At 39.4% G+C, this 54,172-nt stretch overlaps 4 protein-coding genes across 4 annotated transcripts in view; all 4 read left to right on the forward strand.

Moving 5' to 3' along the window:
- The window catches only part of LOC128383510 (basement membrane-specific heparan sulfate proteoglycan core protein-like), a 333,871-nt gene extending 332,394 nt beyond the window's left edge, over positions 1-1,477 (forward strand). Inside the window, exons 18-21 of the mRNA XM_053343122.1 lie at positions 642-755; positions 897-912; positions 1,007-1,104; positions 1,350-1,477. Of these exons, the coding sequence (XP_053199097.1) occupies positions 642-755; positions 897-912; positions 1,007-1,104; positions 1,350-1,411 (290 nt within the window). The 3' untranslated portion in view covers positions 1,412-1,477. The remainder of the gene's footprint in view (positions 1-641; positions 756-896; positions 913-1,006; positions 1,105-1,349) is intronic.
- A 24,374-nt stretch (positions 1,478-25,851) lies between these two features.
- LOC128383511 (platelet endothelial cell adhesion molecule-like) lies at positions 25,852-36,598 on the forward strand. Its single transcript, XM_053343123.1, has 14 exons — positions 25,852-25,885; positions 26,190-26,453; positions 26,727-26,999; positions 28,872-29,141; positions 29,415-29,687; positions 30,717-30,980; positions 31,987-32,265; positions 32,397-32,591; positions 32,892-33,194; positions 33,867-34,133; positions 34,715-34,951; positions 35,247-35,354; positions 35,960-36,010; positions 36,537-36,598. Exons 1-14 carry the CDS (start codon positions 25,852-25,854, stop codon positions 36,596-36,598), a joined length of 2,880 nt encoding a protein of 959 aa, XP_053199098.1.
- A 3,013-nt stretch (positions 36,599-39,611) lies between these two features.
- LOC128383920 (E3 ubiquitin-protein ligase TRIM47-like) lies at positions 39,612-43,446 on the forward strand. The gene is made up of 7 exons (XM_053343502.1): positions 39,612-39,860; positions 40,429-40,803; positions 41,066-41,161; positions 41,575-41,805; positions 42,389-42,536; positions 42,621-42,680; positions 42,767-43,446. Exons 1-7 carry the CDS (start codon positions 39,612-39,614, stop codon positions 43,294-43,296), a joined length of 1,689 nt encoding a protein of 562 aa, XP_053199477.1. The 3' UTR covers positions 43,297-43,446.
- Positions 43,447-49,295: 5,849 nt separating this feature from the next.
- Positions 49,296-52,575, forward strand: LOC128383512 (leukotriene B4 receptor 1-like). The gene is made up of 4 exons (XM_053343124.1): positions 49,296-49,853; positions 51,530-51,730; positions 51,873-51,913; positions 52,272-52,575. The coding sequence occupies exons 1-4, from the start codon at positions 49,296-49,298 to the stop codon at positions 52,573-52,575; spliced, it is 1,104 nt and encodes a 367-aa protein (XP_053199099.1).
- Positions 52,576-54,172: the final 1,597 nt, after the last annotated feature.

Raw genomic sequence — 54,172 nt, forward strand, 5'->3', positions numbered from 1 at the left:
GTTTTATGTCACCTTGTTCTAAAGGCCACCAGCTGGTCTCTGACTGAAACTTCTTATTCTTTGACTGTTTTACAGATGCAGATATTATCCTGGTGAGCCCTGTGCATCCTGTGACTGAGGGACAGTCTGTTACTCTTGGCTGCAAACTGAGGACAGGAGAATTACTTTCCAACGTGTTTTTCTATCAAAATGACAAACTTATCCAAAGTGATACCAGAAGAGAGCTGAATATCTCTGCAGTGTCAAAGTCAGACGAAGGTTTCTACAAGTGTAAATACTCAGGAAAAAAATCATCACACAGTTGGGTGTCAGTTCAGGGTGAGTAGGATTAAAACCATTCATTCATTTAGTTTTTTTAAATTCACGTTTTATTGTTAAGAGAGCTGTAGAAATGTAGTCAAATACTTTACAGGTTTAGTTTAATCTGATTTCACATGCTGGATTGTGTAAGATTACTTAATTTTAAAATGCTGTACATGATGATATTTAATAATTAAACAAAATATCTTAATAAAAATACAAATGTAAATGAATGATCAGTCAAATATTGCTTAAAGACTATGTAAATTTAGTTTAAGGAAAGTGTTATAGAGGTTAATTAATTAAATGTATTAATATTTATAATTTATTATCTCTTGCAGCAGTGTCCAGGCCTGAAAACTCTTCATCTCTTGTACCATTAATTGTTGGGCTGGTTTGTGGAGTTGTATTTATTATTCTCCTGATCCTGTTGTATCTCTACAAACGATCCAAAGGTGAGACATTTTCATTCTGATGTTAAATGTTTTATGATTTAATTATTCAAATACAAAGTTATATTCTGATGTCATGATGTGGAATAACAGAAAAATAATTTATAAAACAAAACCATGTAACAACAAATCTCCTTTTCACAGATTCTCACTCTGTCAGGTTGGTACAAAACTCTCCTCTCTTTCATTATGAACGTAACAGCAGTAACTTCAATGTATCTTATTAAATTCATTGTATTTGCTAAATGTTTTAGACCAATCCAGTCTGAGAGCACCAATCAGGACTCTGCCACACATCACATGGTCAACCTGAATGAAACTCAAGATCACATCTACAATTCTCTTCTCCACGGTCAGTCTTCAAAGTAATCCTGATTAATTGAGTTATTTTATATTTACTTTAACTGTAACCCTAACATTTCTATTACAGTCTACAAATACAGTAAAGGTTAAAAAAATCTTTAAGATTCTCTGTCTTTGCACTTATCTACACCATATTTCAAAAACAGAGCATTTTTGTTTTTGTAAAAGGTCATATTTGATTGCTATTGTACCATTAAAATTATTAATCTATTGATTTTAACTTGTTGCTCACAGGTGATGTTAGTATCTATGAATCAATCAGAGGCTCTGAAGACCCTGAAAACGGTAAAGTATAAACCTTAACATGGAGCAGTCTGAAATGGAACAGTTACATAATTTAAGGGAAAATCATTTACAAAATAAAACCAACAAATGTTCTTTTCACAGTTTCACGCTTCATCATTTTAGTACAAAACTGTCTTTATTCAGAATGTGTAAACGGATTTTTAAATGTGGATATTTGTGAATGTGTACATGAATCTGCAAATTTTAGCAGGCTGTTATCATTAGCTGTTTAGAGTCATGACAGTCCTGATCTAAATGGGATAGATGTCTCTGACTATCTCGTAATGAGCAGTCACATGAGATGGACAGACTGTAAATGACTCTGCATACTGATCTGTGCTCTTGGTTTGTTTTAGGTGATTATGTCAACTCTGGAGCACAAAGTCAGAATTCACATCTGAGACGGACAAATCGACAATGGCGATGAAAAGCGGGACTTCTAGAGACAAGTGAGACACCGAAGAATCGTTACCATACTAGTTCAGTGTTAATCTAGGACAGAAGGTAATCGCAGAAATGCTTCAGGGGTAGTAAGGGAGTTTAACTGCAGTACAGTGTGCGCTCTTAGTAAATGACGTAGTAGTGAAAGGAGAATAGTAAAAGCTCTTGTAAATATGTACTGTTTTGTTTACTGTTTGTTTTCCATATAATACACATGTAGATAGAAGAAACTGGAACTGTTGACTGAAAATAGAACAAAGAAACATACGTGTATAAACACAATAATCATTAGATAGTATTGCATCTATTTTGTGCTATTATATAAATGTTTTCCTTTTCAACAGCATAAATAGATCATGTTGTTATTACATGAAGTAGAAACCAGTGTTATGAAAGTTAGCGATAGTTGTTGGATACAGTAAATTGAAGGAGAATAATATTGGACCTCATGTTGTTGCCACAACAATAAGAAAGGACTCTGCAGGGAATTGAACCCAGTAAACCATGAGTACCATTACCAGAGACTTTAGATTTTTGAGGCAACATGGAAGAGAAAGCAAAACCTGCGTTAACAACAGAGTATTATTTGAGGCTTTTGTTATTATGACATACTTTTACTATGTTGTTTATCAAATGTAGCGACATGTTCATAGTGCAGCTTCATATTTATCCTATGTGTGATTGAAATGTTGAGAATACATGTTACAGTTATAAATGCTTTTGTAATGTAAGAAAAAGAAAGCACTGTTAATTGTTAGATTCATTAAGCACAATAAATGATTTCAGAAAAGTTTATACTGTTGTGTTAGTTCATTAATGTCTGTTATTTTTCTTTTTGGAATTCTCTCACAATATCATTTGCCAAACAAAGCTGAACATGTGATTGAAACCTACATTTATACCTTCGTGCTGTGAAGAAGCACTGCATTTCAGCCTGGCAGCAGAGGAGGAGGAGTGCTGCTGCTCCTTGTCCCTCCTCATCACATACTGCTTCAGCATCGAGAGGCTGGAGTCGGTTGTCTTCACAGCCAGAGTCCAGACCCTGTTCCTGTAGCTGAGAGACAAGAGTTCATCAGAATATCATATCAACTACATCTACCAGACATGAAAACGGGTCATGGGTGAAAAAGGTGAGAAGGATACGACCCCTCTAGGGAGGTTAGGGCTTGAAATCATCAATCTGATGCATTTTGAGAGGAAATTCAAGCAGAACTACAACCCGACCCCGTATAAGCGGCAGAAGACGGACAGACGGAGGACAGTACAGTTTGATGAAAGTGCAAAGATTAAAAGAAACATGTTCAATGTAAATTTCTGCTTGAAAACCACATCTTTATCCCATTTATATGGAAATGGTTAAACACACACACACACACACACACACACACACACACACACACCAATACAACAGACAACTAGTTTACTAGTGCACAAGTGTGGATGTAGTAGTTGTTGGAAACTCCTGTACTTGCACAGGATTCACACTGACTGTTCAACACCAGACTCTCAGCACATGCAGTGAATGTGTGTGTGTGTGTGTGTGTGTGTGTGTATTATCAAAACAGTCTACACTCAGATATGCAGAAACACTTCAAAGAATAGCAAACAACCTGTTTTTAGAATCTCCACAATATCAAACATCCCAACAACAAATGTTTTCAGAGTCATAAAAAAAACACAATGCACATTAACAACACACACACACACACACACACACACACACACACACACACACACACACACACATTGGAGTAGTTCCCTTATGCAATGACCTTTCTCCTAGCAAACTCCTCCACAACATCTCTAAAGTCCAGGTCTCTGACAGGTTCAGACTCTATTTCCAGTAATGATAAAAAGGACTTCAGGCTCATTTTTGATTCTCCCCAAATGAGAAAATGAGCTCTCCCCCTCACAGTTTGTCACCGGCAACGTGAGGAACATCCTCAAAGCCACATAAACATTAGGGAAGACTAACTGCACTGGCCAAACTTCAATCTGGTTTTCAGCATGTTTGAGGGTGACTTGTCTGTTTCAGCCAACATGAAGGATCGGAACTGCAGACACGTAAAACACGCTGTTCCGCCTACGGGACGGACCGGAAGTTGGGAGGTAGCCACAAGTTCTTCTGAATGTTTTAAACACCAACCCTTAAACATATATATTCATGCCATACATTGTTGGAAAGCTTAGATTGTCCTGATTCATTCAAGACCACTCACGACTTATATGGTTGCTCACAGCCGTAATAGTATTAGCGGTTAGCTCGGCTAGCCACTTAGCTAAAGTAAAAACAGCTATAATGCTACATACCTTCAAAGTCTTCCCTTTATCCACAACGATCATCTTATGACTCAGGACTTTCTGTACAGCTCGCCAAGTATCCATTCTTGTGAAATATGAAATCCGTTTCCATAAAACCGGAATACTTTCCTCAATATGTCCATGTATTTAGTCCAACACGTAACGTAATAACACAAATAACAAACCATATGCGGTCCGTTTACGTCATTTCCTGACTCCTGCGTGCATCTGTGGGACACGTGACTGTTTCATACGACACCACACACACCAGCCAATCAGTGCTTAGGATGAGGCAGCACATGTCTCCAAAGCCAATGAGGACATGTGACCGACGACAAAGTGGGTGACAATAGGTGCGTGTATTAATCGTCTATCTATGGTATTAATGAGGTCTACTCCAGGCGGGGAGTTCCAGTCCTCTGAAAAGAAGCCAATGCGGAAGTAATTTAGAGCTGCATTCTATCAAAAGTCCACCAGGGGGCGACCTTTTTGTGTTTAAAAAGACGTCCGGCTCTATACAAGTCAATGGAGAATTCACCAACTTCTCACTTGATTTCTAACCTCAGTAAACGTTTTCAAAATGTGTTTATGGTCTCAATCGCTAGTTTAAAGCCTTCTTCAATGCAGTATGATGTTAATTTGTGAAATTTTGGCCTCCCTGATTTTATATTTGACGATAAAGCAGGCTACGTGGCTACGTTGTAATTGACAGGTTGATTGACCAATGTCCTTGAGATCCAGCCCTCGCAACCAATCGCAGCGTCCCCGCTCCGCCGTTGGTCCCGCCCATACGTTCGTACATGACTCCGCCTCATGCCCATATAAGTAGAATCCGTGTTCATTTTTTCCCAGCATGCACCTGAAATTTTCAAGATGGCGCTGCCTAGATTGGATACTATTGGCTTCCGAGCAGCAGTCCACAAACCAATGGGTGATGTCACGGATGTTACGTCCATTTCTTTTATACAGTCTATGGTTTACTCACATAAAAAAAAAACACCAAGTGACGGAGGCCACTTGACCCCCCCCCAAAAAAAAAAAAAAAAAAAAATTCTCATCGGATCTGCATGATTCACGTAGGACATCTATTTTGGTTTCAAAACGGCGAATTTCGCCGAAAGATGAGTGATTTTCATGTCTTTCTAATGAAAAAGAAACATCACATACTGCCTCATCTGCTGATGTCAACAGCAATAGTGAACACAACAGCAGTGAGCTCAGTGCCAAAGCTTTGGGTCTGTCCTGTAGGTCCTGTGGGATGTTGCTGTGTTGAACCCTGCATATATCCTGCATATTGCTGCTCCTCAAATCTAGTTTTTTAATGTAACATGGTGGACCTTAACTTGGAGTGACTCATATGATGGTGTCCATTAATAGCATTTTAGGAGCATGTTTTAATACAATGCTCCCCAGTACACCACCACCAAGCACAAACTCAGTTATAAACATGGTGTACAATTTTCACATTTCCAATAAGTTTAACAAATACTGAAAATGTATATCTATGCTTCCTAAATGTGGTACTTGTGGCAGATCTGTTGTACTGTATTAGCCTATATTAGATTACGCAGCTACTACTCTTTTGTAACAAAGCATTAAGAAGTGCCCTCTGTGTGTGTGTGTGTGTGTGTGTGTGTGTGTGTGTGTGTGTGTGTGTGTGTGTGTGTGTGTGTGTGTGCGTTTATTTGTTTGTTTTGAATAACATTAATAAATTCATGTTAGGGATGTAAAAAACAAAACAAAAACGGCGGTACAAAAACTGTACCCATTTCTTGTTGTGGGTGTTGGGTTGTGTGTGTTGAGCTGCTGCTTCTTTATCCGTTGCGGCTCCGCTCGGTCACACACAGAGAGAGAGAGAGAGAGAGAGAGAGAGGTGACAGTGGAGCAACTTGAACCTGTGAGTTATGGTCTAACAAGTCTCCGTCCACTTATTCAACGTGCTTAAATATATGAGTAATATTTAAGAAAAACGCTCTATTTTAGTCAATGTGTCAACTTCTATTTTTGCCGGACGTGGGAGCACGCCGCATCAAATCAGCACAGAGCAGATCGTGCGGGACAGGAAATCGTGTACAAAATACAAAATAAAACACCGGGTTAATTTTCAAAATAAAATGGACCGTGTTTACGGCGGATCATATTTCCTTCACTGCTGGTCTGAAGTACAGGTCCGAGGTTTAGATATACAGTTTGTTGTGACTTTGCTACTACTGTGTGGGCTAACAAAATAATAATAATGATAATGATAATAATAATAATAATAATAATAATAATAATAATAATAATAATAATGATAATAATAATAATAATAATAATAATAATAATTAAAACTGCAAGCAGTGATGAACGGGCCCTCGCGCCCCCACCCATGTCGGGCTGTGGCTCAGTCGGAGGATGTAGCATCACCAAGGTCTTATGTCTCAGCTGAGTTAATTTCAGGTGTAAATACTTAAGATTATGGGAGTAATTACTCCAAGAATGACGCAAGTGACTTCCTGTTGCCAGTAGGTGGCGCTATGACTGTCACTAAATATGAGACTATACATGTGTTCAGACCAGGACGCTGAACAAGCATATTAAATTTGGAAAAGCTCAGAGCATGTGGAGTCAAGTTATGAGGGTTTGAAATTTCATGGCGAGACATCGAAATGCGCCACATCACCACGGCAACCAGGAATGATGGACGAAAAAGCTTTTGATAACTTGTCATCTCCAATGTCTCAAGATGTTTCTGAGCGAATTTGAAGTGGATGGGATGAAATCTCTAGGACTAGTTCATTCAACTATGAGACCTGGAAATGACCAAAAACTTCACCAAAATTGAGCATTTTTCCCAAGAAGGCCGACTTCCTGTTGGACTTAGGGTATAGGTCCAAATGGCATTTTTGTGCGTCTTGAGATGATACATAAACCTACCGAATTTCATTCTTCTATGTCAATCGGGAAGGCTGAGGTTCAATTTTGAAATATTCAAGGGGGCGCTATTGAGCCGTTTAGTCACGCCCATCCCATTGAAATATATATGATGTTAAATGACCCCACTCCAGACGTGTGTGTTGAGTTTCGTTACCGTGAAGGCATCCTTTGCCTCTGAAAACTGTAATCGTATTTTCATGGCGTTGAATGCGTTGTCATGGCAACAGTATTTGATGATGGGTCATGAGTTGCAGAATGTAGCATCACCAAGGTCTTATGTCTCAGCTGAGTCAATTTCAGGTGGAAATACTTAAGATTATGGGAATAATTAATGAACAAATGACGCAAGTGACTTCCTGTTGCCAGTAGGTGGCGCTATGGCTGTCACTAAATATGAGACTGTACATGTGTTCAGTCCAGGACCCTGAACAAGCATCTGAAATTTGGAAAAGCTGAGACCATGTGGAGTCAAGTTATGAGGGTTTGAAATTTCATGGCGAAGCATCGAAATTCGCCGCGTCACCACGGCAACCAGGAATGACGGGGGAAAAAGCTTTTGATAAATTTTCATCTCCAATGTCTCAAGATTACTCTGTGTGAATTTGAAGTGGATGGGATGAAATCTCTAGGACTAGTTCGCTCAAATATGATGCCAGATTCAGCATTAAAATCAATATTTTGATTCAAAATGGCCGACTTCCTGTTGGTGTTAGGGTATGTGTCCAAGAGACTTTTTGGTGCGTCTTGACATGTTGAACATGTGTACCAAGTTTCGTTTCTCTATGTCAATCTGTCACGAGGGGCTCGCTTTTATTGATTTTGTAGGGGGCGCTAGAGAGCCATTTTGGCACGCCCATTTCTGCAAACCATAAAATATCAAAATTTTCGCCGGGTCTGGCTTGCGTGCAAACTTTGGTGACTTTTAAGGCACGTTCAGGGGGGCAAAAAGGCCGTCATCGGGAGAGAAAAAAAATAATAATAATTAAAACTGCAAGCAGTGATGAACGGGCCCTCGCGCCCCCATGCACCGCCTTGTACGCGCATGCCGGTGCATGCTGCAGTCACATGCAGACACAACGGGTACGTAGACGTCTTGGCACCCGGGCTTGTAATGAATGTTGTGTGATGGGGCTAAGTTACATTGCATGTGTCCACTAGGTGGCGCTAGAGATCACCCACCAATTATATGTCATGTTGCAGTGTGTGATGTGGAGAACACATCCTATAAATTTCATGTAAATAGGATAATGTTTGTCATGTGAGGCTGACTGCCTGTGTCCAGTAGGTGGCGCTGTGTATTTGAAGCAGTATTGATGCATAGATGTGTTCAGGGCGGGACCCTCTACATGTGTGATCAATTTGGTGTAGACGGGACAATGTCTGTAGGAGTTATAAGGACTTCCTGCTTTATGGCGAAGCATCGAAATTGTTTGCACAGCCACGCCCAACAGGAAGAAGTCATAAAAAAGCTTTTGATAACTTGTCATCTCCAATGTCTCAAGATGACTCTGTGTGAATTTGAAGTGGATGGGATGAAATCTCTAGGACTAGTGCGTTCAAATATGAGGCCTGGAAATGACCAAAACACTCACCAAAATTGAGAATTTTTCCCAAGATGGCCGACTTCCTGTTGGTCTTAGGGTATGGGTCCAAATGGCGTTTTTGTGCGTCTGGAGATGATACATAAACCTACCGAATTTCATTCTTCTATGTCAATGGGGAAGTCTGAGGTTCAATTTTGAAATATTCAAGGGGGCGCTATTGAGCCATTTAGTCACGGCCATCCCATTGAAGTATATAGGATGTTAAATGACCACACTCCAGACGTGTGTGTTGAGTTTCGTTACCGTGGAGGCATCCTTTGCCCCTGAAAAGTGTAATCGTATTTCATGGCGTTGAATGCGTTGTCATGGCAACAGTATTTGATGATGGGTCACGAGTTGCAGAATGTAGCATCACCAAGGTCTTATGTCTCAGCTGAGTCGATTTCAGGTGGAAATACTTAAGATTATGGGAGTAATTAGTGAAAGAATGAAGCAAGTGACTTCCTGTTGCCAGTAGGGGGCGCTATGACTGTCACAAAATATGAGACTGTACATTTGTTCAGAGTGGGACACTGAACAAGCATCTGAAATTCGGAGAAGCTCAGACCATGTGGAGTCAAGTTATGAGGGTTTGAATTTTCATGGCGAAGGATCGAAATTCGTCGCGTCACCACGGCAACCAGGAATGACGAGGGAAAAAGCTTTTGATAACTTGTCATCTCCAATGTCTCAAGATGATCCTGTGTGAATTTGAAGTGGATGGGATGAAGATTATGGGAGTAATTAGTGAAAGAATGAAGCAAGTGACTTCCTGTTGCCAGTAGGTGGCGCTATGACTGTTACTAAATATGAGACTGTACATGTGTTCAGACTAGGACCCTGAACAAGCATGTGAAATTTGGTAAAGCTCAGACCATGTGAAGTCAAGTTATGAGGGTTTGAATTTTCATGGCGAAGGATCGAAATTCGCCGCGTCACCACGGCAACCAGGAATGACGGGGGAAAAAGCTTTTGATAACTTGTCATCTCCAATGTCTCAAGATGACTCTGTGTGAATTTGAAGTGGATGGGAAGAAAACTGTAGGAGTAGTGCGTTCAAATATGATGCCACAATTTGCATTAAAATCAATATTTTGATTCAAAATGGCCGACTTCCTGTTGGTGTTAGGGTATGTGTCCAAGAGACTTTTTGGTGCGTCTTGACATGTTGAACATGTGTACCAAGTTTCGTTTCTCTATGTCAATCTGTCACGAGGGGCTCGCTTTTATTGATTTTGTAGGGGGCGCTAGAGAGCCATTTTGGCACGCCCATTTGTGCAAACCATAAAATATCGAAATTTTCGCCGGGTCTGGCTTGCGTGCAGACTTTGGTGAGTTTCGGGGCACGTTCAGGGGGGCAAAAAGGCCGTCGTCGGGAGAGAAAAAAAAAAATAATAATAATAATTAAAACTGCAAGCAGTGATGAACGGGCCCTCGCGCCCCATGCACCGCCTTGTACGCGCATGTCGGTGCATGCTGCAGTCACACGGCAGACACAGCGGGCACGTAGAAGTCTTGGCACCGGGGCTTGTAATGAACACTGTGTGATGGGGCTAAGTCACATTGCATGTGTCCACTAGGTGGCGCTAGAGATCAGCCACCAATTATATGTCATGTTGCAGTGTATGATGTGGAGAACACATCCTGTAAATTTCATGTAAATCGGATAATGTTTGTCATATGAGGCTGACTTCCTGTGTCCAGTAGGTGGCGCTGTGTATTTGACACAGTATTGATGCATAGATGTGTTCAGGGCGGGACCCTCTACATGCATGATGAATTTGGAGTGGACAGGACAATGTCTGTAGGAGTTATAAGGACTTCCTGCCTAATGGCGAAGCATCGAAATTGTCTGCACAGCCACGCCCAACAGGAAGAAGTTATAAAAAAGCTTTTGATAACTGGTGTTATGTCTTAGCTGAGTCAATTTCAGGTGTAAATACTTAAGATTATGAGAGTAATTAGTGAAAGAATGAAGCAAGTGACTTCCTGTTGCCAGTAGGGGGCGCTATGACTGTCACAAAATATGAGACTGTACATATGTTCAGACCAGGACACTGAACAAGCATATTAAATTTGGAAAAGCTCAGAGCATGTGGAGTCAAGTTATGAGGGTTTGAAATTTCATGGCGAAGCATCGAAATTCGCCGCATCACCATGGCAACCAGGAATGACGGGGGGAAAAACCTTTTGAAAACTTTTCATCTCCAATGTCTCAAGATGACTCTGTGTGAATTTGAAGTGGATGGGAAGAAAACTCTAGGAGTAGTGCATTCAAATATGATGCCACAATTTGCATTAAAATCAATATTTTGATTCAAAATGGCCGACTTCCTGTTGGTGTTAGGGTATGTGTCCAAGAGACTTTTTGGTGCGTCTTGACATGATGAACATGTGTACCAAGTTTCGTTTCTCTATGTCAATCTGTCACGAGGGGCTCGCTTTTATTGATTTTGTAGGGGGCGCTAGAGAGCCATTTTGTCACGCCCATTTGTGCAAACCATAAAATATCGAAATTTTCGCCGGGTCGGGCTTGCGTGCAAACTTTGGTGAGTTTCGGGGCACGTTCAGGGGGGCAAAAAGGCCGTTGTCGTGCAAGAAAAAGAAAAATAATAATAATAATAATAATCTTGACAGATACAATAGGGCTTCGCGCTGGTCAGCGCTCGGGCCCTAATAATCATGGCAAAAACAATAGGGCTTCGCGCTGGTCAGCGCTCGGGCCCTAATTAAAACTGCAAGCAGTGATGAACGGGCCCTCGCGCCCCATGCACCGCCTTGTACGCGCATGTCGGTGCATGCTGCAGTTACACGGCAGACACAGCTGGCATGTAGAAGTCTTGGCACCGGGGCTTGTAATGAACACTGTGTGATGGGGCTAAGTCACATTGCATGTGTCCACTAGGTGGCGCTAGAGATCACCCACCAATTATATGTCATGTTGCAGTGTATGATGTGGAGAACACATCCTGTAAATTTCATGTAAATCGGATAATGTTTGTCATATGAGGCTGACTTCCGGTGTCCAGTAGGTGGCGCTGTGTATTTGACACAGTATTGATGCATAGATGTGTTCAGGGCGGGACCCTCTACATGCATGATGAATTTGGAGTGGACAGGACAATGTCTGTAGGAGTTATAAGGACTTCCTGCCTAATGGCGAAGCATCGAAATTGTCTGCACAGCCACGCCCAACAGGAAGAAGTCATAAAAAAGATTTTGATAACTGGTGTTATGTCTTAGCTGAGTCAATTTCAGGTGTAAATACTTAAGATTATGGGAGTAATTAGTGAAAGAATGAAGCAAGTGACTTCCTGTTGCCAGTAGGGGGCGCTATGACTGTCACTAAATATGAGACTGTACATGTGTTCAGACGGGGACACTGTACAAGCATATTAAATTTGGAAAAGCTCAGACCATGTGGAGTCAATTTATGAGGGTTTGAATTTTCATGGCGAAGGATCGAAATTCACCACGTCACCACGGCAACCAGGAATGACGAGGGAAAAAGCTTTTGATAACTTTTCATCTCCAATTTCTCAAGATGATCCTGTGTGAATTTGAAGTGGATGGGATGAAGATTATGGGAGTAATTAGTGAAAGAATGAAGCAAGTGACTTCCTGTTGCCAGTAGGTGGCGCTATGACTGTCACTAAATATGAGACTGTACATGTGTTCAGACCAGGACCCTGAACAAGCATCTGAAATTTGGAAAAGCTGAGACCATGTGGAGTCAAGTTATGAGGGTTTGAAATTTCATGGCGAAGCATCGAAATTCGCCGCGTCACCATGGCAACCAGGAATGACGGGGGAAAAACCTTTTGATAACTTGTCATCTCCAATGTCTCAAGATGGCTCTGTGTGAATTTGAAGTGGATGGGAAGAAAACTCTAGGAGTAGTGCGTTCAAATATGATGCCACATTTTGCATTAAAATCAATAATTTGATTCAAAATGGCCGACTTCCTGTTGGTGTTAGGGTATGTGTCCAAGAGACTTTTTGGTGCGTCTTGGCATGATGAACATGTGTACCGAGTTTCGTTTCTCTATGTCAATCTGTCTCGAGGGGCTCGATTTTATAGATTTTGTAGGGGGCGCTAGAGAGCCATTTTTCCACGCCCATTTCTGCAAACCATAAAATATCAAAATTTTCGCCAAGTCTGGCTTGCGTGCAAACTTTGGTGACTTTTAAAGCACGTTCAGGGGGGCAAAAAGGCCGTCGTTGAGAGAGAAGAAAAAAAAGAATAATAATCATGGCAAAAACAATAGGGCTTCGCGCTGGTCAGCGCTCGGGCCCTAATAATCATGGCAAAAACAATAGGGCTTCGCGCTGGTCAGCGCTCGGGCCCTAATAATATGATAATAATAACAATTAAAACTGCAAGCAGTGATGAACGGGCCCTCGCGCCCCCACGCACCGCCTTGTACGCGCATGTCGGTGCATGCTGCAGTCACATGGCAGACACAGCGGGCACGTAGACGTCTTGGCACTGGGGCTTGTAATGAACACTGTGTGATGGGGCTAAGTCACATTGCATGTGTCCACTAGGTGGCGCTAGAGATCACCCACCAATTACATGTCATGTTGCAGTGTGTGATGTGGAGAACACATCCTGTAAATTTCATATAAATCGGATAATGTTTGTCATATGAGGCTGACTTCCTGTGGCCAGTAGGTGGCGCTGTATATATGAAGCAGTATTGATGCATAGATGTGTTCAGGGCGGGACCCTCTACATGTGTGATCAATTTGGTGTAGGTGGGACAATGTCTGTAGGAGTTATAAGGACTTCCTGCTTCATGGCGAAGCATCGAAATTGTTTGCACAGCCACGCCCAACAGGAAGAAGTCATAAAAAAGCTTTTGATAACTTGTCATCTCCAATGTCTCAAGCTGACTCTCTGTGAATTTGAAGTGGATGGGATGAAATCTCTAGGACTAGTGCGTTCAAATATGAGGCCTGGAAATGACCACAAAACTCACCAAAATTGAGCATTTTTCCCAAGATGGCCGACTTCCTGTTGGATTTAGGGTATGGGTCCAAATGGTGTTTTTGTGCGTCTGGAGATGATACATAAACCTACCGAATTTCATTCTTCTATGTCAATCGGGAAGTCTGAGGTTCAATTATGAAATATTCAAGGGGGCGCTATTGAGCCATTTAGTCACGGCCATCCCATTGAAGTATATAGGATGTGAAATGACCCCACTCCAGACGTGTGTGTTGAGTTTCCTTACCGTGGAGGCATCCTTTGCCTCTGAAAACTGTAATCGTATTTCATGGCGTTGAATGCGTTGTCATGGCAACAGTATTTGATGATGGGTCACGAGTTGCAGAATGTAGCATCACCAAGGTCTTATGTCTCAGCTGAGTCAATTTCAGGTGTAAATACTTAAGATTATGGGAGTAATTAGTGAAAGAATGAAGCAAGTGACTTCCTGTTGCCAGTAGGGGGCGCTATGACTGTCACTAAATATGAGACTGTACATGTGTTCAGACTGGGACACTGTACAAGCATATTAAATTTGGAAAAGCTCAGACCATGTGGAGTCAAGTTATGAGGGTTTGAATTTTCATGGCGAAGGATCGAAATTCGCCACGTCACCACGGAAACCAGGAAAGACGAGGGAAAAAGCTTTTGATAACTTTTCATCTCCAATGTCTCAAGATGATCCTGTGTGAATTTGAAGTGGATGGGATGAAGATTATGGGAGTAATTAGTGAAAGAATGAAGCAAGTGACTTCCTGTTGCCAGTAGGGGGCGCTATGACTGTCACTAAATACGAGACTGTACATGTGTTCAGAGCAGGACCCTGAACAAGCATATGAAATTTGGAAAAGCTCAGACAATGTGGAGTCAAGTTATGAGGGTTTGAAATTTCATGGCGAAGCATCGAAATTCGCCGCATCACCACGGCAACCAGGAATGACGGGGGGAAAAACCTTTTGATAACTTTTCATCTCCAATGTCTCAAGATGATTCTGTGTGAATTTGAAGTGGATGGGAAGAAAACTCTAGGAGTAGTGCATTCAAATATGATGCCACAATTTGCATTAAAATCAATATTTTGATTCAAAATGGCCGACTTCCTGTTGGTGTTAGGGTATGTGTCCAAGAGACTTTTTGGTGCGTCTTGACATGATGAACATGGGTACCAAGTTTCGTTTCTCTATGTCAATCTGTCACGAGGGGCTCGCTTTTATTGATTTTGTAGGGGGCGCTAGAGAGCCATTTTGTCACGCCCATTTGTGCAAACCATGAAATATCGAAATTTTCGCCGGGTCTGGCTTGCGTGCAAACTTTGGTGAGATTCGGGGCACGTTCAGGGGGGCAAAAAGGCCGTCGTCGTGCAAGAAAAAGAAAAATAATAATAATTAAAGCTGCAAGCAGCGATGATCGGGCCCAAGCCCCCCCCACGCACCGCCCCGTACGCGCATGTCAGTGCGTGCTGCAGTCACACGGCAGACACAGCGGGCATGTAGACTTCTTGGCACCCGGGCTCCTAATCAACATTGTGTGATGGGGCTAAGTCACATTGCATGTGTCCACTAGGTGGCGCTAGAGATCACCCACCAATTATATGTCATGTTGCAGTGTGTGATGTGGAGAACACATCCTGTAAATTTCATGTAAATCGGATAATGTTTGTCATATGAGGCTGACTTCCTGTGTCCAGTAGGTGGCGCTGTGTATATGAAGCAGTATTGATGCATAGATGTGTTCAGGGCGGGACCCTCTACATGCGTGATCAATTTGGTGTAGGTGGGACAATGTCTGTAGGAGTTATAAGGACTTCCTGCTTCATGGCGAAGCATCGAAATTGTTTGCACAGCCACGGCCAACAGGAAGAAGTCATAAAAAAGCTTTTGATAACTTTTCATCTCCAATGTCTCAAGCTGACTCTGTGTGAATTTGAAGTGGATGGGATGAAATCTCTAGGAGTAGTTTGTTCAATTATGAGGCCTGGAAATGACCAAAAAACTCACTAAAATATAGCATTTTTCCCAAGATGGCCGACTTCCTGTTGGACTTAGGGTATGGGTCCAAATGGCGTTTTTGTGCGTCTGGAGATGATACATAAACCTACCGAATTTCATTCTTCTATGTCAATCGGGAAGGCTGAGGTTCAATTTTGAAATATTCAAGGGGGCGCTGTTGAGCCGTTTAGCCACGCCCATCCCATTGAAGTATATAGGATGTTAAATGACCCCACTCCAGACGTGTGTGTTGAGTTTCATTACTGTGGACGCATCCTTTGCCCCTAAAAACTGTAATCGTATTATCATGGCGTTGAATGCGTTGTCATAGCAACGGTATTTGATGATGGGTCATGAGTTGCAGAATGTAGCATCACCAAGGTCTTATGTCTCAGCTGAGTTAATTTCAGTTATAAATACTTAAGATTATGGGAGTAATCAGTGAAAGACTGAAGCAAGTGACTTCCTGTTGCCAGTAGGTGGCGCTATGACTGTCACTAAATATGAGACTGTACATGTGTTCAGACCAGGACACTGAACAAGCATATTAAATTTGGAAAAGCTCAGAGCATGTGGAGTCAAGTTATGAGGGTTTGAAATTTTATGGCGAAGGATCGAATGGTGAAGGAAATTGTCGGCGCCGCCACGGCCAAACCGGATCCCTAATCAGAAAGTTTTTGATAACTTTTCATCTTCAATGTCTCAAGATGTTTCTGAGTGAATTTGAAGTCGGTCGGATTAAATCCCTAGGACGAGTTCGCTCAAATGCGATGCGTGGAAATCGCCGAAATCGCGGCAAAAACGCAGATTCGATACAAAATGGCTGACTTCCTGTAGGAGTGAGGGTATGGGTCCAAGAGACTTTTTGGTGCGTCTTGACACTATACATATGTGTACCGAATTTCGTTTGTCTCGGACAATCTCAGGGGTGGGGCTCGCTTTTTTTAATTTTGTAGGGGGCGCTACAGAGCCATTTTGCCACGCCCATTTATGCAAACCATAAAATATCAAATTTTTCGCCGGGCCGAACATGATTGCACATTTTGGTGACTTTTGGGGCACGTTTAGGGGGGCAAAAAGGCCGTCGTTTTGCCAGAACGAGAATAATAATAATTAAAACTGCAAGCAGTGATGAACGGGCCCTCGCGCCCCCACGCACCGCGCCGTACGCGCATGCCGGTGCGTGCTGCAGTCACACAGCAGACACAGCGGGCACGTAGACGTCTTGTCACCCGGGCTCGTAATGAACGTAGTGTGATGGGGCTAAGTCACATTGCATGTGTCCACTAGGTGGCGCTAGAGATCACCCACCAATTACATGTCATGTTGCAGTGTGTGATGTGGAGAAGACATCCTGTAAATTTCATATAAATCGGATAATGTTTGTCATATGAGGCTGACTTCCTGTGTCCAGTAGGTGGCGCTGTGTATTTGACACAGTATTGATGCATAGATGTGTTCAGGGCGGGACCCTGTACATGTGTGATGAATTTGGTGTAGACAGGACAATGTCTGTAGGAGTTATAAGGACTTCCTGCTTCATGGCGAAGCATCGAAATTGTACGCACAGCCACGGCAAACAGGAAGAAGTCATAAAAAAGATTTTGATAACTGGCGCTATGTCTTAGCTGAGTCAATTTCAGGTGTAAATACTTAAGATTATGAGAGTAATTAGTGAAAGAATGAAGCAAGTGACTTCCTGTTACCAGTAGGTGGCGCTATGACTGTCACTAAATATGAGACTGTACATGTGTTCAGACCAGGACACTGAACAAGCATATTAAATTTGGAAAAGCTCAGAGCATGTGGAGTCAAGTTATGAGGGTTTGAAATTTCATGGCGAAGCATCGAAATTCGCCGCGTCACCACGGCAAGCAGGAATGACGGGGGGAAAAGCTTTTGATAACTTTTCATCTCCAATGTCTCAAGATGACTCTGTGTGAATTTGAAGTGGATGGGATGAAATCTCTAGGACTAGTTCGTTCAAAAATGATGCCACAATCGGCATGAAAATCAATACTTTGATTCAAAATGGCCGACTTCCTGTTGGAGTGACGTCATGGGCACCCGATGTTTTTTGTGCGTCTTGACATGATGAACATGTGTACCAAGTTTCATTTCTCTATGTCAATCTGTGGCGAGGGGATGGATGTTTTTCATTTCTCAAGGGGGCGCTACAGAGCCATTTTGCCACGGCCATTTACAAAAACCATAAAATATCAAATTTTTCGCCAAGGCTGGCTTGCTTTGGTGAATTTGGAAAAGCTCAGACCATGTGGAGTGAAGTTATGAGGGTTTAAAATTTCATGGCGAAGCATCGAAATTCGCCGCATCACCATGGCAACCAGGAATGACGGGCGAAAAAGCTTTTGATAACTTTTCATCTCCAATGTCTCAAGATGACTCTGTGTCAATTTGAAGTGGATGGGATGAAATCCCTAGGACTAGTTCGTTCAAATATGATGCGTGGAAATGACAAAAAAATGCACCAAAATTGAGCATTTTTCCCAAGATGGCCGACTTCCTGTTGGACTTAGGGTATGGGTCCAAATGGCGTTTTTGTGCGTCTGGAGATGACACATAAACCTACCGAATTCCATTCTTCTATGTCAATCGGGAAGGCTGATGTTCAATTTTGAAATATTCAAGGGGGCGCTATTGAGCCGTTTAGTCACGCCCATCCCATTGAAGTATATAGGATGTTGAATGACCCCACTCCAGATGTGTGTGTTGAGTTTCGTTACCGTGAAGGCATCCTTTGCCTCTGAAAACTGTAATCGTATTTTCATGGCGTTGAATGCGTTGTCATGGCAACAGTATTTGATGATGGGTCATGAGTTGCAGAATGTAGCATCACCAAGGTCTTATGTCTCAGCTGAGTCAATTTCAGGTGGAAATAGTTAAGATTATGGGAGTAATTAATGAACAAATAACGCAAGTGACTTCCTGTTGCCACTAGGTGGCGCTATGACTGTCACTAAATATGAGACTGTACATGTGTTCAGACCGGGACACTGAACAAGCATATTAAATTTGGGAAAGCTCATACCATGTGGAGTCAAGTTATGAGGGTTTGAAATTTCATGGCGAAGCATCGAAATTCGCCGCGTCACCACGGCAACCAGGAATGACGGACGAAAAAGCTTTTGATAACTTTTCATCTCCAATGTCTCAAGATGACTCTGTGTGAATTTGAAGTGGATGGGATGAAAACTCTAGGACTAGTTCGCTCAAATATGATGCCAAAATCGGCATTAAAATCAATACTTTGATTCAAAATGGCCGACTTCCTGTTGGAGTGACGTCATGGTACCCACAGACTTTTTTGTGCGTCTTGACATGATGAACATGTGTACCAAGTTTCGTTTCTCTATGTCAATCTGGGGCGAGGGGATCGATGTTCTTGATTTTGCAGGTGGCGCTAGAGAGCCATTTTGGCACGCCCATTTATGCAAACCATAAAATATCAAATTTTTCGCCAGGTCTGGCTTGCGTGCAAACTTTGGTGACTTTTCATGCATGTTCAGGGGGGCAAAAAGCCCGTTGTTGTGGGAGAAAAAGGTAGAAGAATAATCCGGACAGATACAATAGGGCTTCGCGCTGGTCAGCGCTCGGGCCCTAATTAAAACTGCAAGCAGTGATGAACGGGCCCTCGCGCCCCCACGCATGTCGGGCTGCGGCTCGGTCGGAGAATGTAGAATCACCAAGGTCTTATGGTTCAGCTGTGTCAATTTCAGGTGTAAATACTTATGATTATGGGAGTAATTAGTAAAAGAATGAAGCAAGTCACTTCCTGTTGCCAGTAGGTGGCGCTATGACTGTCACTAAATATGAGACTGTACATGTGTTCAGACCAGGACGCTGAACAAGCATATTAAATTTGGTAAAGCTCAGACCATGTTGAGTCAAGTTATGAGGGTTTGAAATTTCATGGCGAAGCATCGAAATTCGCCGCGTCACCACGGCAAGCAGGAATGACGGGCGAAAAAGCTTTTGATAACTTTTCATCTCCAATGTCTGAAGATGACTCTGTGTGAATTTGAAGTGGATGGGATGAAATCTCTAGGACTAGTTCGTTCAAATATGTTGCCACGATCGGCATGAAAATCAATACTTTGATTCAAAATGGCCGACTTCCTGTTGGAGTGACGTCATGGGCACCTACGTTTTTTGTGCGTCTTGACATGATGAACATGTGTACCAAGTTTCGTTTCTCTATGTCAATCTGTGGCGAGGGGATGGATGTTTTTCATTTCTCAAGGGGGCGCTACAGAGCCATTTTGCCACGCCCATTTACAAATACCATAAAATATCAAATTTTTCGCCAAGGCTGGCTTGCTTTGGTGAATTTGGAAAAGCTCAGACCATGTGGAGTCAGGTTATGAGGGTTTGAAATTTCATGGCGAGGCATCGAAATTCGCCGCGTCACCACGGCAACCAGGAATGACGGGCGAAAAAGCTTTTGATAACTTTTCATCTCCAATGTCTCAAGATGATTCTGTGTGAATTTGAAGTGGATGGCATGGAATCTGTAGGACTAGTTCGTTAAAATATGTGGCCTTGAAATCATCAAAAAATTGACCAAAATTGAGCATTTTTCCAAGATGGCCGACTTCCTGTTGGACTTAGGGTATGGGTCCAAATGGAGTTTTTGTGCGCCTGGAGATGATACATAAACCTACCGAGTTTCATTCTTCTATGTCAATCGGGAAGGCGGAGGTTCAATTTTGAAATATTCAAGGGGGCGCTATTGAGCCGTTTAGCCACTCCCATCCCATTGAAGTATATAGGATGTTAATTGAACGCACTCCAGACATGTATGTTGAGTTTTGTTACCGTGGAGGCATCCTTTGCCCCTAAAAAATGTAATCGTATTATCATGGCGTTGAATGGGTTGTCATGGCAACGGTATTTGATGATGGGTCATGAGTTGCAGAATGTAGCATCACCAAGGTCTTATGTCTCAGCTGAGTTAATTTCAGGTGTAAATATTTAAGATTATGGGAGTAATTAATGAATGAATGAAGCAAGTCACTTCCTGTCGCCACTAGGTGGCGCTATGACTGTCACTAAATATGAGACTGTACATGTGTTCAGACCAGGACGCTGAATAAGCATCTGAAATTTGGAAAAGCTCAGACCATGTGGAGTCAAGTTATGAGGGTTTGAAATTTCATGGCGAAGCATCGAAATTCGCCGCATCACCACGGCAAGCAGGAATGACGGGCGAAAAAGCTTTTGATAACTTTTCATCTCCAATGTCTCAAGATGACTCTGTGTGAATTTGAAGTGGATGGGATGAAATCTCTAGGACTAGTTCGCTCAAATATGATGCCAAATTCGGCATTAAAATCAATAATTTGATTCAAAATGGCCGACTTCCTGTTGGAGTGACGTCATGGGCCCCACTGACTTTTTTGTGCGTCTTGACATGATGAACATGTATACCAAGTTTCGTTTCTGTATGTCAATCTGTCGCGACGGGATCAATGTTCTTAATTTTGCAGGTGGCGCTAGAGAGCCATTTTAGCACGCCCGTTTATGCAAACCATAAAATATCAAATTTTTCGCCAGGTCTGGCTTGCATGCAAACTTTGGTGACTTTTAAGGCACGTTCAGGGGGGCAAAAAGGCCGTTACTTTGTCAGAAGAAAAATAAAGGGGAATAATCATGGCAAAAACAATAGGGCTTCGCGCTGGTCAGCGCTCGGGCCCTAATAATCGGTACGATTACAATAGGGCCTTCGCACTGTAGTGCTTGGGCCCTAATAATCTTGACAGATACAATAGGGCTTCGCGCTGGTCAGCGCTCGGGCCCTAATAATATAGTAATTTCAGCATTCTGGGGATATAAACTGTATTATTACTCATGTTGACAATCATTTGTTGACACAAAATAAATGGCAATTTCATATCATTTTCACCTACAGGACACACAGCTAAGTAGTTCGCTTTCTATTAGCACTTTATTTTTTAATTTTACATTAATTTCCATATTGTGTAAAGGACAAAAAAAAAAAAAAAAAATCCGCAGGCACATTCTGCCCTTTTCTGACTTTGAGCCCCTGCCTCTCTATAATCATGTGCACGTCCCTGGCTCCATCAGAGGTGTCAAGACATTTTTATTTTGATCAAAAAATATGTCTCAATCAGATTATTGGGTTTAAAGGCTGAAAAATTGAATAACAGTTTTAAATATCACAACTCTGGAAACTTAAAGTGCTATATCTCTATTTAGGGAACATGGCCACAGCAGCCTGTCACTGCGGTCCAAAATTTCGCTTCAAGTATCGGTTTGTTCTCTTCCTCCCTGGTCATGACCAGGTCCCTTGCAATCCCTTGGTGTGCAGACAAAGGGGAGTAGAGACAGCTCACACTTGATCAAACACACAAAACAGAAGAAGCCAGTCAGCCAATCAGGATCTGTGAGTTTGGTCAGAGGCCTTTGAACTTACCTGCACACACACAGCCCAGAGTTACACAGGCTGGAGAGAGTGGTTGTAGTTTATTTTCATTTCATATTTAAAGGAACCAGTTATTAACAGTTAACGTGAAATAAAGGTTTTAATATATAAGTCATTCACATATGGGAAAATGTTAGGATAGCATGAATGTGTTGTCTTCATAAACCAGTCAGAGATCAAATACACACACATGAATCAGAACCCCTCGCAGATCTCTATCAGCCACTCCTCCACTGTCCTGCCAAATGAGTGGCTTGGAAGAGGTCCTCCTCGTCCTCCTGTTTACAGACGCTGTAGGTCCTCTGTTTGTGGGCGTGGCCTGCCACCGTCACTGAGTGGTCCTCTGTACCTTCTCCAGAATCTCCCAGTTGGATGATAGAGTCGGATCCGTGGATGTCCCTGGATCTGGGTCTTTGAGGTGGCAGCAGCAGCAGAGGTCCTGATTCTTAAAAGTGGTTTTAAAACATCTCTGCAACACTTTTAAACTTCTCTGAATAGCCTAACAACAACAAATTGCAGAAAATGAAAAGCCAAACATGATGAATAGAAAGGTCAAACAATGAAGCGTCTCATTAAATAATGAATACAGAGAATACTGCAGTCATTAAAAAATAAATAAATAAATAAAGGTCTAGGCTATATGTATCTTTCACTACTGGATGTTGCAATGTCATTATTTGATGTTGAACTTCATCAATTATTGGTTCGATATGGTGATTTGTTATTTGATGTGTGCTGTCAATTAAACCTGCCATCAAAGGCTCCACCCATGTCTGCAGAGCACAAGTCCTGCAGGAGAGACTCAACGAACCGATTAAAATGAGGAAATACTGTAGAGTCGTTAGCTCAAGCCAATGTAATGTATTTCACAACTGGTTGACAGCAGATAGCAGAGTGAGGTGATAGGGAGTGTTCAAGAAGTAAAAGTGTGAAATAAATAGTGTGAACTTTAATGTGACATTTACCCACTCTAACCCCTCTGACTTTCTCTTAAATGATGTTTCAAACTGAAAAATGACCACTTCCTCATGTCACTATCAGTCATAAGTGTATCCAAAGACCACAGACATTTCACTTAATTTCTAGTACCTCCCATAATATTTTCACTTCATTTAATTTCTACTGCCTAAAATATGATTGTACACCATGCACAGTATGAGACACCTCTTCTTTTCTGTTTATTAATTCCTTAGATCTAATCAGAATGTGTGATTTTATTGCAACACATTATGTATGTTGACAAAGTTGGGCAGGCAGCAACACATAATGGTGATGGTAAATTCGATGGTTTTATTACATAACATTTTCCTGGCACAAACCTTTGCACAACATATAAGCTAAGATATTTATGCAGTGGCCATAGGGTGTAAAGGTGTCAAAGTTTGCTGCGGTTAAAGCAACTGAAGTGGTCCGAACTTTGCAGAAAAGGGAAGAAAACATAGGCAGGCCAAGTTTGAGAAAAACTCTGATCTCATATTCATATAAAATGTAACTTCTCTCTTTCTGCTGCATTATAATTGAAGTAAAGTAGAAACATTGTCAGACTGGGAGTAGCTGAGTGACAGAGTGTCAGTGCTGGATGTGAGGATGAGGTCCACTTTGATCTGTGTGCTGGGATTATTCTGTAAGTACATTACTGACTTTGTTTGCATGGCACAGATTAAAGAACATGTTCCTGATTAGTCACAATTACAGAGTATCACTGGTTTCATCAGTTTCTCTGAGAGCGTGAACAGAGCTCACTTATAGTTTTTAACTACAGGGTTATTTTTTAGTCCAGATGTTGGATGGTGCTGTTTTTGAAGCAATTTTTTGCACAATGCATGTAAATTGTTCAGAGAAATTTGATGTATATTTTAAATGTCCATGTTTCATTTCTTCTTTTAATTTTTAAAAGGTTTTCCTTTTATCTGTCACCTACCTGCTTTCTGTATATACTACTGACTATATGTAGTTTTAAATGTCTTTATTGTGATTTGGACAATTTTTCCATTGGATTATGTCTGATGACCCCCCCCCCCTCGTATTAAATACGATAATAATAATAATAATAATAACAATAATAATAATACATTTAATTTATAAAGCAGTTTACATTTGCAAAGTATAACTCCAAAGTTATTCCATATATCAAATTATGACTTGATTATTGCCCAAAAGTGTAAAATAACATAATTCCTTAAAATATAGGGAGACCAGATGTTGCACTGACCTTTATACAAAATTGATATTTACCATGGATTTTGTTAACTGTATACCATAGCCTGTATAAAAATAATGGAAGTTACAATTGTGATGTCTCTCATTGGTTTGAGGACTCGCGTTTTGAAGCCATGAAAAAGACTCTCCTTATCCTCGAGTTTGGCATTGTAAATGTCATCTTGGACTTGGAGAAGTGATAAGAAAGGACTATATTTATATTTTAACTGTTAGCTGGTGGCTTGTTTAGCACGGTGCATTTACAGCATGGATGTGTTACAAGAGCTGGATAGGGTCCAAGCCGCTCAGCTTATCCATCGACCCCCCCCCCCCCCCCCCCCCGGTTTGGTTAGCTGGTTTGGTTAGCTGGTTTGGTTTTGGACGCTTTAGCTGGGCAGGATTACTGGTTAAACTGGTCAAGGCTGGACATGGGTGGGCACAATTGGTACTCAATTTCTGTACTTAAGTAGAAGTAGCTACAGATAATTGTAATATAATGAACAGAAGTACTGATTCAACTCCTTTTACTCAAGTAAAAGTAAAGTACATACTCTGAAATGTACTTCAGTACAAAAGTAAAGAATGATACACAATACATCTTTTGATAAAATTATTATTATTTGTCCAAATTTCAGACAGAATATTTAAAGATATATGATATATATAATATAAATATTTGGGTTGTCTGCTATTAAGGACTGAGCATAAATCTTTTTTAATGGCGTTAATCGCTCCTCACTGACTCACTGACTGTCACAGATTGTGGTTATAAACAACCTTCATAAACTGTGCACAGTGCACATCATGTGTTAATATGGTAGGACTCTTCCTGCTGCTGTCATATTCCTGTACTGTCTGCACACATTGTTGGAACTTTCATACCAGTAGTAGATTTTGATTTGAGCAGTCACTCGGGGTAGCATTGATGACATGATGTTTGTCTCTTAGGTATGAACTCTGAAGGAAATAATGGAGCTAGTTGTGCCGACCCTTGTGACCAATACACTGTACTGAATGATGAGTGGCGTTCAACTAATAATACAATGAATCAGGACCTACACTGTGACGGAGAAATTAACTGGCAAGGCTGGTATCGCCTGTTCTTGGGGCAAAACAGTGCTCATATTCCAGAGAGATGTGTGGGTGAGAAAAGATGTGGAACCGATGCTCCTCTGTGGATAACAGAACCTCATCCCACACAGTCAAACGAAATTGTAAATCGCACTGTGTGTAATGTATGGGGCAGCAACTGCTGCAATTTTCGCTCACACATCATCCAGGTCAAACTCTGCCGTGGAAACTACTATGTCTACAAACTTGTGAAGCCATCTGCATGCACTCTTGCATACTGTGCAGGTACTGTTTTATTTGAAACATATTTTTACTGATACAAAAAAATCAATTTGCTCACCCAGTCCTTTCATTTAAAAGTTTTGACTAATGAAGACTACACTGATTCATTATTTTTTAAGATGATTTTTTTCTCATTGTTACAGAGGTTGACAGAACAGAACCTGCAGTTATTTCAACCACACCTGATCCAAGACCACAAAACTCCCTCATTGGTCAGATGACATCTGGAGCCTCGGCCAAACCAACAGCAGGTAACAACATAGCAGAGACAAAGACACAACTACAGGAGATTATTAAACTGTTCCTCAAAATGACTAATGTTGAACAGTCAAGTCTCTCTGCTCGGTGAGATAAATGAATCCTGTAAGAGTTTAGGTTTAGGTGTTCTGGAGGACTGTTGTCCTCAGTAAAACCTGTTTATCTGACAAATAGATGTGATTACAAAGGTCTTTATTGCTACTTAATTTTAATCTTATTTTCCTTTCAACATTTATTTTTCTCTCTTAATGTTATATGTCTAGTTGTGTCCTAACTGTGTATTTATGGTTTGAACAGTTTCCAACAAGGCTGTTGTGACTCTGCAACCCAACTGGTCTCTGATATACAGTGGTGAGACAATCACTGTCAGATGTGAGATAGAGGGAGGTGGAAACACTGGATGGGAATATGAATGGAAAGTAAACAACTTGGACATATCTCACAAAGATAATGAATACAAGATTATCAGTGTTTCCCACAGTGGAGACTACAGGTGTAAGGGCAGAAAGGACGCATATTCCTCAACAGAGTGGAGTGATGCCATCAGATTGACAGTATCATGTAAGTCAAACTATCTGTCATCTATTTTCCAAATGGCCTGTTTTACATTTTATATCTAAATAAGATAACATAAAATATTTTCTCCCACCAACTATGATGCAGCCTCCTATGAGCAGCTCAATAACAAGAGGTTGTTCATTAGTGTGGAAACAGAATTACTGAAAATGAGCTGTCAGTGTTTCAAGTCTGTTGTGTAACAGTATGATGAAGGGAAAACAATCTAATTCAAATCTCATTATAATTGTTATAGTTGTTGTTTTGTTTTTCTCTCAGCAAATAAATCCAAACCCACATTGACAGCAGACAAAACCATCACACCAGTAGGAGGCAGTGTGAGACTGACCTGCTCTGTGGACGGTTCTGCTGACTGGAAATACGACTGGTTCAGACAAACCTCTGAGTCTTCTGCACCTCAACTCATAAGAAATGTTAACCCAAACAGAGCCATAAGTGTTTATGAAGGAGGCATCTACTACTGCAGAGGAGGAAGAGGAGACTCAGTCTTCTACACAGAGGACAGCAACAAAGTTACTATTCAGGAAACTGGTGAGTTAAGTCATTAGTTTTTGAATAAAACAACATTTATTCTTTAAATGTAATTCTTAAACAGTGTCTGAAGTGTAGAAGAAAACCATATGTGTTAACAAGAACCTGAATGAATGGATGATGTAGTCCAGTACCTCTTAGCTCTCTGAAGGAAGTTTGAACATGTATTAAATCCTTTATCATGGTAATAATGCAACATTTGATTAATACTTCAGTTTGTATACAGACACAATAAAGGAGCTGAGGGTTCTTCCCTAATGCTGCTCAGTTTGACTTATAAATATCTGGAAAACACATGATTGTTTAATTCAGTATTATTTGTGGACTTTTCCTTGACATTGAATATCATTTAACTCAATGTTTCAGCTGAAATAGTTTTCCTTTGTTTCAATCTAGATATTAAATCAGTGAGGAGGCTTTTAGATGATTTTATTGAGTATATTTTAAAATGATCAGAGTCAGTGATGGTAGGTCAGATTCTTTACTCCAATGGCTCCCCCGAGTGGTGACTCCTTTCTCAGCATGAGATCAGACACATCATTACATTTACTGACAGTACTGTGGTCCTCAGTTTATTACTTTACCACAGTTTTCCCCCTGTTACAAATCATCTTTTCATACAGTGAATGTTTACGAAACATGACTGTGAACAGACTGTCCTGGAGTGCAAATAAAAGCTTTTCACATCAAATCTCAACAAATCTGTTTCTATCGTATAAGCTTTAAATCTTAATGCTAAATAAAAGGTTCTCATTCTCAATCACTCTTTATTTGTATAGCGCCAAATCACAACAGAGTTATCTCAAGGCACTTTACACATAGAGCAGGTTCTACACCGAACTCTTCAGGTTTTAGCTTTAAAGAGACCCAACATTCCCACATGAGCAAGCACTTGGCGACAGTGGCAATAAAAAACTCCCTTTTAACAGGAAGAAACCTCAGGCAGAACCAGACTCAGAGTGGGAGAACATCTGCCTCGACCGGTTAGGGTAGAGAGGAGACAAAGGAAGGATAGAGGAGAGAAGCACAATGAAAATCAACAATGAAGCTAGAAGGTCCGGGACTGGAATCTGTCATCCGGACGTCTACAGGCCCAGATTACCTGTGAGACGAGAAAGTACAGACAACTCCGGGGAAGAAGCTTAGGTTATTGAATGCATTAATAGAACATGAATGTTAATGGATATAGATGGATGGATAGAGAGAGAGGGAGGGAGGAGAAGAGAGGAGCTCAGTGCATCATGGTAGACCCCCGGCAGTCCAAGCCTATAGCTTTATCAAAAAGGAAAGTTTTAAGACTACTCTTAAACGTAGAGAGGGTGTCTGCCCCCGGACCAAATTTGGAAGATGGTTCCACAGGAGAGGAGCTGATAGCTGAAGGCTCTGCCTCCTGTTCTACTTTTAGAGATACTAGGAGCCACAAGTAGACCTGCATGCTGGGAGCGCAGTGTTCTAGTAGGTACATAAGGTACTATAAGCTCTTTAACATATGATGGAGCCTGATCATTATTCATATGAAATTGAATTTGATATATTTTTTACATTTCCAGTAATCTGCCTGCTTGGTAACCTAGACAGTAAAGACACAACTACAGGAGATTATTAAACTGTTCCCCAAAATGACTAATGTTGAACAGTCAAGTCTCTCTGCTCTGTGAGATAAATGAATCCTGTAAGAGTTTAGGTTTAGGTGTTCTGGAGGACTGTTGTCCTCAGTAAACCCTGTTTATCTGACAAACAGATGTGATTACATACTGTAGGTCTGTTTATACTACTTGATTTTTATCTTTTATATTGTTGTTGATGTTGCCTTTTTTGTCTTAATTTTATATTTCTAGTTGTGTCCTAATTGTGTATTTTTGGTTTGAACAGTTTCCAACAAGGCTGTTGTGACTCTGCAACCCAACGGTCCTCTGATATACAGTGGTGAGACAATCACTGTCAGATGTGAGATAGAGGGAGGTGGAAACACTCGATGGGAATATGAATGGAAAGTAAACAACTTGGACATATCTCACAAAGATAATGAATACAAAATCATCACCACTTCTGTTTCCCACAGTGGAGACGACAGGTGTAAGGGCAGAAAGGACGCATATTCCTCAACAGAGTGGAGTGATGCCATCAGATTGACAGTATCATGTAAGTCAAACTATCTGTCATCTATTTTCCAAATGGCCTGTTTTACATCTCATATCTAAGTCAGATGACATAAAATATTTTCTCCCTCCAACTATGATGCAGCCTCCTATGAGCAGCTCAGTAACAAGAGGTTGTTCATTAATGTGTAAACGGAATTACTGAAAATGAGCTGTCAGTGTTTCAAGTCTGTTGTGTAACAATATGATAGAGGGAAAATAATATAATTCAAATGTCATTATAATTGTTATAGTTGTTGTTTTGTTTTTCTCCCAGCAAATAAACCCAAACCCACACTGACAGCAGACAAAACCATCATACCAGTAGGAGGCAGTGTGACACTGACCTGCTCTGTGGACGATTCTGCTGACTGGAAATACGACTGGTTCAGACAAACCTCTGAGTCTTCTGCACCTCAACTCATAAGAAATGTTAACCCAAACAGAGTCATAAGTGTTTATGAAGGAGGCATCTACTACTGCAGAGGAGGAAGAGGAGACTCAGTCTTCTACACAGAGGACAGCAACAAAGTTACTATTCAGGAAACTGGTGAGTTAAGTCATTAGTTTTTGAATAAAATAACATTTATTCTTTAAATGTAATTCTTAAACAGTGTCTGAAGTGTGGAAGAAAACCATATGTGGTAACAAGAACCTGAATGAATGGATTATATAGTCCAGTACCTCTTAGCTCTCTGAAGGAAGTTTGAACATGTATTAAATCCTTTATCATGGTAATAATGCAACATTTGATTAATACTTCAGTTTGTTTACAGACACAATAAAGGAGTTGAGGGTTCTTCCCCAATGCTGCTCAGTTTAATTTATAAATATCTGGAAAACACATGACTGTTTAATTCAGTATTATTTGCGGACTTTTCCTTGACATTGAATATCATTTAACTCAATGTTTCAGCTGAAATAGTTTTCCTTTGTTTCAATCTAGATTTTAAATCAGTGAGGAGGCTTTTAGATGATTTTATTGAGTATATTTTAAAATGATCAGAGTCAGTGACGGTAGGTCAGATTCTTTACTCCAATGGCTCCCCCGAGTGGTGACTCCTTTCTCAGCATGAGATCAGACACATCATTACATTTACTGACAGTACTGTGATCCTCAGTTTATCTTGTCATACAATGAATATTTATAAGAAACATGATTGTGAGCAGACTGTACAATAATGCTGAATAAAAAGTTCTCATTCGTATTCATAGGAAGTTTAATTTAATATATATTTAATATTTCCAGTAATCTGCCTGCTTGGTAACCTAGACAGCAAAGACACAACTACAGATTATTAAACTGTTCCCCAAAATGACTAATGTTGAACAGTCAAGTCTCTCTGCTCTGTGAGATAAATGAATCCCGTAAGAGTTTAGGTTTAGGTGTTCTGGAGGACTGTTGTCCTTAGTAAAACCTGTTCATCTGACAAACAGATGTGATTACAAAGGTCTGTTTATACTACTTGATTTTCAGTTGTTCTTTCATGCTGTTCATGGTACCTTGTATTTGTTTATTGTTCTCTCTTAATTTCGTATTCCTAGTTGTGTCCTAACTGTGTTTTTTTGGTTTGAACAGTTTCCAACAAGGCTGTTGTGACTCTGCAACCCAACGGTCCTCTGATATACAGTGGTGAGACAATCACTGTCAGATGTGAGATAGAGAGAGGTGGAAACACTGGATGGGAATATGAATGGAGAGAAAACAACTTGGACATATCTCACAAAGATAATGAATACAAAATCATCAGTGTTTCCCACAGTGGAGACTACAGGTGTAAGGGCAGAAAGGACTCATATTCCTCAACAGAGTGGAGTGATGTCTTCAGATTGACAGTATCATGTAAGTTGTCTTCCATAACGAACATGTTATGTTTTACATTGTTTTCATTTGTTGTCCATAAATGCCATCTTCATATCACGTGGTCAGGTACCTAATAACTCATATTTTTTCGATTTTAAATTATATTATTTCTGAAATAATTCCTAGAAACTTTTGATTTGACCTTGAAGGAAGAGAGACCGATTGTATCAGCAGGAGCAACACCTTTCATATTTAGTCAGATCATCAAAACAAAACAAATGAACAGAGTAGAATATGTCTTCATTTTGTTAAATATTATCTGTTAGTTTAATAGTGTTACATGAATTCAAGAATTATTTTACTCTAGTACTGGTAATCTTCTGTACTCTTAACAACAGATAAATCCAGTCCCAACCATTTACTTGTTTTGTTTTGTTCTAATGTGAACATCAAGTAATCCTGAGGCCAGACTGACAGCAGAAAGGACAGTCATACCAGTATATACATTATTTCTGTTTTTATCCAAACTGTGTATATTTGGTGGGTCCAGTTTCTAACAAGGCTGTTATAACAAATCAACCCAACTGGCCTCAGATATTCAGTGGTGAGTCGATCACTCTAATATGTGAGATCGAGGATGGTGGAGACACTGAATTATGAATGCATAACAACCATGTTAGAAGAACCTCCAAAACACAGTGAATACTGGAGTTTCAGTGCTACTTTTTACACTGTGAAAACTTGTTTTTGAATTCTCACCTATCACCTATTGAATAATCACCTATCACCTATTGAATAATGCAATAGAAAACATTTTTTCCTCAAGAATTAGTCAACGTCTCAGGACTGATTAGTAAAGAAATGTGTTTGTTTTTGAAGACAAATCGTCACTCACTGAAATATACGTTATTGATTAATTTAGTAACAGAGTAAAGAAAATATAAAATCATGGTGCAGATCACTGTGATTAAATGAATGTTATTTAAATTGAACTATATCACAGGACAATAATAACCTTTTAATGTCTTTGTTCTAAACCGAACAGCAAATAAACCAAAGACCAAACTGAGAGCTGACAACAGAGATATTCCAGTAGGGGGCAGTGTGACCCTGACCTGCTCTGTGGACTCATCATCATCTGGTTGGAAATACTACTGGTACAGAGGAAAGAAAACCTCTGAACCCCTGACCACACAAGATGTTGTTTTACAATCAAATGGACAAATCAGGGTCTCACAGGGAGGATCCTACTGGTGCAGAGGAGGGAGAGGAGACCCAGTTTACCTCACAGAGGACAGTGATGATATCAGGATCAACAATATTGGTGAGTTTGACAATGAGATTTGTTACACACAAGAGTTTGTGTTATTGTTTATTTATAGTAAGTGATTAATCAATTAGTAATTAAGTTGTGTCTTTCTTGTATCCTCATTGGTAATTCTTAACCATGAACAGTCCTAAAAGCTGTCATGACTCTGCAACCCAACTGGACTGAGATATACAGCGGAGAGACGATCATGCTGAGATGTGAGATCCACAAAGGAGACACAGAGTGGGAGTATGAATGGAAGAGTCCCCCTGGCACATATCCAAAGAAAAATGAATACATGATTAGCTATGCTTCTTCACACCACAGTGGAAACTACAAGTGTAGAGGCAAAATGAAAAATGCAAAACATACTTCAACAGAGTGGAGTGCTAACATCACATTGACAGTATCAGATAGTAAGTTTGATCATATTTAATTTTACACTGAAAATATTCAATAAAATGAATTTTTAGTACTTATTTAGATAGTATACTAAAAAGACTACATTATTATTACATATTTAGATATACATATATTAATATTAATAGATTATGATTCTATAATAGATAAAATTACGCTTCTCTTATACAAGATATATTTATCTATAGACTAAAGTTTTATCATAAAATTCTTTCCAACAGATAAACCAGCAGCTGTCCTCACTGTGTCTCCATTATGGCTGAGTCTTGGAGACTCAGTAACTCTGAGCTGTGAGGTTGAACATCCATCTGCAGGATGGAGGTTTTACTGGTATAAGGCTGTTCCCAAACTATCAGACAACTCCTACATCTATGAGCTGCTACCTGGTAGCATCAATGGGACTGAACAGGATTCCTACATCATTCATGGACCGACACACACAGCAAGATATAAGTGTAGAGCTGGAAGAGGAGACCCAGTGTATTACACTCAATACAGCAAACCTGGGTTTGTTTGGTCTGGAAGTGAGTGTGTTTGTTTTAGTCTCTTTCTGTCAAGAAGCAGTTGTGATGTCATTATCTGGGTATTGATTGTGGTGAACCTTTGACCTTTCTCCATCTAGTCAAGGTTTCAGTTTTTCACCAAACACAATGTTGATGTTGAATTATTTTACCAACTGGACTGAGCTGGATTTCCTTCTTTATATCTTCAATTTGTCCAAAAGCATTAAAGCACTTACTTTACTTGTTATTGAAATCAAATTCTCTTTGCAATGAATACTTTGGACGAGGTACAGAAACAACTAGAAACCTGATAAAACTCAGATGAGAGAAACACTGACTCATACTTTAAATAGAGACAATGAATATTCCAATGTCCATGGCTTCATAGTGAACAGTTTCAGTAGTTATCTTGGTAGCAAGTTTTCAAGATAGAAAAAATAATCCAAACATCCATAAAACAGCTCAATCCTCTCTGTAGCACACTTCACATCTCCACTGTGAGTCCATATGCTCTGTATGTTCTTAACACTCAGTTTCACCTAACCACAGCACCTGATGCACCGATTATATGATTCAGATGTTTTTATTCTCAACAATAAATAATATTAAAAGTACAAAAGAAATAATTATTTGCATTATGATCTTTTTAAATGTAATCTCTCTGTTCTTGGTTTTTCATTACATGTTTTTCAGATGTTCATTCAGCAGTGACTCTCAAAGTGAGTCCTGACAGAGTGCAGCACTTCATCAATGACTCTGTTTCACTGAGCTGTGAAGGAAACTTTACTAAGTGGAGAGTGAGGAGGTTTCCTGAGGATCGCTACTGGTCATACTGTTATTACTGGAGGTCCATGACTGGATCCACATGTAACATCTACAGTTCACAGCAGAGTGATGCAGTGTACTGGTGTGAGTCTGCATCAGGAGAGTTCAGCAATGCCGTCAACATCACTATACAGAGTATGTTTTCATTACATATATTTTATTTTCACCTTGTATTTAAATTATTATCAACATGGTGTCATTAGAAATAATAAACAGATATTATATATAAAATTAAAATGTAGTCATGTTCTTGCCTCACAAAAAACAAACAAAAAAAACTACAATATAAAATACAAATTTAAGTGTCTTCATATTAAGTTAAAAATTCAAAATCAATATTTTATCGATCCAAGAGGCTTGGTCAACAGCTGTTTTGGTGTTCAACAAGACCTTTCTTTATTTTTGATGATATTAAAGTGCTGATTTAGTCAGAGGTGTTTTTGTGACAGTAGCCATCCACTGTTTCTTTCATGTGTACCTGTTAGCTCTAGAGCTAACTAGCCATAGCTATATTTACATTAACAACACACATATGTAATAAAGCTGAAATGTTGGGTCCTTTGTTCAGCTACACTGATTCTGTGAGATATATTAGTTGTAGAAAAATAAAGGTATATGTGTGATCTCTTCTTATAGTTTTATGTCACCTTGTTCTAAAGGCCACCAGCTGGTCTCTGACTGAAACTTCTTATTCTTTGACTGTTTTACAGATGCAGATATTATCCTGGTGAGCCCTGTGCATCCTGTGACTGAGGGACAGTCTGTTACTCTTGGCTGCAAACTGAGGACAGGAGAATTACTTTCCAACGTGTTTTTCTATCAAAATGACAAACTTATCCAAAATGATACCAGAAGAGAGCTGAATATCTCTGCAGTGTCAAAGTCAGACGAAGGTTTCTACAAGTGTAAATACTCAGGAGAAGAATCAGCTCAGGGTTGGATGTCAGTTCAGGGTGAGTAGGATTAAAACAATTCATACATTTATTTTTTTGTAAACTGTGTTACTGTCTTTGAAAGAAATGTGGTCAAACAGAAATTCAAATTTGCAGGTTTAGTTTCAGTTGATTTAACATATTGGATTAACTTGTCTTATACTGTACATCAGGACCATTAAATAATGATCCATATGAATACAAATGTAAATGAATGACTAGTCAAATATTGTTGAAAAACTAATAAGCCTAATAAACCTGTTATAGAAGTTAGTTAAATGTATTAATAGTTATTATTTATTATGTCTTACAACAGTGGCCAGTGAAAACTCTTCATCTCTTATTCCATTAATTGTTGGGCCGGTTTGTGGAGTTGTATTTATTATTCTCCTGGTCCTGTTGTATCGCTACAGACCATCCAAAGGTGAGACTTTTTCCATCTCAATTTAAGTGTTTTATGATTTAATTATATTATTATATTATATTATATTATTCTGATGTTATGATGTGGAAATAGCAAAACATAATTTATAAAACAAAACCATGTAACAACAAATATGCTTTTCACAGATTCATGCTCTGTCAGGTTGGTACAAAACTCTTCTCTCTCTCATTATGAACATATCAGCAGTAACTTCAATGTATCTTATTAAATTCATTGTATTGTATGTTTTAGACCAATCCAGTCTGAGAGCACCAATCAGGACTCTACCACACATCACATGGTCAACCTGAATGAAACTCAAGATCAAATATACAATTCTCTTGTCCATGGTCAGTCTTCAAACTAATCCTTATCAATTTTGTCAATATTCATTAATGCTAACTCTAACCCCAACATTTCTAGTACAATCCACAAAGACAATAAAAGCTCAAAAATCTTTAAGATTCCCCATCTTTGCACTTATCTACACCGTCAATATAATATTTAAAAAGAGAAACCTGAGCATTTTTGTTTAAAAGGTGATATTTGGTTGGTATCATACAATTAAAATGATTATTTTATTGATTTTCACTTTTTGCTCACAGATGATGTTTGTCTCTATGACTCAATCAAAGGCTCTGAAGACCCTGAAAATGGTACAGTATACACCTTAACATGGAGTAATCTGAAATGTACCGAAATGTGTTGAAAAACAATTTTTTCAACAAAAAACTAAAAAAATATCCTTTCCACTGTTTCACTTTTCATCATTTTGGTACAAAACTGTCTTTATTCAGAGTGTGTAAAATGATTTTTAAATGTGGATATTTGTTAATGTGTACATGAATCTGCAAATGTGTATTCAGATTTACAAGAGGATCAATATTTGAAAATGTGTAGACACATTTGAAATATGTATATTCAGGCTGGGTGAAATATCAAATTGATTTAATTCATTTAAATTCTGTTTTCGGTCAATGTGTAAAATGTCTAAATGATAAAATTGAGTTGCTTTAGCAGGCTGTTACCATTAGCTGTTTGGAGTCATGACAGTCCTGATCTACATGCACACCTGCCATAGGATAGATTTCTCTGACTATCTTGTAATGAGCAGTCACATCTATGAGATGGACAGACTGTAAATGACTCTGCCTACTGATCTGTGCTCTTGTTTTGTTTTAGATTATTATGCCGACCCTGGAGCACAAAGTCAGAATCTGAAACGGACCAATCGGCAACAGTGAGAGTTGAAAGGCAAGACTTCTATGTGACACCTGAGACAAGTGGGACACTGAAGAATCGTTACCATACCTGTTCCAACGTTTATCTGCATATCTTTTGCAGAACAAAAGGTTATCAGTTCAGTCCCCTGCCAGGTCAAGGATGGAGAAATGCTTCAGGGGTAGTAAGGGAGGGCTCTTAGTAAATGATGTAGTAATGAAAGGAGAATAGTAAAAGCTCTTAGTAAATATGTACTATTTTGTTTAATGTTTGTATACCATATAATATACATATAGATAGAAGAAACTGGAACTGTTGACTGAAAATAGAACAAAGAAACATACTTGTATAAACACAATAATCATTAAATAGTATTGCATCTATTTTGTGCTATTATATTAATGTTTTCCTTTTCAACAGCCTAAATAGATCATGTTGTTATTGCCTGAAGTGTCATGAAAGTTAGGGACAGTTGTTGGATACAGTAAATTGAAGTAAAATATTATTGGACATCATGTCATTGCTACAACAATAAATCCCAGTAAAATCTGTAATAAAATATTTATTTCTGTGTTAAAATGTTGCTGTGAAGCAGGAAGAGAAACTTAAACTTAAATTAAAGAGCAGGAGTAAATAAGCAAAATATTGCCAAAGCAAGTGTGGAATTAAAAATATAAAGAATTAGGATTTTATCTATTTTCGTTAAAGAAATGCAGCTGCTGTTGCACTAAACTACCACTGAGTGTCGCTGTAGGGCCACTCTGTAGGAAGCGATTGGGGCGCTGCTGTAGCGTTGGAATCTAGAGGACTAGAGAAAGGGTTAATAGGACAAAAACAACTGAAATGAAGCAATACATTTTTATCATATGTGTTTTGGGATAGAGATCTGTAATAAAAACAAACAAACAAACAACAATAACACCATCTTGAGGTAATTTAGCAGGAAATGTTGAGAAAAAGCTAAAAATTACAAAAAATATTACAATGTAGAAAAAGAGATGCTTTTAAGATGCTCACTTTTATTCTCTGGCTTCAAACTGTGTTTAATCTGTTTTATTTGTCATTTGATTTCTTTGGGTCTTAAATTTGTACTTAGATTTTAATTGTCCTTTTATGCTTTATCCTTTTATTGTACATACATATATATGAATGCATTTTTGAGGTCTGTTTGCTTTTTAAAGTGTTATATAAATCAAATAAACTGGAAACTTGGAACTTATAAAAACACACCTGTCCACTTTCCTTCAAATATAATTTCTTTAGTTTTATTAACATTAACCAGACCCTAAAGGTGGTAATCTCCCGATGATAAATCAAGGGGGCACCAGAATACTTATATGTCCTTCTCTAGCCGTATCCCAGTAGATCATTGAGCCTGCTGACCAGGGCCTACTGGTTGCTCCTCACTCCCACCTGAAAACAAAAGGTAATTGGGCCTTTGAAGTAGTGGCTTCAACGCTGTGGAATTCTCTTCCTTTATGTTTACCATCTGCAGCCTCTGTAGAGGTTTATGAAAAGCAACTGAAGACATCTTTAAATAGGCCTTTCTCTCACCTAAATTTGTTTTAGTGCTTGTTTCTCTTATATGTCGTCTGTTGGCTGTGTTTCACTTTTATATTGTTATGGTCTTATGTGTTTAATTTAATTACTATTGCTTATTTGCACTGCCTCAGTGAGTCTATGTTATTGCTGTTGTTTTTGTTTTTTTAAATGTTTGAATGTTTTTATGGTGTTTTTGTACACACAGCAGGCTTCATATAATTGTACCATCTGTGAGGCCTAGATTATGTGATTATTTGGCTCTTTGCTTCTGCATTAATTTGCATACAGTGAGGGTATGGCTGAGCTCACAGAACATACTGTGTTTGAACTCAGGCAAGGGAGCCATTGACCTTTACCAGTTGGGACCTGTTTGCTAAGAAAGAATAAAACCAAAGAGGCAGGTGTGGTTGGAGAGTATCTGCAAATAAAACACGTGAATATGCCCTGCAGGAGTCCTCTGATTACATTTCATGCACATCTTGGCCTGGTATATTTTCTTGAATGATTTTTAGTGATTATGTCTTTTCTGAGACTGAGGTAAGAGCCCCCAATAATACAGTAATTTAAAAATCTGCTAAATACTGCTTTTTAAATAGTCGTCTGCCATTGTTATATTGTTGTAACATTGTTGCCATGGTATCCGTTTATAAAATGAGAGAGAGAAAAAAAGAGGACCTCACATTGTTTGGCCACAGTAGCTCTTTAACCTTTATTATTCAGATAAACTTCCTAGCTGATTAAATGTGAAATCCTAAGTGTTTTTAAGTGCAGCCTATACAGTTGAGTTGTATGCTATTTGAATGGCTCTGGAGTGAGCTGAAGAAACCAAACAAAACATGATCTGGAGTGACTCAGTATCTCTACAGCCTAAAGCTTTGTACATCCAATAATTGCCCAGACCTGATATATGAGATCATCAAAAGTATTCACAACTAACTAGAAAAGGCACTAATGTCACATTCATTTGGATATCTGCACACATTGGCATTATGGGCAAAGAAAGAGTATTGCATGTGGCAGCAGCACTGGAAGTAAGAAGAAGACACAGATTCAATACAAGACAGAGAGGGTAAGAGAAACAGAGGAGGAAATAGAAAGGATGTGGTAATGACCAGACTAAGAATAGGACACAGCAACTTAAATGGGACTCTTCACTTTACTGGGAAACATGCAACTGGACTCTGTGAGTATTGTCAGGCACCAGAAACAGTATAAAATGAAAGTCTTATGCAAGAAATACACTACAGAAAGAAAGAACATGATGGAGAAGATAATAGAAAGAGCAAGTCTAAGAGGGGAAGGATTAAAGTGTGGTGATAATTCATTTTTCTTAAGAGAACTGGACTCATGGAAAGAGTTTGAAAACCAAGACGTGATAGTAGTTATTAACCCCAGAAGATGGCAGTAATGTAACACAAAGTATGCAAGCTGCCATAAATAATAAAGGAGAAGAAGAAGACGGAACCACGCCGGGGACGTACAGTGACCCTAAAAATGGCTGAGAAGAAACATAAACAAGAGGAGAGGTGTGGAGTTGACCTGAACCCGGATCAGTTCCGCTGTTCAGTATGTCTGGAGCTGCTTATAGAGCCAGTCACTCTTCATTGCGGTCATAGTTTCTGCCAACACTGTATAAAACGCTTCTGGGACGTGGAGAATGTGAAGGGAGAGTACACCTGCCCCGACTGCAGAGAGAGATTCAGTCCCAGGCCTGTGCTGCGGAGGAACAACACGCTGGCTGAGGTAAAACGGGAATAACCCATACTACCTTATTCCTGTTAAGTCTAACACTAATGCGTCACTGACAAAATACACAAAGTTGTTGTGCATGCATTTCTTGTTTGTGTTAATCCTCCTTTTGTGTTTGTGTTCCCAGTCAAAAATAATATTATTATATCAGATTATAGACACATACAAATGCCTCCAGTATATTATCATCTAATGCTGTGTGAGTCTGTAGAGCCCTGCAAACCTCACTTACCTGAGATCATACAACTCTTTTTGATTATATGAGCATAATGATTATTTTGATTATCACACATACTCTGGTCTGGTCTCTTAGTTTTATAGACTAACTGTAGTGTCACCCATTTATTGATAATGATTGTATTTAACTGGGAAAACCACAAGCATACAAAAGTTAAATAAGAAATGCAAAATTGAATGAAAAAATGTAAATGCATTCATTTACAAGTAGAATGGCCCTGATAAGGTATCAGCAAACAAGTGATATATCTCAATGCTGGTATTCATAACATTGACTGGGATCTGATATTTTTACCATAACTGAAAACATTTCTTTTATCATCAGGTTGTGGAGAAGCTGAAGAGGAGTCAGACCCAGCAGACTTCTCCCTCTGCTCCTCTGGCTTGTGATGCCCCGACAAATGTTGCCTGTGATTTCTGCGGTGGTGCCGAACCCATGAAAGCCACTATGTCTTGCCTGACGTGCTTGGCATCATACTGTCCAGCCCACCTACAGGCTCACTACAGTGTTCCTGTGTTGATGAAGCACCAGCTGGTCTCTGCTATGGTCCCGCTGTGTACGAAGATATGTACAGAGCACAGCAAGCTGATGGAGATCTACTGTCAGACAGACAAGCAGCTTGTTTGCTCTCTGTGCACTGTAAAAGACCATGAGGGCCACAAAACAGTCCCTGTTTCAGTACAGAAGGCTGAGTCAGAGGTACAAACAACATATCTGGCAACTAACGAGCATCTGATTAAAGCTTTTGAAAATCTACTCATGGTTTTAAAGTCAAACATATTAACCTCATTCTGTCCAAAGTCCATAATAAAAAGATGGCTATAGATCATAATCATTAACATTATTAACAAAGCTTGCATATCTAATGGCTTACGTAGTAATTGGAATGTTTTATTATTTCCTGTTCAAAGCATGAACTCTTCTAGTCTCATAAAAAATAAAAAATCATATATACTTTCAGAAATGGCTGGTCTCAACTCAAAAGAAAGTCCAGGAAAGAGTCCAGCAGGGAGAGGAGGAGCAGACAAAGCTCAGCCAAGCGGAGGAGAATCTCAAGGTGCGAAAAATACACTGCTGAATGGTAAATGGCTGCATTTATATCAGTCAACAACATAAGCTGATGAATGGGCTTAAACCTGTTGAGTTAAATGTTTGTATTTAACTTGAAAGTTTGTATTTAACTTGAAAAGAAAATAATTAATTATCATGTTAACCTTTGACTATGGTGTCTAATTATTGTTTTACTGTAAAAATGGTAGGTGTACTCTCCTTGTTCTACTGTTCTCAGACGAGCATTTATTGTCAGCTGCAGTGAGAACTATGATACATTCTGCCTTCCTATAGAGAAGTCAAAGGTCAGGGCCCACTTGAGAGCAGTGCCACTAAAACGGTGCAATTGTATTGTTTTGTTAAGTTAATGCTACTTTTAAAATGAAAGAGAAAATAAAAAACAAAAATGTGTGCCAGCAGAGTTGTGCCGAGGCTGCAGTGAAAGACTGTGACAAGCTCTTCGACCAGTTGATCTCCATGCAGAAAAGACGCAGCGAGGTGAAGCAGCTGATTATAGCACAGGAGAAGACTGCAATCACTCAGGTTAAAGAGCTGCGGCTGCAGCAGGGGAAAGAGATTGCTAAGCTGAGGACAAGAGACGCTCTCTTGGAACGACTGCTGCACACCGACGACCACATCTATTTGATTCAGGTACCAGACACTCTTCGGCGTTGCATTCAATTTTTTAAAGTTGATGCTTCCACTAAAAAAATGTTTTGCTTATTGTGTTTAATGTTTCTGTAAAGAATTGTTTTTAAGGCATGAATGAATAAGCTGTTTCCTGGAGTACTGTTGAGTTAAATTACTCCCGCTCTCTAACTGTCTTTGAGAAGGACCGAAAACGGTTCCTTCTCCTGACCAAAAGGGAGAAGTCAACAACAATGCAAAACTGCTGTTAGTTTATAGTGTATATGGACTATAACTATATCTTAACTCATAATACTTTGAATTAAAATATTTGTGGATTTTAAGTATCATCTGTCTTAACCAGCATGTTTCCACCTCTCAGACCAAGCTGAGGTTCTGAAACAAAATGGTACATTGAATATGAATACATATAATGAATACATTTTAGTTCTTAAGTGATATTGAGTAACAATTAAATTGCACACAACTCACTTTCCTGACTCAAACGATCTCTAGTTGCTTATACTTAAGCCTAATACCTTTTTTAATGTATTGTTTTTTTTGTCTTTGATGTTGCCTATGACATATCTCTCTCCTCATTTACCAGACTCTTTCCAATTTCTGCGACCCTCCGGAGGTTTCGGTTGGAGCTGGTCCTCCGCGCTCTTTCAGAGATGTGACTGACTGCGTGTCTGAGCTGAGAGACCAGCTGGAGGCCATGCTGAAGGACACGTGGCCAAGGATCTCTGTCACAGGTACCTTCTTAAAAATCAGAGTCAAATAATGGCTTCCCTTGTGTTTAAAGGTGTTTTAATTAATTTCTGTTTTGTCTTCTACAGCTTCTTATGTTGACTTCACGCTGACACCAGAACCAACAACCAGAGAGGAGTGTTTACAATGTAAGGAAATTCAGTTGAACCTCTTTTTTCATGCAGTTATAATTCATGTCAGATGTTTTAATGTCAAAACTCTCTTTTTCTACCAGATCGCTGTCCTCTCACACTGGATGTGAACTCAAACTACGCCTATCTCTACCTGGTAGACAACATGCACATGATGAAGCCTTCTCCCAGCCCATATTCTGCTCACCCAGACAGGTTTACTAAGTTTGCACAAGTTCTGTGCGAAGAGGGTTTGTCAAAGCAATGTTATTGGGAGGTGCAGTGGTACGGTCGCTCTCTCTCTGCGGCAGTGTCATACAAAGACATCAGCCGAACAACGGATGACTCACGGTTTGGAAGCAACAACAAGTCCTGGAGCTTAGAGTGCACATCAAAGGGCTACTCGTTCCATCACAATAATGTAGAAACACCAGTGTCAGGACCTTGCTCCTACAAGATTGGAGTATATCTGGATTATAAAGCAGGCATCCTGTGTTTTTATCATGTCTCTGACTCGGTGGTGCTGCTCCACAAAGTTCAGACCACCTTCACACAGCCTCTCCATCCTGGACTTGGGCTTAACTATGAATGGTATGATGCTGGAGTGTATGCACAGCTGGTCAAGTTGTTGTAGTAAAAGTGTGTGCTGGACCATTAAAACACTAGAGGAATATAGATGGGAGAACTTGAAAGACTTTGTGCTTAAACATAACAAAATATTTATTTTCTTCTTTTCCCATCTATAATATTTTCCTCTATGTCCCTCCCAGAGCTTCTTTCTAGAGAAATACACTGTTTTTGCCGGTCAGATGTTATTAAGAAGGGAAGGTGACAGAGCGTGAAAACTCTGATAAAGCCTGCCTTAACATGAATGAATTATATCTAGCCTGTAGTGAAAAGGCTTTTGACTTTGTTTTTGTTGGTACTTGAGCTTGATACGATCTAAAGGCTCATCCAGAAGTTTTTCATCCAAGAAAAGGCAAAGCAACATGCAAGTCAATGCAAGTGCCCAGTCCTTAAGGGGGTTTTGTTTATGTGGAATTTTTACATGGAAAATGATTCAAACCTAGTACAAGTTACTGGGTTTTGTACAGTAGATTCAGTCCGAAAGAATCAACACTGTTAAGCACATCAGTTATTTTCTAACTGTCTAGAAACGATTGGCAGGATTTTTTTTCTTTTCCTTTAAAAATAAAAACAGCTTTTCAACCAAAGTGACCTGAATGCTTATTAGGATGACCAACTGCTCTCAACATGCCTTGATTGATTATTACATATTGTAATATCTGACGTGGGAAGTTGTGCTTAATAAATTTAACTGCATTGTCTATATGGAAGATTTTATGCGTTTCATTTCCATGTGGTGGTTAGCACTGTCACCTTATAGCTGCACGGTCCTGGTCTGGGTTTGAATCATCTGCCAGGTGTAGCTCTTTTGGATTTTCTCAGTTGTGACCAATCTCTTGCCAAGTATGGATGAATGACTTTTCCTGCTCCACTGCTGAAAGGAAACACCAAAAATATGACAACAAACGATGACGTCAAACAGAATTTTTAGAAAAAGTATGAATCAACCAAAGATGTTAAACTTTGTGTGTGTGTGTGTGTGTGTGTGTGTGTGTGTGTGTGTGTGTGTGTGTGTGTGTGTGTGTGTTCATAGCATATTTTATTACTGACTTTATTTTTGTCCCAGTGCTGCTGTTTACTTACTTTTGGTCTTGGGATGTTTTTTATTTCCTTAGTTCCAGTTATGGGAAAGGTTAAAGTTACAGTATACAATGATATTTTCAGTGGTGGAAATTAACTAAGTACATTTTCTCAAGTACTGTACTTATGTACAATTTTGAGGTATGTGTACTTTGCTAGTATTTTCAGTCTATGCTACTTTATACTTCCACTCCAGTGCATTTCAGGGGTAAATACTGCAGTTTTTACTCTACTACATTTATCTTACAGCTTTAGTTACTTTTGAGATTAAGATTTGACACAATGGATAATAACAAGTGTTTAACATATAACAACCTTTTTGGCCTTTGATGGCTTACAAAAAGCAGCATGTAGACACCCCTTGATGTTATCTATATATACTATAACGACATGCTACATGACACATCCCCCTGACTCCAACCTTAACCCTAACCATCCCATTCAACCAACTAATTGGGTTTGGCATGTAAGTAAGAATCAGCAGATAGATTGACTTGGCTGATCTGTCTAACGTCCAGTATAACCCAGTGCTAATATGAGGAACAACAGTATTTAATTGTGCGGCTTTTCTGAGGAACAAAATTATTTTATAACTTTGCAGATGTTAACTGACCAAACTGATTGAATTCTGACAGTGAAACAAATCATTTTGTGTGGGTTGTGTTGCGCAAAACAGTTAATCCACTGGCGTACACCCGCACGAGTAGCAACAGGCCAAGTAATGCATTTACTCATAGAACTGGAGTTACATCCAGGTAAGTACTATTTACTCTCACTGCAAGGCATGGGATAAAGAAGTTCTGCATTGCAAGTTTAAGCCATGAATACTTCTACCTCTGGATATTTTTAGACAACAATAGTTTGGAGAAGGTCCTTCTCTATTTTCACAACACGACAATGCCTTTGTGCATAGCGAAGTGAGGTTCATTAAAAAAAAAAGAAAAGGTTTTTCCCATATCGTGTGAAAGAACTTGACTGGCCTCAAGCTCATCTGAGAGCCACAGTTTATCGCTCAACATCAGTTGGTGATAATTAATGGTCCTCTGACTGATTTTAGGCAAATCCATGCAGCCAGGCTCTAAAATCTAATGGAAAACCTTTACAGAGGAGTTGAGGCTTTTATAGCAGCAGATTCATGTCCATATGTCAACATACTTTTAGCATAGCTGGATTTTCACATGCTTGGGTTTTGAGATATCTGCCCGTTTTGTTTGGTACCTACATAAAAACCATCAGAGGTAAGTGGAAAAATCTTTTCATACTTTGGGTGAACTAACTCTTCAGGTCGACACGAAGCAGTTGGAATTTCTTGTACAACGTGTGAGGATGTTGACAGATTGCCAGAGTAGAGGCAAGCCAGGTAATGGGGACACACCTTCCCCTCTCACTATACTACATGTTACAGCAAGCATGACAAATCAATGGAGAGAGAGACAGAGAGAGATAGGAGGGAGAGAGAGAGAGAGAGTGGGTGGGGGGAAAACGTGGAGTTGAGAAAGACTGAAAAGTAAAGGAAGAAAATAAAACTTTCACATCTTCAGACGTCTTTTCCAGTTGTTGGTGTCTTCTTTTTTCTGTTGGGATTCCGATGACTTGGTGAGTCTCATTTTCCTCTCTCATTCACGTGTCTGTGTCAGTAGCAACACTGTGTTTACAACTGCACACAAATCACTGCAGTCAACCGTAGCTATGCTGCTACTGTTTAATGAGAATTTTACTTTCCTTTTTTAGGATTTCCAGGAGTTCTTTTTTTGCTATCACTTGCTATATACTTTTGCGAATATATTAAGAGTTTTTATGTGGTCATGTGACATTATTTAGTCATTTAATTTTCAGTCTGAGCTTCTTTTTCTGCTTTGAGGTTCCCTCAACAAGTATGATTTGTTCAAACATGCCTAGCCTGGCATCACCATACCATTTTCGCAAATGCCAGAGCAAATAAAACATGAGCTTGCAGATTTGTCTGGTTCCCAGGCAGCAACATGCCAGTTTGTGAGACTAAATCTGTGTTGTTATGCTCATGAGTTGTGCAGTGTGTACGGTATGTTTTTTTTTCTTAGTAGGCTGTACAGGTGAGTCATACAACACACAAAAACACACCTTTTGTGTCAGACAGGTTTTCTACTCTATGATGTGGTCACTTTTTCTACAGGGAGCTTGGTTTGTACAAATGTCAAGAAAAAGCTTGTGGGTTTAAAAGGAAACAAACAAACACTGCCACCAACAAGAGGAACAGAGAAAAGAAAATAGGACAATGATGCCAACTGTATCTGGTTATAGTTGGTATAACGTCTCATTGCAAAATGTGACACAGTTTCACGCACTGCTGCTGCTGCTGCTGCTGTGATGCCACTGTCAATGTGGTTTGACCGGCTTTCTATAAACATTTCCCATGTGGTCACATTTCTTTGTCTCTCTCCTTCTGAATTCTGGAAAATGTTTTTCTACAACGTCATCAGCATAAAAATATGTATAGATCATTTGTTTATATCTAAATCTGTTTATATCTACAAACTTATTGTCAATGTGCATGTTTCTATCTTAAAATCTCTTATTGAAAAATATCAAAAATCACTTGTGTTGGATGGAGGGTTTGACTTTTTGAGTCCATATTTATTAACATGATCACCTGATTGCTTTAATTTGAGTATTACAGTAGTAGTAAGTTTTAATATCCTCTATAAAAACACTTCACCATGGTATTTAGTTCAATCTGAAAATGTTCTGGAAAATGTTCTGCGCAATTACCATAACTAAATGAATAACATACCTAATTTTGACAAAGTATTGAAAGCCATTTCCTAATGCCAAAAAAAGAAAAATAACATTATAAACAGGAAAATCTGACCCCTTAAATGTGATATGAATGAAATGCTTAGAGCTTTTTCATTAAAATACAAAATCATGCAAAAACAGCATTAGTATAGTGGCAGTTTTTCAGGATGCAATCATTCTATCTGTACTGTGTTTCTACCTGTAATGACACATGATCAGCACTTGTTTACCTTTACAACCAATTACACACCAATTTAGCCAGTAATAATGCATAATTACAGCACAAACGGCAAAGAAGTATATCAAAGAAATTTGACGAGCTGATGTGGGTGTGAATATTTCATAATATGCAGGGGAGTACTGATGCTGCATAGTTTGAGTGTCAGCACTCTCAAGGGCGTACTCTTGTACTAATAGTCACGATATGTTGAACAAGTAATAACATGCCATGTGACTTTTTGAAATTGTGTGTTTCCAGTAAGATGAACAGTTTTATAACTGACTGGCACATCTGGATTCTGTGGAACTTAGTTTTGAGCCCACGTGTTCCTATAAAGGAGATGACTCTTTTAAAATATGTCTCCAATACAGTATATACTTATTTATTTAAAAATGTCCTTAAACAGCTGGGCACTATACCTTTAAACAAATGTACTCAAACAGGAGTAAAAAGTGCATCTGATGGAGACTAGTTTTTAAGTGGCATATTGATACATGTTTGATGATGTGGTAGTGGGTATTTACAGCGGCATACTGTAACGGTATACAGGGATTGTGCTATATGTGTTGAGGATATTTATGTTCTTCTATTAGTTTTTGGACAACAGTGGAGCTCAGAGGCATGACGTTCATCAAACATTGTGATAAACAGAGGATGCTTGTTAGTAGGATTCATTTCATGGGATTTATTGACAACAAGGAACATATGGAATATTGCCCTCATATGTTATACATTTGCACTGGTTTCTTATAAGTTTTAGAGTAGATCTTAAATGCTGCTGCTAAAGTCAAATAAAGTCAGAATAAAGCTGAATGTTATGCTGCACACAGATAGAACCAAACTTTTGATCATCTTAAATACACCCAAACTTATTACTGAACTGAAACACTACATTACACCTGCTTGTATTACACCTACAGTATCAATTGTTGAACATTTCATTGCAAAACCGCGGGCATTAATCCACTGCTAGTACAGCCTCCACTATTCTGAGAAGGCTTTTGACATTAAAGATTTTGTAACCTGGCTGAAAGGATTTGCTCTTGTTCTACCTCAGGAGCATTAAGAGGTCAGCCACAAAAATGGAGCTTTATGAGATTAACAACAGGAATCTGTGCAGGCCAGTCAACTCTGGAAAATCTTGTCTTTACGGACATGGCTCTGTGGCATTGAAACAGGAAAAAGACTTCTCAAAAACCCATGTCACAAAGTTGGAAATGCACCAATGTCTACAATATAATTGTATGCTTTTAAGATTATTGTTAAGATTTCCCTTAATTGAAAAACAAAAAACAGCCCCAGACCAAAAGTACATATCTTGGTGTCCACTTCAGGTGCATATTATTGCTAATATTTCTTGTCTATTATTTTACTTTATTTTTAGTTAGTTTTTCTCATTAAAAAAAGATTTCTGTGTTTGGATGGTACAACAAATAAACATGTCTGTCAGGCCTAAAGATTAAAAAAAAGTGAATATGAATCTAATACTTAATCACTGCTCAAATACTGACTCCAACATGGTGACTATTGCTCCTCACTCGTGTCTGGTCTCGTTTTTCAGGAATTAAGAGTCTCCGTTAAAACCTGTTACACTTGCGCCACACTCCTACGCTTTCCTGCAGAAATACATACTTGTATTGTCAAACTTGAAGTCTGTGCCAGATTAAACATGGAGTAGGATTCAGAGGTGAGGCTTCATTATTAGTCAGAAAATCTCTGGAAGTTGTCAGAGTCACTTTGCAGTAGGTTGGTGTCAGGAAAGAGATGCCCTGGAAACACTGTCTCATATTGAGAAAAGCACATGTCTGAGGCTTGCAATAAACAAAAACAGTAATGTCATTCTCTAATATTGTTATAGCTTCTGAATTTCATTTCCCTTAACAGGTAGAAATAGTTCACTGATATTCTCTCCCCTTTTGCAGGTAACTAAAATGGCCCAGAGACACATTTTTTCTCTCAACTCTACACACAGTGCAGCAAATGAGACCATTGTGGATAATCAAGTCGGCACTGCTATGGGTGCCCTCATTTTAGGCCTCGTCTTTCTCTTGGGCTTCCCTGGAAACCTTTTCATCATCTGGAGTATCCTGGCGCGTGCCCGAAAGCAGTCCATCACCACCCTCCTCATCCTCAACCTAGCTATTGCCGATGGCTCCCTGATGGCTCTGACCCCGTTCTTCATCATCTACCTGGTTATGAAGAAGTGGGTGTTTGGGAATGTGATGTGCAAGATCCTCTTTTACCTCTGCCTGGTCAATATGTACGCCTCCATCCAGCTCATCATGCTGATGAGTGTCTACAGGCTGGTGGCAGTGCTGTGGCCGCAGCGTGTCAGTGCCATCACGGGCCAGAGGACTGTCTTGCGCCTGCTGGCGGTGGTGTGGGTGCTTGTGATGGTCGCCTCTGTTCCTGCAATTATCTTCAGAAGAGTAAAGACGACTGATGATGATCGCGGGGTGTGCGATTCATTCCATGATGCAAACAGCCATGTGAGTGAACGAGGACCTGAATATATTAACTACAAAGCACACTCCACCAATGCTGCAAAATCTTCTAAAGTTGTCATTTGAATAAAATAGAAAAATGTGTATAGCATCTATATCTGCAGCTAAACAGACACAGCGATCTGCAATCAGGGATTTGGAATATGTACAAGGATAAATTATGCAAAATTTGTGCAAAAATCAGAATCAATACCATTGCATTTACCATTTTACTAAAGCACCACTCATGCGTGAATCTATATAAAATGTTGCAGGCTCACATGTAGATAATATACATCTATATGTCATCTAAATTTAGTTGACACTGCATATGTATTTAAGACTCTATAGTAAAAAGACACAGCCTTTTTGCAACTCTGTGAAACCAGCAATCCAACATTCATTCCCAGTTCACACAGCAGCTGGACAGATGTGCAGAAATTAGAAAGTGTGCTCTTTTTTCTGTCTTGTCATTTAATTAAACCGGTTTGTTCCTGCGTCCAACTAGCTGACCAACCCACTATCATGAAATAGTGTGTAATGCATCTGCTGATCCACTAGAGGACACTGTATCAGTTTCTAGCAGAGGGTCACAAAATGTAACCATGGAGCTGTATGAAAGGACACAGATTTTCAGTTCACCTCAATATGCAATAATTGGCAGGATAACAATAATTTCTGTGGTTAAGGTGAGGGTGGTTTTAGGCAAACAAATCACTTGGTTAGGGCTAGGGAAAGATCATGGTTTGGGTAAAAGAGTGTGGGTTGAAGTTACTACTTCCTTAAAGATAGGCAATCTTTTTCTTCATGGCATCAGTAAACACAGTAACAATTGTTACAGTTTTATAAAAACACAGTGCTGACCCACCATTGCAAACAGGAAACAGTCATCAAGTCCACTTTTGGCAATTTAGAATCTAACCATCCACCCAACCTACCATCTGTAAAATGTGTCACCTTATATACATATCATCTGAATTGCTTGACAGGCTCTTTTAAAGTCGTGTATGTTCTTTTAATGCCAAAGCGAGACAAAATGTGACAGTGACGAGGTATCGTCTCGTGGATCTGCGGGTGCATTACATGCTTTGGTGTGATCTGCCTGTTTGAGTTCTTATCCTTATTAATGACTCTGTAATAGTAGGCTTTTCATTCTACCTTAGAGTTTGACACCTTGGCAAGACTTCAGATATGTCCAGACAACACATCGTATGAACTACTGTTCATTTATAGCATACCCTGACCTCAAGCATGACTTGATCTGGTTGACCCAGACTAGTTTTTGAATCAGCTGTAATTTTCAAGAGATATATTTCAGTTTGACAGGGGTATTAACACCTAATTAAATGTCCAAATAATCAACAATCTGGCTTTATTTCTTGCATATCAAAATGTTTGGTGGGCTGGCTTTCAACTTGATTTCTGACATGGTTGCTGTCAGAAAGCCTATAAGCTGTGTAGTAGTGTTGTTATTGTCTTTACTGAGACTTTGTGGTATAAAAATAACTAAACGTTGCTGCAAAAAAGATAACTTCCAGCCATATACTGATCCATATTGTTCTTTCTTTTTTGTAGTAAAAATGCACAAAGTAATGCTGACTCTGACATTACCTAGTAGAGATTGTCAAAAAATAAGATTTTGTTTTCCTGCTATACATTCTCATCTTATTTCCCCTGTGCAGGTGGTAATCCAGTATACACTGGAACTCGTGGTGGGGTTTTTAATTCCCTACGGGATCATTGTATTTAGTTACATCTGCATCTTACGGAAGATCCGGCAGACCAAGTTCCGCCGTCGAATCCGTAGTGAGAAGCTCATCCTAGCCATCGTGGTGACCTTCTGCATCTTTTGGTTACCCTACCATGTCATCAACATGGTGCAAGTATGTCACACATCCTGTTTTTAGAAACAACTCATAAATGTTTTAAATATACAGATTTTAAAAATTTTCACCATGCATGCAGGTTTAAAGTGTAAAGAGCTTTTGCACTGTTATAAATTAAACAATTTTGTTTTGTCCTCAGGTTACATGGGCTTTGTGTCCAAATGGTAGAGCAAAAGAAATGTAAGTATCATTTATTTGTTTTCTTACAGCTAGAGAAGAAGATTGATACCATTCAGCAAGGATGAAATTAGCATAGCTTAGCATAATGGGAGCAGGGGAAAAATGCTAACCTAACTAGTTGAAGAATACAGCTATCAGCACCTCAGACGCTCACAAATTAAATGTAATGTAAAAAACAGCAATTGGCAGCACCTTACAATGTATTAATTACTGAGCTTAAGAGGTGATAGTATTTTTTAACTTAATAGAGAGCTCAATCTTCTCATCTAGCTCTAGAACTCTGTTGTCATTACATTAAATGAACAAATCACTATTTTTCTGTCTAATAAAAGTCTCTGCTATTTTTTTCACCCACCAGACTTGGTAATATATGGTACAGGAGCCGTGCTGTCACCTCGTCCCTGGCGTTCATGAGCAGCTGTGCCAACCCGGTGCTCTACTTCTTTGCTGGAAAGTCCTATATTCGACGAGAAGGTCTGGCGTTCATGGCCCGCTTGTTTGAGGGCACAGGGCTGGAGTCTGCCACCCGGAAGAGTCGACAGAACAGCCAGAACAGTCGTGACAAAGACAAAGACGCAGATGCCGTCATGCTAAAAGACAAGGATCCGGACTCTGTTACCAACTCGAGCTCTAATGTCAAACCTGTGAAGAATGGTAAATAGAGGACGTGGGAGGCAACTGGCTTGATGCTGGCATTGTTTCTCTGAGACATAAAGTACACAGGCCTTTAAATCTCTCAATCCACTCAATAACTTTGAAAGATGGAGTGGATTAGACCTGTATATATGAGCCTTGCTCTGAACTTCATCCCTCAACAACCTGAAAAACTCCTTTTCATTCCACATCCATCCCTCAAAGAGAGATGGAGCCTTATGTTTACTGTACATTACTGTAATGTAGTTTTTCCTGCGCCATTTTGTTGTTGCAATGTTTTGCTTGTAAACATGTCTAATGGAGGCCTAGAAAGGTCTAGATGAACTGAAACAAGAAATATTGTTACAGGGGGCATATAATGCTTTATGTGATTTTCTGTTGTTTTTATACTGTTATGATGTTCAATATCTATGTTAAACATGGTCAAAGTTCCAAAACTTGAAGTGAATGTATTATTTATGTAAAAATGCTCCCTGGAAGTCAAAGGTCAAGGCCTTCAACTGTCACTTCTGCTTCCTTGTGATGATGTCAGATTGTTCCTGCATGTCCATGAATAGTAATATGTTCTGTAGCCTAAGGTTGGTGGTGATAACTTTCTGTGGATTTGTCTCTACAAGCAGCATTCACATTACACACAGTCATGTAGTCATTTCATCCACTGTTAATATAAAAAAAACAACAATGATTGGCACGGCTTTAAAAAGAAAAGCCTGAACTGAAAAGTTGCGATATATCCTACGAATATGCACAAAGTAAGAAAGAAAAATACGATATGAAGTAATGGATATTTACTGAGAAAAGGTGACACATCACAGGTTTGTTATGTAATACAGTACACCCTGTCCCTTGTAAGTAAGTTGTAGATGGCTGTGTGGAAAGAGGAATATACACTAAATCTGTCAAAAAAGCCTGCTGTGAGAGAGCATTACCATGTAGAAATTATTTAATGCTCAAGTATCGACAAGATCCTGGTAGTTTACTGGAATATTCACCCCCCTCTCTTATTCATCCTCATGACGGTGTCTGGTGCTGTTCATTCCTGTTCTTCAATGAACAGGATGCTGCCACTGCTTTCCCAACATTGTCGTAATATCGTCTCTTTTCTCTTCCGTAATGATGTACTCAATTTCAATGACAAAAAAACAAACGAAACAGTGAGTTGTAATAAGTAGCATTATCAAAACATTAAACATTATAAAACACTGCTGGTTTAATTTACACATTCATAACATGTGTTTTTGGATGACTGCAGCACAAATGATCAACCACAAAGGGTAACAGATCAGTCAGTGTCAGTATTTTTCTATAAAGCTCTTATTACCCATGCACCAATTTGCAAGAGTAGTATTCAATAGTGCCATGAAACAGTGTTGGGGGCACAATACAAGGGTGTTCAAGCTGGCTTCCTTTGGTCAATGTATTTCCTGTCACGTGATCCTTCTTACTCAATATTACTCAATTTTGTTCTTAACACTTCACACGCAGTCTTCAGTGTAAGGAAGGGAGGTAAGGAGTCAAAACTAAATCATCTAAGAGAAATAAGCACACTTTTGGAGTGGATTTGCCTTTGGAGGCTATAAAAAGGTCAGCATCAAAAATCAGCAG

This window comes from Scomber japonicus, chromosome 22, assembly GCF_027409825.1.
Source record: "Scomber japonicus isolate fScoJap1 chromosome 22, fScoJap1.pri, whole genome shotgun sequence".
Classification (NCBI taxonomy): domain Eukaryota; kingdom Metazoa; phylum Chordata; class Actinopteri; order Scombriformes; family Scombridae; genus Scomber; species Scomber japonicus.

Excerpts from the sequence above, each read along its gene's own strand:
- LOC128383920 (XM_053343502.1), top strand. The coding sequence starts at position 39,612 with ATGGCTGAGAAGAAACATAAACAAGAGGAGAGGTGTGGAGTTGACCTG. Across the intron at positions 42,537-42,620 it reads GCCAAGGATCTCTGTCACAG|CTTCTTATGTTGACTTCACG; the intron begins GTACCTTCTTAA and ends TGTCTTCTACAG. Across the intron at positions 42,681-42,766 it reads CAGAGAGGAGTGTTTACAAT|ATCGCTGTCCTCTCACACTG; the intron begins GTAAGGAAATTC and ends TTTTTCTACCAG.
- LOC128383512 (XM_053343124.1), top strand. The coding sequence starts at position 49,296 with ATGGCCCAGAGACACATTTTTTCTCTCAACTCTACACACAGTGCAGCA. Across the intron at positions 49,854-51,529 it reads TCCATGATGCAAACAGCCAT|GTGGTAATCCAGTATACACT; the intron begins GTGAGTGAACGA and ends TCCCCTGTGCAG. Across the intron at positions 51,914-52,271 it reads AATGGTAGAGCAAAAGAAAT|ACTTGGTAATATATGGTACA; the intron begins GTAAGTATCATT and ends TTCACCCACCAG.
- LOC128383511 (XM_053343123.1), top strand. The coding sequence starts at position 25,852 with ATGACATCTGGAGCCTCGGCCAAACCAACAGCAG. Across the intron at positions 30,981-31,986 it reads CTTCAGATTGACAGTATCAT|CAAATAAACCAAAGACCAAA; the intron begins GTAAGTTGTCTT and ends TAAACCGAACAG. Across the intron at positions 32,592-32,891 it reads CCACAGTGGAAACTACAAGT|ATAAACCAGCAGCTGTCCTC; the intron begins GTAGAGGCAAAA and ends TCTTTCCAACAG.